General features: G+C 42.3%; 2 protein-coding genes across 2 annotated transcripts; both read left to right on the top strand.

Annotated features, from left to right (window-relative positions):
- Positions 1–13426: 13426 nt before the first annotated feature.
- CALM2 (calmodulin 2) lies at positions 13427–35048 on the top strand. Its single transcript, XM_044428566.1, has 6 exons — positions 13427–13589; positions 20833–20863; positions 30237–30380; positions 30487–30593; positions 33010–33145; positions 34416–35048. Exons 1-6 carry the CDS (start codon positions 13587–13589, stop codon positions 34442–34444), a joined length of 450 nt encoding a protein of 149 aa, XP_044284501.1. The 5' UTR covers positions 13427–13586; the 3' UTR covers positions 34445–35048.
- A 130-nt stretch (positions 35049–35178) lies between these two features.
- On the top strand, positions 35179–65328 carry STPG4 (sperm-tail PG-rich repeat containing 4). The gene is made up of 7 exons (XM_044428565.1): positions 35179–35863; positions 40818–40883; positions 42651–42911; positions 44799–44863; positions 46634–46682; positions 63944–64048; positions 65212–65328. Exons 1-7 carry the CDS (start codon positions 35798–35800, stop codon positions 65326–65328), a joined length of 729 nt encoding a protein of 242 aa, XP_044284500.1. The 5' UTR covers positions 35179–35797.
- Positions 65329–72089: the final 6761 nt, after the last annotated feature.

Here is a 72089-nt window from a genome sequence, read left to right as displayed (position 1 = left end):
AAACATTTTGTCTTACTGCTTTTCTGTCTTCTGAGGTTGGGTAGCCTTTTAAGTTGCGATCAGATACATGTTTAAGCAGAAAAAAAAAAATAAATCCTGGCATCCCCCAAACAGCACAGTTGAAATCTATCTCATATGCTACTTTTCTGATTTGTGTAGGCTTTTGATGAGTGATGACAAATCTGCTTTCAGTAAAAATGGCCAATACTCCTGTTGGTCTCTTCAGGGAAATAACTACTCAAAATAGGATCAGTTAAACTGGGGATCTTGGATATGATGGAAGATGACTCTCTGTCCCCTCATTTTAGGAACTATGTTTATTGGATGGAGAGTCACAATCAGATCTCAGGTGTTAGCACAAGCAGAAAACAGGGGGATAGAAAAAATATCTTTATGGAAGCAACTAGAAAGGGGCATATGGTTTTGACATCACCGGGCTATGCATTGGTGCACCAGTTGTGGTCTATTCTCACAGGTCATTTAAACTGCTCCTATTTAAATATGGCATCTCTATAACAACGGGAACAGACTAGAACTCATGAAATATGCATCTTGCCTAGCCAGTGTTCATAGAAAGTCTTTTACAATTCTAGGTACTGATTTATTCAATTATTTAAAATAAATTTTAGACCACTTTGCAAAGGTTTTTCCCTTAAAGGTAGCCTAAAAATAATTTTCAGGAACGTTAGAAGAAGCAAGATAAAACAATAAACAACAGTACAATTCAATAAAGCCAGCAATTGTACTAAGCCCCATTACGAAAAGGCCAGTGAAAATAGGGGGCTTGCCAGTGGATGAAGCAGGGCTGCAGGCTAGCCAGAGTGGAGGGTAGGCATGGATAGGCCCTGCCCAGAGTCTGCATCCCAGCAGGGGCCCGTGGGTGAGAACACCTGGAGGGGAGAGTCCTCTTGGCCATGGCCACTTACTCATGCACCCACCTGGTGTCTGGCCCAGATAGTGGTGGTGGTGCTGAGGAGGAGGAAGAGGAAGAGGAAGAGCAGCCGACACCTGGCCTCCTTGCTCCCTGGCTCTCAGTCTCTCAAGCAAGCAAGGGGGAGCCATGATGCGGAAGAGCCAGAGCAGGTGATGAGGGTGATGAGCAGAAAGAAGCATGGAGGGAGGCGGCCCATCGAAGGTGTCTTGCCCCAGGAGTCAATGCTGGGGGCAGGGAAATGAGCACAAGAAAGGAAGGGGGCATCCAAAGCAGTGGGGCAGGAGAGTAAAAGCCACAGGGAGGCTTGTCCAAATGACTCCATTCCTGAGGGCACACATAAGAAGCACACAGTCATTTTAACTATACTGATTAAATGAGGGGCTTAAAAAAGATCTTTTCCAATCCCTGAAGTCCTGCCTAATCAGATCTGGTACAGGAAACCTCCAAATGCCCTCTTTCCTCTCCTTTGGCAAAGGATGGGCCTATCTGCATGTCTGAAACACATAGGAAACTGCAAGGAGGTGAGGAAATTGGGCTGTTTGTTTTATGCACATGTGCTGTGTTTACCTAAAGGTCTCTTTCTCTCACTCAGAGATGAACTGGCTGGAGTGAAATGCAGCAATTCAATTGTACATATGTTTGCTTTCCCTGGCTATCCAGAGAAGATATGCAATGAACTCATCAACTCATTGTTGGCAATGGAGGTCAGCAATGCTAATTTCGTGAAGCATTCATTAGAAAACTGTGTCTGCCTGATGAAATTTAGTTTCCCTTTTCCCGCCCCCTGCTTTATAAGGCGTTCCTTTATAAGGCAGCTGCTTCTTTCCATCTTTTACCCCAATCCACAAGAGTGCACCTAGCAGCAAAATCTAGTTTCACCTCTTCTGGGTCAAAATCCACAGTCCAGCAGCAGGAACTTGTAGCCCGGTGTTTCTCCAAAGATCAGTGAATGAAGCGAGAGACGGAAATGCACAGCTCAGGAGGGCTGGTGAGCAAGGATGCTGTGGCTGGGCTCATGTGACATGCCAGCCACCGAGTCATGTAAGCCTGGCGTGCTTGCCATGAGTCCACCGTGGTTGGGCTTGCAAGCCACTCCAACGAGCCGTGGCTTGCGGTAGGGCTTTGTAGCTGCCCGAGGGCTTGCCGCGTTGCCTGATCCGGATGAGTCAACCAGCCCAGCAGGAGCTGAAACAGCCACAAAGCCTCTTGGCAAGAGCAGCACAAAACCCTGCGCCCTCATGAAGTGCCCTGCTTGGACGCTGGTAACGACTGCCCGGTGTGCCCAAGCAGGAGCCGTGCCTGCTCACAGCGGCCTCCGTCAGCGAAGGCCAGGAGGAGTGTGGCTCAGGCCAGCAGTGTGCAGCGGCAGCCGTGGCGCCCACTGTGCCCCACGCCCTCAAGCCCTGCAGATGCCTGGGAGGGCAGGAGTGCTCACGAGCAAGCCCACTTGTCAGCGTCAGATGCCCTGGGGGGGGGGCTTCCCACCTGGGGTTGCCATGGCAGAGCACAGCACCCCGCGGCAGCGTCTTGCGGCAGCCAGCTTCGGGTGGCCACCACGAGGTGCATGTGGGGCTTTAGCAGAGACCGCGCCACTGCTGCCGTCACTCCTGCTCACTTGCGAGGACCCCCCAACAGCAGGAGGGGGCACGCCTGTGGGTCCTGCTGCCCGCCACACTTTCCCATCACTGACTGTTTTATGCTGATGGGGAAGAGAACCCCACCAGCACCCTACCAGCTTCCTCTTGAGAGGCACTTTTCAGTGGTGGCCCCCAGTTGGGGATCAACCTCCCACTGAGGCCCTCCTGAAGCCAACTTTAGTATCTCTTTGGCACCAGCTTAGGTCTGTCCTCCATCACAGGGCACTGGGGGCTTTGTTAATTGCTTAAACAGGTCCTCTGGCTCAATTTATATGAGCTATCATAGCTTTTTATGTTTGTTTTAAATTTGGTTTTACATTTTGTAGGTTATGTTTGTATTGCTGTCTGTATTTTCTGTTCTCTTCTAAGTGTTGCTGTAAACTGCCCAAAGAGCTTCAGGTATATGGCAATATTGAAGTCCTCCTCATCATCATCATCATCCTACCCCGAACGTGCCTGATTGTCTCTCAGATTGTCTGATTCTTCCACCCTTTCCATTACTACACAGAATCTGTTAACGAGATGGATCGCTGCATGGTGCCATCTAACTGGCCATGGAGGCAACCCTCCTTCTAGAAGCAACCCATACTATCTGTGCATAGGAAAGCTGACACAGGGAACTTTCCTTCTGCAAGTACTTTCTTGTGGGAAGGCATCCAGGAGGAAGGCTGGTGGCCTTTCCCACATGCTCAGTGTTTAGCCAATGGGTCCTGTGCTGTTCAGTACAAAGGAACAGGCCTTTTCAGATCATTTCTGAGGAAGGAGCCAGCTCCATTGCTATGTCAGCAGATGCCGTGGAATCACAAGCCTCCATGGACTTGCAAAACAATGGCAAACATGCACAGCTAACCATCGTGACAAGAGAAGCGGCAAGCCAGAGAAGAATTCTGGGGCTCCCAAGAGAGCAGAACGGGAGGCCAGAGATGGTTGAGAGAGGGGCTGAGGGAGGGAAACCCCCTTTTGTCCAGCTGAAGGTGCATTTTCCTTTGCAGCTGAGCCCAGGGAAGTCTTTGTGCTCCAAACTGCTTCTTCCTTAAAGCCTGAGCAGCACTCTGGTACCTACCAGCTGTGGCATTTGCATCTTCAAGTTCTCAGATAGCCCTTTCACACTATATAAGCAATCAGCATCAGCAAGGTGACCCCATCCTGCTGCAGCATCGGGCTGCCATTTCATTAAGCTTTTTAATTTAGTTCTTTGAGTGCCGTGTGTCTTGCCTAACCAGTGCTGCAGCGCACCATTCCCTCAATCTAAAGTAGAAAAGAAAACTGGCAATGCAAGTACAGCAACCCTCTGCCCCCATCCATGATGTGAAATAGAACAAAATATCCTGCTAGAGGTGCTAGATGGAGGCCCAATAATTGTACTAAGGAAAAGATCTAAAAGAGCTTTGTCCGCTCTACACTAAAAGGAGACTTAATTGCCTGGTAGCTCCGGTATAATTCATGGATGCTGGACCTCCAGTCCTACAGAATTCCCAGGATAGCCATGCCCCCTTTCCTTGATCCCACTGCTTTTTTCTCCACCATCTATTATTTGCTGCATTCCTAGCTTTTGTGCATTCCCCCCTCACTCTGAATGCTTCTCCTAAGAGTTGCTTGCTGGTAGTAGAAGCCTTAAAATAAAATATGCTGGTATGTTTAGCTCCACCCCTTTTGCTTTTGGCCCCACTTACAAGTGGAATGTAGCCCCCAAGCATTTGAAATGGCATTTGGCCCTTGGGCTAGAATATGGTCAATAACCCTGTGCTAACTTCAAGTCTAAAATATGCCCCACCAAAATAAGAATGATCAAGTATCTGCATTTGGGACTTATGTAATGCTGCAGACATATTATTCAGGAATGTCTGCTTCATTTATTTTAACCACTGGGGCTTTAAGAAATGGATGTGTCACAAGAGTCAGTATAATTGCTAAATTGCTGAAGCATGGGGAAGAATAATGGTAGGGGATGACCACTTCTATCTGCTGTTTCAAGAAGTTCTCTGTGGCACAATTGTCAAAGAGATAACATAGCCATGTGGAGAATGAATTTGAATTCTGTCATTTATTCATGCTGCACTTGATATTAACAGATGATGGGACTTCCTGACTTCCAGGTCTTCGGGCCTGCCGCTGGCCCCTTGGCAAAGCTTACAGGACGCCGAAGAGCGAGCGTTATCAACCTCACAAGCTGCCGTTGCCGCAGTAATCAAACTTTGCTTTAGCTCTTTGCTCAAAGGGGTTATTCTGCTTATTCTTGCAGAAGCTATTATTGTGAAGAAGCAAGAAAGCTTTCGTTATATGAAAAGGTATATTTAGGGAGAGATAATGGCCTGTGCTGGCTGTAATGCAGAACTGTGCTTTAATGCTACATGCATGAGGCTCAGGTCTGCGCAGCCCTGAGGAGGGAATGGGAAGCTTTCACTTCCATTTTCAATTAGCTGTCATTCAGTTAACTATGTTGAGTGAAAGCAATCAGCTTCATAAACCGCTGACTTGAAGCTGTATCACAAAAGCCACAGTTAAGACTAGCCACCATTTATCCAGGCTCGGATATAATGCTACACTGCTGTTAGTTAAAAATGGAAAAACAAATTTCCCATCTTCTCTGCATCATCACCACAGAGGGTGAGAGTCATAAAACTGGGCTGCTTGAATTGTATATTAGCCATTGAATCCCTTTCCTTCACCCCATAGTGAAGTATCTTCTTAGGCTACAATTGTCAATAGGTGAGGGAACATCAAGTCTTTCTTCTCTGCTGTTTTCCCACCTCTAAATCCTGTCCCCATTGCTTATATTTAGTCTCATGGGGAAAATAAACAGGAAAGTTTATCAAATTAATAGAGAAGAAAAGGTTAAGATGCTCCTTCCTTTCATGACTGTTCCCTGTTTGTTGGTTATAGGTTGGAGGCTGATTCAGTTTAAAATGAAACTAGTTTGTTTTTTCCCTGCAGGTGTACATGTGTAATTTAAATAGCAAGCACAGAAGCTTACCTCCAACTGGGATAGAAGCTTGTGCCAGAAATATAGGAAACAATTATATTTTGAGCAAAGCCAATCAACCATTATCAAGGGACTCTAGCCATAAATTGTGGCACATTACATTACAAGAATGTGGATATACTCTTCCTGAAATTGTTTGTGTGAGGACTTAAGTGTTCTGCAGTCTCCACTAGCATTATTTTATAATGTCTCAATCTCCTAGAAGTGAAGGAAAAGAAGACCAAATATGCTGATAACCAATACACATAAGTAATGCTAAATGACCCATACTGAATTCCCAAGGAGCCTGAAATGAGCTTTGTGGGTTAGGAAGGTTCATTCTTGCATCATTAATTTAACATATTAATAGCCATCACAACCTGCAAGTCATCTGACTATCCTTTGTATCTTCTAGGGACAACAATTTTCCATGCATGTGCCAGGAAATGTACCCTACAAATCTCCTGGAAACTTTAGTCAAATGAGCAAGGCAAGTTTTCTACCAAAGCATTTATGGTCTGGGGAATGACAGACTGAATAAGAGGCCAAACCTGGGTTAGGTTAGAAAAAATAACAAGAAAGGATACCCTGGAGCTGCAGTTTTTCTTACTGGATACTATGGAAGAGAAGGCTTCCGGGAGTTCATAAAGTCCATGATGCTTTAGAATTAATGGAAAGTATACTAATTTCATTTTTCTTTGCAAAACATGAGAACAAACCGAAACGCAAATGTGAGCCAGAGCACAATTTTTGCAATCATTTTCCAAAACACAGAAAACATACACTGTTTAAAGAATGTGCACTTTGAAATGGACATTAAAAACACATTTTCACTTTAGTCAATTTGGGGGTGTACAAACTTTTTAAAAATATGCACAGAAAAGCATACTTTCTGGTCAAAATGCCTACATTCTGCTTTGGAATGAGCCAAAAACAAAAAAGAGGGGAATAAATGGGAATAGACTGAAATGAATTTCCAAGAATTTTATGGAAGATTTAAGTGAGCTTGAAATTACTGGTTCTACAAGTGGTAGGTAATTCACCATCCAAAATAACACATCACTTTAAAAGTCAAATTTGTATGTTAAAGTTGTAAATTCCAGCCTTTTAAAAACACACATAGTAATGCTTCCCTTATAAGAGTGGCAGCTAATGTGAAAAGCTGCAGAAACAGAATTCCATTAGTGAATCTTACTCCAGGGGTAGGGAAAAAGTAGATCTCCAAAGATTTTCAGCTCCCAGCATTCCCAGCCACCAGCCAAGCTTCTGGAAATTGAAACCCCAAGTCGCTGGGGAGCTACCTTCCACCAAACTCCGTCTTACTACATTTGGGGGGGCAATTCTCTGTATACCTCTTGGGACAATACTGTAACCAGTTTAACACTTCAAAGCATATATGTGAGCATCTCTTTTAGTTCTCATCTGGTTAATTTGGAGATTCTGTTAAAATTAATTTAACCCACCTGTCCACAGACAAAAGCATTGTAAGCTGCTTAGGAAGGCAGTTATAGGCAGACTATAAATATATGTAAATAAATAAATATTAATGGGAAGCCTTTCAATGTATGCACTTGTAGGGCCCAGTTAGGCAGAATGAGCAGCTGACTTTGGGTGTTATGAAAATTAATAACCAAGTAAATGGTTATTAATTTATTATTGTTATATTTTTTTACTGTCAATGAAGGAGAAAAGTGTTTGTGGGCTTTTCTGTCTCAGAGGCCAAATCACTTAAAGAGTCTTGGGGATCACATATCTTGATTTGGGAGGGTGGAGGCACCACTTTCTGCTGTACCTCAGGCATAAAAATGTCTTGGGCAGGCCCGTTTGCCAGCTGGTTATTTATAGCATCCCGCCAAGTAGTAACCATTTCACTTCTCTGACTTGATTGGATACAGATGGGTAGCAATCCTGTCCTGCCAAACTGGCAGAAATGTCACAACATGCACATAGTAAATATCCCTGAAAATACATTGTGGATTGGGTTTTTTTCCTTTCTTTCTTTGTTCGTGTAGAAAAAAATAAAGTAGAACTGAAGGCTTTTTAATTGCATATTTATGGATTGATTTACTGCCTGAGAGCTGAAGCTCTCTGGGAGGCTCACAATGAGAGACACAAGAAACATCAAATTTTGTTTACAATGCAACTATTAGTTTCTTGTACATTAAGATAAAAAAAAGAATTATTCTCCATGCCATTATGTTAGGGGTCTTCAAAAAAGTTTCCGAACTTCTATATTTTATAAATATATTTTATATGTATTTTTGCTGATGACATTAAAAAGTTGGCATGACGCTGGGAAAAACGCATCACAAAGGAAGGTGACTATGTAGATGTCATTTGTTTTTGAAATTCTTAATAAATGGAGTTTTAAAAAGTGCAGAAACTATTTGAAGAATCCTCATATTTAGGAAACCTATGGATTCCAACCACTGCTTGACTACTTTTTTTCTAAATATATCAAAACCAATCTGCCATAAATCTACATGTTGAGAACTACATATAAGTTGCTTTTGATTCATGGACCTTAAATTAGAATCCCCAAACAATCTAGCATACTAAGACAAATGCAAACCATCACGACTGCTTTGCAGAAAACAGCAGACACAAAGAAATAGTTTCATGGAAGTAATTCATATGTCAAGGTTAACCTAACCCTAGCCTAAACTATAACTAGGCTGGCCAAATTCAAAGAGGATAGGACTCCTCTGTTACTAAAGGTGCAGGAGCCCTGTCCTTTTCTGTACCACACCAAGCTGAAAACAACTATGCGCAGCTTCCAGCATTTCAATGGCCAATAGGTGACATAATTATCCAGGTCTTTGTGGCCTGCTGCAAAGGAGCCAAATGGGTCTTCCAGCGGGGAGGTCTCTCCAAAGTTTAGGTAGCACAACGCAGAAACCGCACCTGATATGCCTCTGATAGTTCAGGGATACAAGGGGCTTCCATGTTGATCTTTCATAGCTATCCTGTTTTTTAATCACTTCTTCAAAGACACTTATGTCAAAATCCCAGCCAAACAAAGAGGCCACTTCACAAAGAGCAAACAGATTCGAATCTAGTCTTCAGGTTGTTGATGGACGCAGCGGTGGTAACTGCCCAGAAGCAGTGATTTAATCACAGTGCAGCAGAAGTGTGCTGACAGGAAGCCTTCTGCCACGAAGTGCTATGCTGCTGCAAAAAGCTGTAAGACACAACAAGCTGCCTCTCGGATTTTTAATTAGGCTTCTGATTAACATGAGTATGAAACAAGTCCTACAACTCCCAGCATTCCCTACCACTTTTTTTCCTGTTTAAAGGTGCACAGGATTGAGCACTTAGTTGCAAGTTTGTTACAGCAACCAGTTAGTATGCAGACTTGCCCAGTAAATATGAATGAGAAAACTTTAAACAAGGTCCAACCATACTGGAAAAAGGTTAATATTTCCAAACCAGTGTGTTTACTTTGCTGCCTCTGTTGTGTCCTCCTGTGGCTCCTGTGTTCTTTCAGGTGGTCTGTTAACACCTTCCCTGGCAAATGGCACCCTGGTCCCCTCCAGGACCTGCCATGATCTTTCTTCAGGCACTTTGAAGAAACAATCGCAGCAAACTCTGCACTGTCGTTATCACCGCCCCAGTCAAGGTGTCTGGTGCCATGGCCTGCCTGGTTCTGTGGGATCAGTTTCAGTTGCTGTGGCCTGGACATGGACAAGGGGCTTGCAGCAGTCTGGCCGACCATGTGCACCCTTGGTCCATGCCCTCTTGACTATCAGAAACAAGCTGAGATGACCAAGTGGGCCCAGAGAATAGAAAGTATATCTTTACAGGAAGGCATGGTTCCTGCTGCCTGTAGGGAGGCAGTCGGGCAGGTCTAAAAAAAAACAAAACACCTCATTCTGGACCTAATGATACACCTAGTTACAAATTCCCCTTTCTTAGGGAAGGTACTTGAGGGGGTTGTGTTGGAGCAGCTGCAGGCACTGTTGGAGGATACTGATTCCACACACATATTCTAATCTGGGCTTTGACCTGGTTATGGGACCAGATCAGCCTTGGTCACCCTGATAAATGACTTTTATTGAGAGAGTATTAGGGGAAGTACTACCTTTTTAATTCTACAGATCTCTCATCAGCCTTTCATACCGTCATCCAGGAGATTCTTGTGGACTGACTCTTTGGGCTGGGCATTGGAGGCACTGTTACTACCTTGGTTCCAGTCTTACTTGAGGGGTCAATTTCAGAATATAACATTGGGTGATGTTCCTCACCCTTTGGCAACAAAGCTATAGGGTTCTCCGAGGTACTACACTCTCCCCAGTGCTTAACACCCCTAGGAAATTGCTAGCAGCAGTCATTAGGGGCTCTGGAGTCAGTGCCATAGGAATGCTGGTCACACACAGCTCTGTCTTCCTGTGGGAACTGCATCAGGAGAAGCTGTGCAAGTTCTAGATTAGTGCTGCACTTGGTGATGGGGTGGTTGAGGGTCAATAAACTGAAGCCAAATCCTGGCAAGAGAGAAGCCCTGTGGAAGTGTTGTCCCCAAGTACAGGAGAAAGACAAACTACTTGTCCTGGATAGGGTTACACTCCACCTGAAAGATCAGATTTTGGGGGTACTCTAAATCCACTGCTATCACTGGAGTCCCAGTTGATTGCAGCAGCTTGGAGTGCTTTTTACCAGTTTTGACTGGTTCACCAGCTGTGGCTTCTCCTGGACAGAAATAGTTTGGCCACAGCATACTAGCCTCAGGATTGGATTACTGCAATGTGCTCTTTGCAGGGCTGCCCTTAAGCTGGAGCTAGCGCAGCACGGCTCCTTTGCTGAGGGAACTGCATCAGCTATTTGCTAGTAGGCCAGGATTTAGGTTTTGGTACTAGCGTATAAAGCCCTAAGTATCTTGGAAGCAGGGTACTTGAGAGAGGGCCATCTCCCTTCCCAACCCACCTAGTCACTGCTCCTGGAGAGTCTGCGTGGCCCAGTTGGAATCTACCTGGAGAAGGATCTTCAGGGTAATGGGTACATTCCTCTGGAGTTCAGGCAGCCGCCAGTGTTGTATTGGCCTCTTAAAAACATTGTTATTTCAGAAAGCCTTTCTTGACCAGCCAGCCATGGCTTTCACTGATTCTGTTTTAATATATTTTATCTTTTATTGTTTACTGTTCTAGAATTTGTTTTTATATGGAACAATATGCAAATGTTATAAACTTCATTGTTTGCACAATTCCAAATTGTCTTCTTTTCCCTGAATTTAAATGTTCTAACCAGGCTATTCTACTGCTCAGCTCACTTGTTTTTCATGATACAATTTATACAGCTCAAGGAGGATACTGTGAAACCACACATGTAATGACACTAAGTAGGGCTGTTTATCTGATGGCTTATGTGTCCCAAACTTTTTAGAAGGAAAGGCTAGTAGTTGATGGCGGAATCATTTCTCCATGTCATGGAAGAAGTGTTGACAGTTAAGTATTAATAATTTGTACAATACAATCATGGCCTAACTTATTGCCACATTTTAAATGTTTGTCCTGAGGAATAATATTTTGCCTCTGATTTGTTCTTTTATGTAGAAAACTGCACTTTGCTTGATAGGTAGCCATGGTTCAGTTTTAATAGCATAGACTTTAACATGGTTTGCCCTTCTGGTATTTTGAACCAAGTTATTTATTTAAAGGGGCACCATATACAGCAGAATTCTGTTTTAGGGGGAGAGAGAAATCAGCTGTGATTGAAGTAAAAAATCAATCTTTTTGTCTTTTAAATATTTATTCGCTCTGTTTTCACATCTCTAGAAAGCCAATGCCTCAATATCCACATCATTACAAGATTATAAAAATAAAAGTAGAACAGATGCAAACATTATCCTGGCTCCTGACCTTAATTTAATTTGATGTGTGTCTCATAAAAAAGATACACCCTTTCTTCCTTCCCTCTGACAGCATAACTTGGTAATATAAAAGACAGCTCCCACAAGCCAAGCTTCCTGAATACGCATAACATCAGATTTAACCTTCATCCCATACACATCCTTCAACTTTTGCTGATGTGCTATTAAACAAGGTGCATTCCAACAAGAAGTCAGACTCCCTTTTTACTCTTCAACCCCCACATTTCCTAGGATGTCATGAATCCAATTTAAATGGAAGAGACATTGCCAACACTTATTTTTCAGCTGCCTCTAAAATCATTTGACTCTGTGTGTGTGTGTGTGTGTGTGTGTGTGTGTGCGCGCGCGCGTGACAGAATCTACAATTGTTTCCACCAGAAAGGCAAGTTTTTCTGCGCAGACTACTTCCCTTTCTTCCTTCCTATAGGAAACACCCCACTACCTCTTGATTAGGAAAAGACCCTTGATTTTCTCGAGCCATTCCTCTCTTGTCCCTGGGGATTTAAAGTCCCCCACTGAAGCAAACGACACAACTTGCCCAAGCGGGCATTGCTACTTTAAACCCCCCAGACCTTAAGCTATGTTTACTGCCTCCATCCCATCAAACTGGCTGTCCCTCCGCCCTGCTCAAAAGCACGCGAGCCACCACATTTCCCACATCGCACACGTCCGCTACGCACTGCAATTGCAGCAGCAGCAGCAGCAGCACATGCCCCCGAACTTCTGGCACGGATTATAATGCGAGGGCGGGCGCACACGGGTCGCACCAGCAGCAGCCCGGTGTCGTGGGGCTGCTCCGTGCTACGGCAGGAGAGTTCGGGGGCAGAAGTCCCCAGCTCCTGTGCTCCCCGAGCTCTCTCGCACATGTCTCTCGGGCCCTTCTCATGGAGCCCCATTTCTTTCCCGCCGCAAGAACCAAGGCAACTGCCACATCTCTTTAACGCATGCCCCGCTCTGGTCCTTAGCAACGGAACTGCCCGTTTCTCAAGTCTGCCCTCTATCCAGGGGGATCTCCTACCCTGCATGTCCTTTTCCTTTCTCAATATTGTGCGCGTGTCCAACCCGTTTTGCTTCCCGCGAGCTTCTCTAAGGGGAGCGCAGAGTGATGCACTTTGCATCAAATCGCGTTGCCCCGAGCTGACGGCCTCGAGAGCGCGTTTAGGGCTGCGGCTTTGGCGCCCTGCTTTTCCAAAGGCGAGGCGACTGCTTTGTACCTTAACCCCCCTCCCCGCCCCCAGCCTCACAGAATCTGTCTGGCTCGGAAGAAGCGCTTGGCTTTCTTCGGCTTCTGTGGTAGCTCGTTTGCTCTACAACCTTCCTCTTCGGCATGTCCCTCCTTGTCTCCTCCCGAGCGGATTAACATCCCCACTGCCCTCAGCTTCAGTCCGCCCGGGAACTTTCCATATACAGTTCAGAAAGCACAAAACGCTGCCGGGGCTGGGCGCGTAACTGCGCCAGCGCTGGCGTCCCTCAAGACTCTCCGGCGGCCTCTCCCGCCTCCCAGGGACGCTCCCACCCTCCTGGCCGCGACTCCCTTCCCAGCGTTGGATCCCTCAGCAGGGGGCGCATCGCTCCCAACCCAGGCCGTGCATGCCCCAGTGACGCATTGCAGGTACGAAGCCACCAATCAGCGGCGTCCGTAGCCAACTTCGTCACTCGTCTCCCGATCTCCTTCCGCCCAGAGAAAAAAGTACCTCTTTAACGAAAGAAAAGCGAAACAAAAAAGCAAAACCCACACGTGATGATCTCGCTTTAGAAAGTACGACGTTTCTCTTCTTCGCTTTCCCTGATCATGGCTGTTGTTTTCATAGGCACTTCCTCGTGTTGTGTGTGTGTGGGGGGGGGGAGGGGAAACGTATTTCAGAAAGAGGGAGGGAGCATCTCTAACAGCAATAACGGTTGGTACAGCAGTTGAGGTGCGGAGCCGGATCTCGTTTTACTGCGCGTGGTATTCTTTACAGTGGTGAAAAGAATTGGGGGGAAGGGTAAGAGCGCGGAAGGATCCGAGAGGGCGGTGAGGTGGAGTATGAGGCACTGCCGGCAGGCGCGTTCTGTTCAGTGTGAGGCGAATTGCTGAGCAGTCAGGTAGTAGGAGCGAAGGAGAGATCGGACGGTGCGCCATTCCTGCCTTCTGTGCACATCCTCTCGCGTTAGCTGCAGTAACCGCCGCCAGGCCCGGCACAAGCCACCATGGTTAGCGAAGAGGACGGGGAGGCTGGTTGGGCAAAGCGGGGCATGAGTGTGTGTGTGTGTGGGGAAGAGGTATGTACGTCGCGGAAGGGGGATAATATTTCTTCCCCATAACTTCAGTGGGGGAACGGACCCGAGGATGGGGAGTGCGCGCACTGTAAAATAGCAGGTGCGATACGGTGCGTGTGGGGGGAGGGAGGGGAGAAACAGCCAAGACAAGGTGTGTGGGAAGTTGGCTTCTGCCCCCCGCGCGTGCGCGAGTGTCAACGTTCGTCGGCTCGGTTCAAAAATTCAAATAGACGGCAACGGTTATTCTAGGCGCCATGCTGCTGTTTGTTCTTTCTATTTCTTTCCCTTTTTTCGGGGTGGGCAGCAAGGCTGTGTGGGTGGGTGGAAGGAGGCGGTAACGGTTTCCGAACCTTTGTTGAGTTTCCTTTAGGGAAGCAAGAACGTGTGAGCATTGGACAGGCGGACCTTAGGAGGAGCCATGTGTGTATCTGGGGCGGGGCGGGGCGAGGCGAATAGCGTTGCTGTGGCAACCGCGTTGTCGCCGCCGCCCCTTCCCCTGCGGCGGCTTGAGGTCTCGGGTGTGGGGAGGTGGACAGAGGTCGGCAGACTTGCGTCAGCGCGCTCCTATTTTTCGGGGACGCGTTAAAAGCACTCGGGAGGAAACTTCTGCGAGCGAACTGCAGGGAAAGGTGGAAATAACGTGAAGTGGAGGCTGTTAATGAAAGATGTGCACCCGGAGAGGATCCGCAAGCAGTGCTTGGGAGTTGCGGCCGCATTTGGAACCGTATTCATAGGCCGTATTTTTAGCAGTGGGGTGCTCCGATGCGGGCTTCGCCAATGAGCGGGAATAGGCTTGGAAAATGATGTGGAAAAAGAAGGTCGCTGACGAAATTGGTTTGACTGCGTGATTAAAATTAAACCGGGGAGCGGTAGAATAGAGAAGGAAGGTGCATTGGTTTCATTTCCTGTTTCAGGGTGCTAGGGACTAAAGACTTGAAGTCTGAAAATACCGTGTTAATAAAATAAAAAGGCACCTACTGTTCTTGTGAATCCTTGTAAAGTTGTCCTTTGGGTGTATGAGTTCCGAGAGTATTTAGCTCGAAGGATTTCTGGGTTGATAATGCAAAGGAAGGAGCCATCACAGAGTTGCATGTTTTGTATGTACTGTGGAAATGTCAGATTGAGAAATAACATACACTTGAATCGACTGAACTGTTCTGCAGAAAGGCATGTATTCGGGAGGGAGACATCTAGCAGTCAGAAGGATCTTGCTGAACTATATAACAGCATAATGCAGGGTCTCTGCAGTTCTCCCTTGGCTTGAACAATTGTAATGAGGGAGCAGCTTCCTCACATAATGAGATCTACATATCATTACGGGCAGTTACTCTCGAGGCAAAATATATACTTTCCTCTAATAATTCTTAAAAAGAAAAAAACCCTTGGGTATGTTCAAAGAAATGTTAAAATAAGACTATTTGTAGTAAGGAAACTGTCAACTTGATATTCCTGGTCTGGTGCTAGACTGGTAAGAGGCTATGTTGCATGTGAAGGAGATGAATGCAGAGCCTCTCTCCATTTCTCAAATTGAGTAGCCTTTTTCTATTAAGGGAATTGTTTAAAGAACTTGCTTAATATCTTTTTACCTAAGTGAGATTGAATAGTTGATTTGATGCTAAGACTCCATGAAAATGCATCTATTAAGGGAAACTAACTTCTCTGGCCATAAAAAGTAGAGATTTATTTGGCAAAGGACAAATTTGGCCATTCATAATTACCCAAGGATTCAGTTTGTGCTACTGTTCTGCCAACCTTAGCAGCTGGATAAGCATCATACCTTCATTTATTGCTTTTCTATTATTCCATGGACAATTTAAAACTATTTTTCTCAGTGCTTGAAATGATCTTTTTAAATACCTTGCATACTATATATATACTCTGTATATCTTTGTAAAGGTGCTATACTGCTTTCACTGTAACAAAACAGTGACTTGCATGGAAAAAAAAAAACCAAAACTTTTTGTGGAGTCTTTTCAGTGTGACTGATCAACTTCTTAACTAACTTGCAAACATTCACTGTACATGTTTGCCCTTATAATCCATGCAGAGTACCCGACAGCATTTTTAGTTGTGGCATCTTACCTTAGTCCACTGTTCAGGACAGGGTTGCTTGGTAAATCCATGGAATACAAAGCTGAAAGAGAAATACCTGTACTTGGAACTGGTTTGTTTTTAGACTTCTAAAAAATCCTGACTATGTTGCCAGCTTTGAACAACTGTTTGTTGTTCAAGTAATTTAAATACGGTTAAGTGACTGAATTGGAATATCAGTGATTGCTAGGAAAAACACCATGCATTTTAATCAGTGTTACTGTTTTTGTAGGCAAAAACATTCAAAATTTAGACTGTCCTCTCTTCCTTCCTGGAGCCCCTGATTACAGTCCTACCATGGATAGAAAGGCTCCTTAGAAGTAAAAGATGCATTGGCTTGTCATGTACCTCAGTTATCAAGAATATTAGCTCTTCATAATATTCCATGCTGAGAAACTAATGATTACTAATTGCTGTCCTTTCCTTTGACCCCAAAAGAGTTTTTCCTGGAACACATTTTCCTCCATATGTTTCTTGACCTGTGTTCTTGAAATCTTTTCACTTCAGCCCTTTTTTTTAATGAGATGAGAGACAACTAGGATATGAGCAGCAGCATCTAGCTATCCTGGTGAAACTTGAGCTATAAGTTGTCACAGGAATCTGGAAGTGCTGCTGTAGATAACACTGCCGCTGAGCCTTCTTCTGAAGTTCACTGGTAGAACTTTTGCAGCAGCAGCAATTGAGATAGTTGCTGAACCATGTGAAAGGCAAGTTTAGTGTTCCCGCTAGAAATTTTTGAACAATATTGTTATACTGCATTTGTACCCTGCTTTTCTCCTCCTCTCAAGGAAGCTGTTAAGTGTGTCTGTTCTGTTCCTACAACCTTGTGAGATGGGTTAGGTTGATATTCAGTGACTGGTCCCCCAAAAACCCAGTAAGCTTCATGGCTGTTCTGGGATCACCACTAATAGTCCATTCATATACCATGACTGTTTGGCCAGATTCTTCTTTGCTTTGTCCATGCTGCTAGCTTTAATGAAAAGCAAGTGTCTATAATCTCTCTCTGATAGCCAAAACCACCTAATTTAGTGACACAGCTCTTCTGGATCTAGATTCATACTTAAGCCATATTTAGTACCAATTGATTTAGTTTCATCTTGTGTGCTTACTTCACATTCTGCACATGGTTGCATACCCTGTGCCACTTGTCACAGTACAGGAGTACATCTTATGCTTCATGACATACCTATTAAAAACAAACATAGACTGACTCTACCATTATTAAAGTATCTTTCACAACTTCCCCATACTATGTTTTTCTAACCTTGAATTACTTTATCCTGCAATACATTCTTCCTTCTCCTTTGCCACAAATGCATGCCTGAGCTGCATGACCTGTTTTGGCCTATGCAGTTAGTATTAAAGTGTGACACTGGGAACAGATATATATAAATGGTTAAGTAGCATGCATTTTTTCAGCAAATGCTTGCATTACAAAATGGAAACATTCTTTTGAGTGTTTTAAAGTTTTTACTATTTAAATAAAACCTTATTGCTTTGTATGGATTAATTTCAGCAGTGCCTCTGATCCTATATAGAACACACATCTTGCACCAAAGAATCACTGCCTATTCAACATAGAATGACCATATATGCTGTGTCTTGCCTTACAAAATCTCAAATGTCATACAGTGGGGTTCTCTTGAGGACAAAAGACCCAACTGATTTACAATACTCCTTTTCCCAACTTGTGCATATGTGTTCTGTCATTCAAGGAATAAGAAGGCACCCTAGCAGAATATAAGTTCTAGCTGGCCTACAGGGCTTGTAACTTGAAAGCTAGAATAAGTCTACCCAAATTCTGCAGCCCCAGAATATGTGGCTAGTGGGTCAGAAATTTGTACTTCAGCTCTCAGATAATCCTATGCTAACTGCCAGTACAGGTTTTTAAAGTATCTTTTCTCAAGTGGTTTGGTCTTTCTCCTTGTAGTTTACTTGACTCTGAATTGATTTTAGTAGTCCATAAAGCTAACTGCTTAACCTAGTATAGCGCCTAATATAAGGTCAAATCAGAAATAATTTGCAAATGTTGCACATTTCAATATCTAGAATAAGGATGGGAAATGTGTGGCCCTCAATATTGTTGGGCTACAGTTCCCAACAGCTTTCATAATTACTGGCTAGGACTAGAGAAAGTTGCAGTCCACCAGTGTTTAGGGGAACCACACAGTGCTTATCCCTTGATATAGAATAGTACTTAACACTTGATATATTGAGAGAACTGGTAAAAGTGGGGTTCTTAGTCTGAATATCACTTAATTGGTAGATTGGTAGATTATGATAGTGGTAGGCTTAAGGCTTTATTTGCATTCCTTTTCCTGTCTAGTTCAAACTTTGTGCCTTCTCTCTCTCCGTAGACATCGTCTAGTAATTACTTTGGCTTAATTCTTATAGCCTAGAATGAAAACTGTTGACAGATTCAGTGGTGATTTTTATGTACAAGACCAAAATTATTTGCAAGAATGTGTTCAAGTTGCCCCTGATGCAAATAACTTGGTTAGTATAAAAATTGAAACTTTGGATTTGGATTGCTACCAAAAATAGCAGTTGGTAGCCAAATGATGATTATATATTTATTTAAAAGATCTCATGAGTTTGGTCTCTTTTTCAAGTAGTTAACAGTTGCTAGGAAGTCATCAGAATTCTAGCTCTTCTCACTTGCTTCTTTCTCAATACAGTACACTAGAGGGAAGATGCTAAGGTCACCTGAGCAACCATATATAATGTTCTTGCTTCCCTCAAACCTTAAAACAGTTCAGACTTTCTAATGTCACAGAACCCTTTCCATGTTCTTCCTTGGACATTCTTGCACAGAATTAAGATGAGGTAGTATGTACACATATGTCAAGCTTGTGCTGATGAACCTACTTGTTGCTTTATTCCAATTTGAGAGCTCACCCTGGAAAGCTCACAACACTTTCCTGTATTGCATTGAAGGGGAAACTCACTGATCATTTTGAGAGCTTGTCTGTCATAACTGATCAAAGGGGACTCCTCAGAACTTTAGAAACCCAGTTGAAAAACCACTACCAAACCTGCTGTGGGGTTTTCTTGCATTTTCCTTTGATTTGCAGTGGAGAATAAATTAATCCTATAAGGCAGAGCAGAATAATACTGGTCAGGCTGGCTAACATTTCAGATGTGAGCAGAATAATTTCAGCAGTGGGTTTTTTCCCCTAAATTGTTAATAGGTTTGTATGGGTCTTCATAATGTAGAAGAGTTGTTTTGTGACTTGCATATCCAAAAAATTGAGTGCAGTTTTTAAGTGGTTCTTGCTTTTGTAATTTCTTAAGCTAACAAGCATTAATGGCAATAAGAGACTTCTAGAAAGAACTATTAGGTTCCTAAGTGTTCATGATGCTGCTTAATACTAGGTCTGTATGATCTTTAATTTGTATTCCATGGAAAATTATGCTATGCTGATGATGGTCAATGTTCCTTACCAGTAATAGCTGCTTTTCAGGACCATGCTTCCTGTGCAAGACATTTAGTTTTGTAGTAATACATCAGATCACAGTGGAAGAAAACAATTACTCTACTCAGATCTTGCACTCATTTGCATTGGAGTATGCAAGTTAAGCTGTTTATGCAGCAGGAATACCCCATTGGGCCTCCTGACACAGCAAGCTGCATGATAGCTAGCTGTCATAAAACTTTGTGCAATTCTAGCAAGCTTCTTTTCCAGCCCAAATAAAATGAAAGTCATCACTTATACAGAATTGTATGCAGAGAATAAAGCAATTCTTCATTAAAGTTAAGACCATGCACAGAATTGGCGGATAACACCTAATCAAAGTCATGACTTGGTTCACACTTCATTCATGACACTCTGTATAGGATTATTCCATGTTGCACGTGAACATTGTGCTGTCAGGAAACACAAAGCGCTATTTGTGTATACAAGTGACCGGTACATCATTTTGGCAAAGTGCTTGGAACATGAAGCCTGGTCAGTCTTTGTTAATCATGGTGACATATCTCAAATGAATCTCTGACAAGCAGTTCAGCTTAATATTGTTACACTGCATTTATATCCTGCCTTTTTTCTTGCAAGGAACCCAAAATAGTTTGCACAGTTCTTCTCCATCCATTTTCCTCCTCACCAACCCCTTGAAATAAGTTAGGCTGAGAGTCTGCGACTGTCCCAAAGTCATCCAGTGAGTTTCATGGCTGAGTGGGAACTAGAATCCACATCTACCAGGTCCTTAGTCCAGTATTCTAACCACCACAGTGGCTCTTGATGAATGAGATGATCATCATACCAGTTCTGTAGAAAAAACTGGATACAATATCTGAGACTTCCATTGTTACAACTCAGCTTTCTTGTGCACAGTGCTAAGCTATTTGAAACATTTCAGCACTGCAGTTTATGTTGGTTCTTGAAGAAAGACAATGGTGGACTATTCCTTGAGCAAATTGGCATATAGTTTGTTTTTATTACTGTTGAATTCAAGTATTAGACCATTATGCAAGACCAACTAATGGAAGTTAATTCCTTCTTACCTATCGGCTAGACAGTGCATTAGATGCAGAAAACCTGTTTGTTCTTTCCTCTATAGAAGAATTCATGGGGGAATACACAGATTCTAGACAATGAGTAGAGGACCAAAGGCCACTGCGATGTTAGTCTTTTTCAGAAAGTGAGAGTTTAACAGAAATCAAAGGCAAAAATTAGGCTTTGATTCTGGTATTCTCAACTTAAGCTTTTTTCCTTTTTATCCCTCTTCTGTTTACCTTGCTTCAGTATTATAAGTCTACAATTACTTCTTTAAGAGGGAGTTAAAAACATAAACATGTATCTTCTGACAGGCCTTCCCAGATTAGTTCTGATATCAGTTTTATTTAATGTGTTGTATTAGTCATTATCATTCACTGTTGGTTTTAATTTCTTGTAAACAATGCAAAACCTATGGGAATGGGGTGGTATATAAATATTAAGATAAAATAAGTTTGAGGGCAGAGCCTTGTAGGTACTTCAGAAACAGGTAAATTGAGGTAGCTTACTTATTAGGAATGGGTAATTCTGAAAGGAGTTTTCTGTTTGCAAGTCATACTAACTCCTCCCCCCCCCCCTGCATTTTCTAGGCTGATCAACTTACAGAAGAGCAGATTGCAGGTAAGATTCTAGATTTGTTACTGGAGATCTTACTGGAATGTTATCTGCATGGTTTTCATAAAAAGTAACCATAATACACTAAGTTGCAAATGGTATCTTATCAACTCTAAACAAAACTTTGTTTATGCTTAGCAACTGTTTGACTAGCATTTTAGTTTGTTGTGTAACCAAGAACTAATTCTGATCTGGAATTAATTATCTGACCATCTTAAGTCAGAGGATGCAACTGTTACATTGCCCATATGTTTAAAGGCCTGAACAACTATTTTATGATGCTTGTTCTTCCTGTGACACATCACATTTGCATATATGTGCTTTCATTGCTGTAAGACTACTGGAAAAGTATAGTAGCTTCCTTTGCTTTTGTAGTATCTCATGGTTGGATGGATTATGAATTAGGAATCTAGTTTTCAAGTTAATAAAGTATTCCTGTGTCGCTGCTGACCAAGTAAGATACTAAAAGAATTTTGCATTGCTTTGGTGTATAGAATAAGTTGTATTTGTCTTTTGACAGAAGAACCTTTGATCTAGTGGAGGTTTCCATGAGAAGAAAATGGAGAGAAGATAATTTTCAGCAGTTCCTTTTTTTTCCTTTTTCAGCCACTCCCTCTCATGCTAGTTCTCTAACTGTTCTAAATGGCCTTCAACTGCCTGAGCACAATGTAAGCCATTTCAAAGGGTAGCTGCAGAATGATTGGCAATCAGCAAAAACTGCCTCCTCCACTTTCTGCTCATAGTTTTTTCTGCTGGGTCAAAGCCTTCAAGTTAGCAGAGGATTCACAATTAGATGTAACCCATTATTTGTACCTCAAAGCTCTAAAAGATATTGAAATTTGTATTATGGTAAAAGTTTGTTAAATTGGCTAAGGCCCACTTAGTAATAAAATACAATGATTAATGTTTCAAAGAAGTTGTCATCATCCAGTATGTTAATTGTATACAATTCATGTATTTCCAAATGCTTTAGGTTAATTATTCTCTTAGCAATTCCACCATGCCAATTGCTGTAATTCGTTTGGATAATGGGCATCCTTGTCTTGTACCCTTTTGTATCCCTATAATCTTTGTAAATTCTCCATTAATTATAATCCTAGCCGACTGCTTTTGATAAATGCTTGATATCGCATTAATAAACTTTTCACCAAACTCCATTTGGGCCATCTGTTGCTTCATAAATTGCCAGTTGACATTATCAAAGGCTTTCTGTGCATCCATAAATAATAAAGCCATTGCTTTTTCCGTATGTATCTCATAAAACTCTAGGATATCCAAGATAGTTCTTAAATTATTCCTCATTTGTCTTTTAGGCAAAAAACCATTTTGGTCTTAGTGAATAAAGTCTATTAGAAACTTCCTTAATCTTTCTGCCATTATGGAGGCAAAAATTTTGTAATCCACATTTAATAATGATATAGGTCTGTAGTTTTGAATCTGTGTTAAGTCTGTATCTTCTTTCGGTATTAATGTAATATTTGCCTCTGCCCAAGTATTTGGTATTTTAGCATTTAACAGTGCTGCATTGCATATATCTTCAAGAAGCGTAGCAAAAACTCCTTCGAAGGATTTATAAAACTCTGCTGGCAACCCATCCGGGCCAGGAGTTTTATCATTCTTTTGCCATCCAAGGGAGCAGTAATGTAATGATGGAGAACTTAGCATACTTATTTTGAGAAGAGAGCTACCCTGGACTAGCTTCTTTGGCCCTTTGGTATTTCATTAATTGCAAGTGTAATTTGCTATATATGCATTCATATATTCTACACAGTATGTTAGACATTGAATTCTGCTTTAACAGTAAACATGTTAAATTGAGGTGCTTTTTATTTAAATCTGCCCTTTGTAAATACTATCAATTGTATACACTGGCTGTTTGTTATCCTAGTACTAAAGCAAGTGATTTAGAGAAAGTTTTTAAAAGAGAAGAAAATTGGTTTATGGCCACTGAATATAGAGCAAACAACTTGTATAGCATTCTTAGAAAATGTCTTAAATTTCTTAGAAAACTTCACTAGGTATAATCATTTCCCAAATAATTTTTGTATTTAGCACTTTTATATACTGTTGCAATAGCCTCATGGCTCTCTGGCTGGTTTATACAATAAAACCATAACAAACATAAAACTACACAAATAAAACTGTTAAAATATCAGTACCAAGAAATAATAATGATAAAAACATCCCCATCTCAGCAGGGGTACCCGGTAATAATTAACATAACAGATTAGAAAAATCTTCAAAATCACAATTAAAAGTACCAAATTTACTAATTAAAATACCAATAGAATTAAAATCTTAACCTAAAACAATCAACAATTAAAATGCTCCATAAACATAAATGTATTGACCTGGCACCAAAAGGTGTTTGGTGGACATCTCTGGGAAGCCAGTAACATAAATGGGGCACCACAGGCCTCCTCCAGGTAGCCATCCTCCTAGCTTGCTTTAAAGATGGCTCTTGGAGCAGGACCTCTGATGACAATCTTAGGGTCCAGGTAAGCTCATATGGATGGAGACATTCTTTCAGGTAATCAGGTCCTAAACCATTTAGGTCTTTATATGTTAAGATAAGCTACCTTGAAATGGGCCTGGACTTCAGTGGACAACCAGTTCAATTCATAGAGGGTTAGTGTTACATGTTTAGTATTACTAGTCCCTGTCAGCAGCCTAGCTGCTCAGTTTTTCACTAGCTGAAGCTTCTGGACCATTTTCAGGCATAGACCCACAAAGTGCATTACAGTAGTCCAACCAAAGAGGTTACCAGTGCATGGATTACTGTTACTAGGTCCTGCTGTCCAGATATGGTTGAAGTTGATGAATTAGCCAGAGCTGATAAAAGGCACTCCTGGCTACCGAGCCAACCTGATGCTCGAGAAGACAGCTCAGGGTCCAGAAACACCCTCAAGCTTTGCAAAGACTGGACAAATAGCACTTCCATTTTGTCTGGATTAAGCACCCCATCAACAGCACCTCCGTCTTGCCTGGATTAAATTTGATTTGTTGGCTCTCACTGAGCTCATCACCCCAGTCAGGGACTGTTTTAGGACTGTCACTGCCTCACTTGGATGAAAAGGAGAGGTAGAGAGCTGATGACACTTCAGCCCAGACCCCCTGATGACTTCTCCCAGTGGCTTCATGTAAATGTTGAAGAGCATGGGGGATAAAATGGAGCCTTGCAGTATTCCTTGCCATGCTACAGAGTTGTATTCCCCAGCAACACCATCTGGAATTGGTCAGCCAGGTAGGAGCAGAACCACTGCAAAGCATTGCCACCAAACCCAGCCAACCTATCCTGAACCATCATCCATAGTATGAAATGCTGCTGAGAAGGTCCAGGAGGAACAACAGGGACACACTCTTCTGTCTTTCTCCTGGCCAAAGTCATCCCACAGTGTGAACAATGAAGTTTCAGTTCCATAACCAGGCCTAAAATTGGCCTGAAGTGGGTCTAGGTACTGTTTCTTCACCTGGAAGTTGTCCAGCCACCACCCAGTCAAGCGCCTTGCCCAAAAAGAATATTGGTCACTGGCCTAAAGTTGTTAACATAGAAGTGTAGTATATTTAGTAAAAAGTAGGCAACTGTCCTATTGTAGAATTCCGAAGTATGTTAGAAGGATGGTGCTAAGCCAGTTGAAGATTAAACAAGAAACTGTCTAATGTATCAACAAGACACATAGATTTGTGTTAATAAAAGGCATATGTTAGTGGCTGAGGAGGTCTCCTGTGCAGTGTTGCAGGACAATGAACTGGTTCCCATGATCAGGCAACTGCTTGTGAGTATGCAGAAGCGAATGTGTTGGTTCTTGCTTGCTGCTAATTAACCATCCAGGCTTTTCTGTGGTGTTAAGTGAAAGGAAGAAGCAGCACGTGGGTGAAAGGCTGATTACTTGTTCCTTTCTGCCTCTGCCAGTTTCTGAGTTAAATGACTCAGGAACTGGCCATCATGTGTAACCAGATGTAGGAGAATAGTTAAAAGGTTTGGATTATATGGCACAGTTACAACCTGTTTCAATCAGGAATGCAGCATGTAAGGTGTGAACATGAGATTGAAAACACATGGCAGAAAAAGTGAATGTGTGTATGTACATGAAAGATTTTAAAAACCTTTATTTCTGCACCTGGATGCCTGTAGCAGCTGTCCCACAGTAAATTATAAATAGAACATCCAAAACCATAAGTAAAAAATAGTAAAAAGAGACAAAGGAAGTAGAGCAGGTTAAACAGCAGTAGCTGCAAAAGAAATCCCTGCAAGAGATAAAGCCTTGTCTGCACATGGTAATCTTCACATAGACAGAAAGGAGAGCCAGATGAGCTTCTCCAGGAAGGGAACTCCAAAGCCTAGGTGCCACCACTGAAAATACCCTTTCTCCTGTCTCCACCAAGCATTTGGTGAAACAGAAAAGCCTCTGTGGAGGAATTCAAAAGCTTAAGCCGTTCAGTGCACTTAAGGTAGTCCTTCAGCCCATTCTGTCCTAACATGCTTACAGCCTTAAGTGTATAACCTAAGGATACAGAAACCCCAGCCAGCGAGGCTTCTCATTCTGGCTGTTGGAGCCATCAGGATGACATCCCCACTTGTAACCTCATCTGATCAAAGATAAAAGCAGAAATGTTGGCAGGAGTGATTGTTGAGCCCCAGGGAGAACAGCCACTCTGCCCAGCGCCAGTGGGATATTGTTCGTTGGAATCCATAGCATGCCAAACAACCAATAGCATGCATTACATGAAACCAGGGGCTTACCTGTTTTGGGAAGAGTGCCTGTTTTCCTGAAAGGGGCTGAGTCACTCTGCATGGCATCTTTGGATATGGCCACCACAAGCACCTGCTCCTTCCAGTTCAGTGAAGTCTCTCTATTTTGTAAGAAAGAGAAGACTGGGAGGGGGAAAAGATTGTCAGCAATTATGTTAAGGAGTGGGGCGATACTCCTGACATGACATGTCATCATTGGGCAGGGGTCCCATCTATTGGCATCTGGCTCATGATGAGCCTGGTGGGGGCAGTTCTGTCCCCCATCTTTAAAAGGTTCTGCATCTCTGTTCAAGAGGTGCATAGAGTTGTGATTAGAAATACGCCTAGAGTCAGCGGGCATATGTATGGTTAAAAATTGGTATTGTGATACAGGAAGGGTTTTAAACTGATTCCAAACGTCAAAACATTAACTTATTTATTACATATTGGACAAAAAATAGTAAAGTTGGGGAAACGTGGAATCAGATGGAGGTTTTAAAATAAAAGTAGAACAGGTTTTAAACTTGCAGACATATTTTGGATAACATTTCTTAAAGAGAATTGGCATGTTGGATTTTTTAAAAGTATATTGGGAATGATTTCTCAGCATGGAACCACTGTAGGTAATTGTCATTCAATACATATGAAAAAGCCTGTAAATTAGACAACACTAAAAACATACCATAGACTATGTAATCCCAAAATAGATTCCTGAAAGACTAAAAAGATGACTTCTTAATCTTATACTTAATGTTCCAGAATATGTTTAAAGTAAATATTTTAATTGATGATTTTTCCCAATATATTATATAGACTTAATCTTACTTCTCCAGCCCTATGTGCACATTTTCTCTCTTTCTAGGTACAGATGTACACAGTATCTGATTTGTGTGGGAAATCTGTGCAATTCCCTGGCTCCAGCTTCCCAGACACAGTTCCACTTTGCAGTGACTCAGAGTTCAATTTCCTGGCAAGTGCATCCTGTGTTTGCAGGGTGCTTGCCAAGAATTGAGGTCACTTGCTGCACCCCTTATCTGCTCTCTGTTGCTGCCCATGGAAAAGGTTGGCTGCCAGGAATGGCATGCTGGCTTGCAGCACCTCTTTTGTGCATGCACCCCTGGTTGCAGCAGAGAGTGGGAAAGAGGGCTAGTTTCTAGGAATGGTACTTGGCACGCCTGCTCATAACACCCCTTTTCCACATCCTGCAGCAGTTTCTGTTGGGGAAGGTTGCCAGTTGCACGAGCAGGGCCCACAGTAATTTTCAGATTTCCTTTTGATTTGTGCTTGGCCCAGTCCTGCAAAGCAGGCTGAGAGGAAATCTGCAGATTCTGGAGGGACAGATTCCAAAATGGTTTGTCCCAACCCTTCTCTTAGGCGTTACTACTTTATATGTTAAATTCTGGAGTGACTGGAAGGGTTGACTTGAAAATTCTACAGATTACAGTAGCAGCAGGAGAGCAGTATTGTCTGGCAATTGCATGCACATATTAACAGTGTAGAAAAACCTGCTTTTGCCAACATCGATGAAAGGTAATTTTGTGAATTTTAAACAACTTACTATGTGTTATGTATGGGAACTTATGCTACAGGGACCATATATAAATCTTGTGCATGGATGGATCTCAATACACTTAACGCCAAATTAATACTGAGATAATTTCCCCTTTTAGAGAAAGAGTTAATTTTGCAGAAAAGATGGTGAAGCAACCAAAATAGGACAAAATGTGACATAACTAGAGGCATGAAATATATATTAACACTAAAGCTTCAACGCCAGTATAGATGGATCAAATACTACTGAGTGTTACTAATGGAAATATGATAGAAATAAGAGAACTGGTAGAAGAGTGATAATCGGCGGGATATAAATTTCCCTACAACTATCTTCAAGGGTCATTAGCAGTGGTGATGTTTTCACTTTCCTCTGCTGTATGAAGTATTACATCACACTTTAGACTGAACAAATTTGGCTACTGAATCAATTACAGAAGGTATTTTTTGGCATAGTAAAATAGCAATGGTACATACCATCTCTAGTAGTAAGCTAGTCAAAGAAATTATGGTATGGTAATTCATTCTCCTTGGTTTGGTTATGTATAAAGAATGCCTATCAAATTGAACATTCTGGCTAGTATGCAAGTAGAAAATAATTCCATTTAATTTCAGAAGAGGATTTTTTTTCAAATGAAGGAATTGTTTAAAATGAAATTGAAGGGGGAGTCAGAAGGAAAAATCATTTGGGGTGAACGTGTAGGCTTAAAATGCCCATAGTATAATGTGATGTGTATCCCAGAAGGGGCATGAGCAAATCAGAGGTTACCAGCATGGCCAAGTAAAAAGCATATCAAAATTTTGAAAGGCCAGAAATATTTTTGGTTGCTGCACCTAGAAAGGATATTTTAGAATTTGAAATAGTGCAGAAAAAGTAAATGGAAATGCTCATGGAGCTGGAGTGACTTCCTTATGAGGAAAGATTACAGCAGCTGAGGTCATTTATCTTTGAAAATGAGTGAATAAGTGGAGCCATGACAGCTGTGCAGAATCATGCATGGTGTGGAGAGGAAGATGCTTTTCTTCTTCTATTACACGAGAACCCAGAGTCATTTATTTATTTAATTTATATGCCGCCCCACTAGCTGTAGGCCCTCTGGGTGGTTCACATCATTCCATGAAGGATGGGAAATTCAGGACAGATAAAAGGAAGCACTTCTTCACTTAGCACTTATCTAAACTATGAAATTTATTTCCATGAAATGTAGCATTGGCCACTAATTTGGGTGACTTTAAAAGAGTATTGGACAACTTCATGAATAAGACTATCAACGACTGCTAGTCTTGATGGCTGCACACTGCCTCCAACTTGTAGCAATGTGCCCATGTATATCAGTTGCTGGGGAGTTGAGGAAGGAAGGAGTTGTCATTCATGTCCTATTTGTGGGATCCTTGGGGCAGTTCATTTGTCACTGTGTAAAGAATGCTGTGTTAGATGAACCATGATCCAGCATGGCTCTCCTTGTATTCCTATTTCTAATACTTTGGGAACAAGAAAGCAGCAAGGGAGTCAGTTGGACATTAGGTAACACATGAGTGACAATTGCTGAAAAAGAACAAATGTCGAACAGCTAATAAACTCTCTGCATCTGTCTTGACTGTACAAGATAGAGGCATGCCCATCTCTGAGCCAAAATCTTGAGGATAATCTTCTGACCTGCCCCTGCTTTAAGAGACTTGCTGCTTGGAATCTCCTTTAAAACATGTTTAGAATATGCCTGTATGTTTGCACATATCTTAACCTGGGGCAGGAGAAAGGGGAGGCTGGGACAGGATTCTTTACATCAAATAGGGTTTTTTTTACCAATATGTCTTTGCATACATTTCCAGTGATAGTGTGTTTTTCAGTACTGGAAATTGGCACAGATGGCATCTTTTCACGCTTTATGCCTAAGTCCTCCCCTTTGCATAAGAGGGCTTGACTGGAATTGATGCACCTGATTCCTCCCATTGGTGAATTGGCTGTAATTATTCAGAGCAAGGAATGGGATTGCAGTTAGCTCACTGAACATTAAAAATAATAAAGGCAAATTGATGGGTAGGAATTACTAGGAAAATAATGAAAATAAAAATCCATAGGTATAATATATTGGTATTTATGGTACACAACCCTTAAAATGCTAAGCTTGTTTCTATTTAAATATACTGTTGAATAATGAGAAGACAAGTGCACACAATAATGACTTAAGATGTCGGATTACTTTCCCTCAGAGAAAATGATACTTGATGGCTTTTTAGTTTATACAAAGTATATTGAAAGTACCTAAGATATTTTTTAATCTCTCACATCTTATAGTCGCCCAATAAAATTGATTGCTAGCAGATTCAGAAAAAGGGATATCTTCTCACATAATGGATATGGAATATGAGGATTACTGCTGGCTTATCTGGAGTTTTAAAACAATTAGGTCATAATTAACTATTATCCTCTGTTCTGAGATCCTCTGTTCTGAGGCAGAATTCCCTAAATATCAGATTGAGGTTTGACAGTGATTGAAGGCTACTGTTTCAGTGTAGTCTTCCTAGATAGATCTAGAAGTTTACAGCTCTAATTGTAAATCACCCAGAAAGCTTTTGGCTATGGGGCAGTATAGAACTGAAATTCTTCTTCATCTAGATGAACACTGCTGAAAGAGAAATTACTCCTGCAGCAGGGATTTCCCTGCATTATGGCAGGATTGGGCAACTTGTGGTCCTCTAAATCTTTTAGTCTGTAAAGATCAACATTCCTAGCTAGAGGTGATGTCTCATGGAAGTTGCAGCACAAAATTTCTGGAGGGCCACGCATTGTCCACCCCTGCTTTATGGTCTTTGGAAGTTTTTCCCCCTTTCTTGTACACAGCTAGCTGAGAGATCAGAACTAAAAAGTAAAATAATCATGGTTTTGCTAAAGAAATGGGTTGCATATGACAGTGTTAAGAATGCTAGATACTGCAGATCTTGCTGAAATAAAATTTTGCATATGTATGTACCCCAGTGTCTTGGGGTTGTGTGTGTGCTCATTATATTCAGTGATCTTCATTCCCCTTGCAATAACTTTCAGAACTAGCATGGTATAGTCTTGAGTTTAATCTGTCTGATCTTTCTGTCCTGTAGAATTCAAGGAAGCCTTTTCACTATTTGACAAAGATGGAGATGGTACTATAACAACAAAAGAACTGGGGACAGTGATGAGGTCACTTGGGCAGAATCCAACAGAAGCAGAGTTACAGGATATGATCAATGAAGTAGATGCTGATGGTAAGCTTAATCTAAAACAGAAGTAGATGCTGATGGTAAATTTAATCTAAAACAGTTTAGCAACTAAAACTGAGGGGCCTTCACTAACAACAGCATTGTTTTACAGGCAATGGCACAATTGACTTCCCGGAGTTTTTGACAATGATGGCAAGGAAAATGAAGGATACAGACAGCGAAGAGGAAATTAGAGAAGCATTCCGTGTATTTGATAAGGTATTCAATGATGTACTTTGGAGACTTATTGGATAATAAATAGAAAGGAAAATCCCATTTTTAGAATACAAGTTTCTGGTTTAGATCTCTGTTTAATATTATATTCAACATGCCATGACCATTTGGATAGGTGATACCATTCTAGTTATTAAACTTAGTGTCATGAGTACTCTCCTATATTTTGTTTCAATATAGTGTCTTTAACTTCTTGATATTTCCTTCTCTTTCTCAGTATGTAACACTGCCACCAAAAATTTAATTCCAATCTTATTAATTAAACTCTCTCTCAATATTGTGCCCAAGCTGTAAGGTTCCTTCGTTGAACTATGTGCTCCTGGGGATGAAACCCTGGTATTCAAACAGCCTAATGACTCTGGGGTAACAATAAACAAAACTTTATTTGTACAATAAGGTTTCTGGTTTCAAAATGTTCAGTAACTTATTTCCTTAATAAAACAGTGTATAATAACTTGTGAGCTGAGGTATTTCTTTCCCTTCACAAACACTCCTCACTCACAGATTCTCCTTACTCTCCTGAAAGTACTTTGACCAGTCTTTATATCAGTTTAATCTTTCCCTTCTGCGCTCAGTTTTCTTTCAGTTTCTTTATCTTACAACCTTATAGTACTTGACAATATTAGGTTTTGATTCTCCCTGGTCACTAATATGTCCTCTAAGTATTCTACTTACTTGCCTTTCCTTTTGAATCTTAAATGCCTTTCACAGCACTGTATAGGTTTCTAAAGAGAAGGCTGCCTCTTCAGATTCTGCAGATCGCTGACTGATTTCAACTGACTAACTGCTGACAGACCACAACTGACTGACTGACTGAAAGTATCTATTTCTCTCTCCTCATACACTTCCAAGCTCCGCCCATACACTCTCAGTCACCAACCAATCACCTCACTCATCCCCCTCTTTTACTTCCCTTAACCTTCTGAAACTTACCAACATTTAAAGGAACACATGCATAACACTGTAAATCATTACACTTAGTACAGAGAATCCAGTCAGACTCCTGCTCTTGGAGTGCCTTTCATTTTGTATGAGTCTTGCTGAAATGAGATCTGCTGATGAGACAGTCGTTACACCATTGTGTTTAGTTGCCAGATCAGCATCCACTGAAAAATATTTGGTGGTATTCCCAGAGAACTTCTGCAAGTGGTTCTTAAAGCTCCCTAATTGATCTGTGGATAGGTGATTTTCTGTAATGGTTTTAGGGGGCTTGTTCCTGCTGCTTTTGGCAGCTGTTTGTGACTATTCATGACATCCCAACTAGAATTTGCAACTAAGCTGAACTTTATATATTTAAAAAGTGTGATACTCATACAGCAGTATGATGCATTAACACTTGCTGTTTTATCTGGGATTAATCTTTTCTTGTTGAGGTAATAAAAGGGAACACTAAAATACTGTAGGAAACCTAGTCATTCCGGTAAAGCACACTTTAGCAATATTTGCCATAAATGGTTGCTGAAGCATTGTGTACAGTTAAAACCAGCCTTAAAACCACTTTTAAGGGACGCCCAGAAGGAGCCAACAAGGAGACAGGCCTTCTCAGTGGTGGCACCCCAATTACGTGATGATCTTTCCTGCCTAGTGTCAGCATTGGCTTTTTTTTTTGTATCAGATTAAGACTACCCTCTGCTCCAGGCATTTAATGGTATATGATAGGGTATGTTTTGAGAGGTCTAGCTTTTACAGAAATAATTTTAATTTAAATTGTGTTAAAATTTGTATATTGGAATTTTACACTATTTCATTGTATTAGTATTTTAAGTGCATCCATTTTACTATTATTGCTATGTTTATGAATTACCATGAACCAGCCAGAAGAGAGCTCAGTTATTGGGTGGTATAGAAATGAAATTAACAACATGGTTGTTTAAAAATTGTTGAGCACTCATACATTCATACTTGTCATCACCATATATAATTCAGGTTTGTTTTAAAGTGCCTGTGCTGGACTTTAATTCATAACTGACTTTCTTTTACTCTTCCATGGAACTATCTTAGTGTTGCATGCTTAAGGTATAACCTCTGATTCTACCCATCAGCTGCATCATATTACCAGTTTCTCAAGTGTAATTAACATTATATTTCTTAGTGTTTTTTAAACATCCTGGGTTTACTGAAAATACTTTGGATAGTTTGAAGTAAGAGCTAGAAACTTCACATTGTATATGTACTTACTATATACCCAAACTATTAAAAGATACTGTGGTTTTCAGTTTTGTGTACCATCTCTGTCTGGATGGAGTATAGGATGGAGAAGTAGAAGCAATGATGCACCTGATCATGGTGGTTACTGACTTGTGCCATGCACATGCTCTGTTAGGGATAACTAGTTCAGATTTGAATACAGCAAATTTATTCATATAAAATACAGAGAAGCTAACGTCTTAATGTTTTCCAGGATGGTAATGGTTATATTAGTGCTGCAGAACTTCGTCATGTGATGACAAATCTTGGAGAGAAGTTAACGGATGAAGAAGTTGATGAGATGATTAGAGAAGCAGATATTGATGGTGATGGTCAAGTAAACTATGAAGGTAAAAGTCTTGAACAATTTTCTAATTGGATGATAGACTGAACTGCTTAAAGGTACTGGCCAGGATCCAAAGAATTCAGATTTTCTTCTGTTCATGCACTGGGATTTTCCAGACTTGTCCTCCTCACCACTTCTAATTTTGCATCAAAGCCTAATGCAAATAATTAGCTGATACTTTGCCCTGGGCGCCCCCCCCCCCCTCCCAACACTTTGAAATGTTGCTTGTGAGGGGTTCCTTTTACCTCAGTTGCCACTGGCACACTGTGATGGGCTCTTAACTTTCAGAAACCCGAAATTGATCTTGACTGTTGAGTTATGTTAAGGTATAAAGTATTCAGGTTGTCTTTGTACATTCTCAAGTCCATCTTTAGCTAGCCTACAGTTCTTCCAGTAGGTTACATAGTTGACATCAAATCAAAGCAGTTCAGTTATTCCTGTTTCTTTTTTAATTATGGTAGCTTGAAAGGAGAGACAAAGTTTTGTTCCAAGATTTAGTGACACTGTTCTAATTATAAAATAATTATTTTTACACTGTAGCTCAACCACTTATGTAACAGTACATTCACCACTCAGTGCATTGGGCCAGGAATAATCTGATGAGCAATTTTATTTAAGGCATTGATATACTCTTTACACAGTGCTATTTACAATGCAAATGAAAATTGAAATGAGGTATAATGTTCAAATAATTATTTTAATGACATTAATAAAAAGCAAATGAAAATAAATGTCTTGGCACCTAAAATAGAGTGGGTGCCTATAGGTGGTTGTTAATGCAAACTCTCACATTAGTGTTTTGAGTAGTTGATCATATTCCCAGTAATTAGACTTCAGTTCCTGTTACTGCTAAAGATTATTTTTCAAAACATATTGAAGAATCATCTGCTAACTCTACTAACAACTAGAGGTTTTTAAATGTTAGGAAGAGTGTAAATGAAATTAGAATTGTGAATGAAAATCTCTCTAAATCAAGGATGGGAAATGTGTGATTCTCTAGAAGTTCCTGGGAGTTACACTCTGTCAGCCCTTGACCGTATAGCTAGTGGTGATGGATGATTTATAAGAGTATCTGGAGGTCTACATATTCCCCATTTTTGTTCAAAATGTTTATAGGCTCATGCAGAGAGCAGATAGTAGGATGGCTGTCCTGTGGAAAACTGCTGGAATAAATAGAAGCACATTGGTAGATAAAGCAGATTGTCTAGTTTTTAATCTGAACATCTGACAGAATTTTTTAAACAAACTTGACCATCTTGTCTCTTCCTTTACAGAGTTTGTACAAATGATGACAGCAAAGTGAAGATTCTGTACAGAATGTGTTAAAATTTCTTGTACAAAATGTTTATTTGCCTTTTTCTCTGTTTGTAACTTATCTGTAAAAGGTTTTCCCCTACTGTCAAGAGAATATGCATGTATAGTAACAAACTCATTCCTCCATGTTTTTCCCTTTATCTGTCATCCTGATATTTTGGGAAAATGATCAAAGTAACAAATGTTTGCATGTGGCTTACTCTGGATATTTAAGCCCTTCCACACTTCCGAAGCTAGATGGTGTTGATCAAACGAGGGAACATCTAGGTTATGCCTGTTAAAATTAGTTATTTTAGGAAATTTAGCATGTTGTTGAAATGTAGTCTTAACTTTGTGTGGACTATGGACAGTCAACAATATGGAACTTAAAAGTTTGCACTATTGCAAAACGGGTGTATTATCCAGGTACTCGTACACTATTTTTTGTACTCCTGGTCCTGTACCAGAAGACATTTTCTTCTATGGTTACTATGCTTTTAAAAAAATTTTTGTTCAGCCACTTATTTTCAAAAGAATCTGCTTATGGCACAACTTGCCTCAAATCCATTCCAAGTTGTATATTTGTTTTCCAATAAAAAATTACAATTAACCTATATTGTTTCCATGTTTTTTTAATTTTTGTGCTTCCCCATTTGAATAGTAATTCTTGCTACTTTGGTATTACAGATACAGACCTGTTTTGCACAGTCAAGGAGGGGAAATAAGCCACAGTGACTTAACTTCATCCCCCATGTGTGCCAGTTGTGTGCAAGTAGGATTTCCATAATTACCTTTGGTTTGTCATGCTGTACAAATTTGGCTTGTTGATGTGGCTAACAGAGCAGCCAGAGCTCTACAACAGGTCATGGGTTCCTTAACAGATAAGTGTGCTCTGAGGACAGGGTGCTTGGAAATCTCTGCTTCAGGGAAATTTCAGTGGAAAAGAGAAGCAAGGCAATTAGGAAGTTTACTGATTATAACTGAGGAGATGCTGTGTTGGGCCATCTTCATTTTAAACAAAATACAACCCAAAGGGAGTTGTTTCTACTTACTTCTGCTTTATCTAAAACCAGCCCATCTGATTGGGACTTCTGTTGCACTGTATCATAATGTCAGTAGTGACACTGCATAGGAGCTACTAGGGGGTAAAACGTGGCATCTAGGACAATCATACACCTGCCTATTGAGAGGGCTGGCAGGATATGAACTTCCTTGTCATGAGATTAGGCATACTGCCTTTGTTCTAAACACTGGAGCAAAGCATATCTACATCTGTATGTCAGAGAAAACTGCCTTGTGATGAATTTCCACTCCCATCAGTCTTGGATTACAGCAGTCTGATAAAGTCACAGAGAAGTGAAAAATGCTTGGTGGACGCCGCTTTTCATCAAAATTAGTTGTTGATGAGTCTAACATTTCTGTGGAAAAGGTGCGTGTGTATATTAAATACCTTTTCATTAGATATAGGAGAGATGTGTAGTAACTGACAACAGAACAATGAAAGGGCCCCAACTATGCACAAGATTGTCACAATAGTTACAAAATGTCCCTACAAATGACATTGGATACCCATGAAGATAAGTTTATCGCCATAGGAAAAGATTTAATGGGCTGGGGAGATAGGTTAAGCAAACTTGGGGCAAGGAGTCTGAATTCTACCTTCAAGCAGCAGAAAGCACCACCAGGCCCTGCCTCCCTCAAAGAATGAGCATGAGACCATCTTTTGATGCATTTCAACAGTCCTTTGTTCAAGTGGAGGAGAAGTTAGCACCAATCCACATGACAAACACATATACCAAGGCCACAGATGGTGGTGGATAGTTTACCAGTAGCTGTAATGGTTAAGTTCTGGTACCTTTCTTACATGCCTCTTTTTAACTTTCTATCCTGTTTCTGCTGGGGTAGTAACTTAATGAACTGAACATTACAGCAAAATACCTCCCCATGCCTGCTTGAAGAATGGCACATTTCACACTAATTTAATCATAAATGGGAAATATAAAGGCTACTATCCTAAGCCTCCATCCAAATCAATGGGACTTGAGAGAACATATTAGCATGGAAGCATTCATGTGAAATACACTTATCTTTAAGAAATCTTAACATGGTTGGATAAAGGTTCTACACTGAAATGAGCTTTGCCCTCTCCATATCAGGTTTTTTTTTCCTGGTGTGCAACATGACACTGCGACATGACTTCTAGCCTAGCCTATCCAATTTGCTATAAGATCAGAACTTCCTAGGCAAAGCTGTCTCAGTATTGTCAAGGCAGTCTTTTTTTAGATCATCTACTTAGAAGCTTCAGGTCTAGGTACTTCTGAAGAGCAAGCTTCTGTTAAAAGAAGACAGCTTTGTTTCAGCACCCATATATGTGCTGCATATATAGCTGTCACCCAGTGGCAGTTACTGTCAGGTGGCAGCAGAGAGAAAGATGCTCTTCCATCTACTTGGCTAGGAGATCAGCTCCTTCAAAAGTCAGGTAGTAGGAGTCCATCTGGTCAGGCCATCTAATCTGCTTCCATCTTAGATTGGGGGGGGGGGTTGGTTGGTTGGTTGCATGGGGCCCCTCTAGATTTCTCACCACTACAGTCCCCTAAATTTTATTTGTCAGTGTTTTATGAACCTGGGTTGCTCTATTTATGCAGTGGCTCTTTTTTAATTTGATGGATCTGAACTACATAACCCCCCCTCCTTTTCTGCTGCTGTTTCAAGCTTGAAAATGTGTTCAGGCACAGTTCCCACTGCTAGCATAGTTTTGAATCCATACAGAGAAATAGTTACTTTAGCAAAGGTTTTGTTCCTTATAGTAGAGCAAAAGTGGACAAAAGTTATATTGGGCTCTATTGGCAGCTTTCTGAGTGATTCTCAATAGATTAGCAAAGGTTTTTTATTTCTTATTCCCAGTTTTCTAACAACTGAAACAACTAGGAAAGTTTAATAGGCTGCTGGCAAAAATATTTAGGGAGAAACTAGGAGAGGTCTTTTCTATGAAAGAACTTGCTAGTACAGATCACCAACTGCCACCAGCTGAGGATCTCGGGGTTCTAGTAAAAAAAAAAGATTCTACAAGCATGATGTTTGTCCCCATCAGTTGTAGTATCCATGTATTTATTCCCACATTCAGACTTCGGTTCTTCAAGTAAAGTAGCAGGGCTGGGAAAAGCCTATCCCTAAGATCGTGGCGAACAGATGCAACTTATGCATACACCCTTGGGAATGAGACCCATTCTGTCAGGACTGATTTTTGAGTTCACATGGATAAAGTTTCAGTGCATGTCAGTGTCTTATGGTCGTTCCCTACAGTGAGGTTGTATACATACATGTGAGTAAGCCCTTAAATCCCTGTAAAGATGGTTTATGTTATGGTTTCCCTAGAAATACACTTTAGTTTCTTTATACTTTGTTTTTTACATTAAAAAGAATTCCATGAATGTTTTGTACAAGATTGAAAGCATTTCAGTGTAAATCTGAAACTAAAGCCCTTTTAGTCAATCCAGAGCATCTTTTCCCCATGCTGGATGGGGATAATGGGAGTTGAATGTATTAAGTTACTACATTCTTGTGCTGCCTACTAGCTGAAGTTCTTTGGCTGGTGTTCAATCATGTTAAACCATAACATACACTATAAAATTTAAATGTTTAAAACGACTATATAAAAAGTCAAAACCAGAGTAAAACTTGGCAGAAATACAGAGAATTAAAATATAGTAAAGAGTTTAAAACTGAAACTAAGAGTTTTAGTCAGCACATCTGGAAAGAGCCAGTTTGGGATGGACAAGCAAAACGGCTACATCCAGGGCAAAATGGCAAGTAGTCCTGAGGTCAGGAAACCAGCTTGTAACCACAAGTTGAGATCCAAAGACCTGTTTTGGGCACTTGCCACAATTGTGTGCTCTCAATGCGAGTTTTGATTTTGAGCAATAAATTACTATGCCATATCAGCAAATACTTTGGTAATTCTCCTTAGTGGCAAAGGTGTTCTGCAGTCCCCATGCCTCTGAGTACATGGAGCAACACACCCTTCAGACCTTGGCCCAGTGTTATTTTTCCATCACTTAGTTCTGCCTAGCACATTTTAATAAAATGCCTTTGTGTGCAAGGAGGAGCCTGGTTATTAAGAAAGCTGAGCATGCCTTTCGAGAGAGTTTTCCTCCCATGGTGGTGTACACATAGGGTTGAATCCAGTTGTTTAACAACAAAATAAAATACTGATGGAGCAGGTTCGCCCTGCCCCTTGCAACAGCTGCCAAATCTGTTCTGGAGATTTGAGACAACCCTCCAGAGAGGATTTGGAGGGCATGTGGAGGGCTGTAAGAGGGATGAGAGTCTGCCATGCAAATGGAGGTCGGCTTGTACAACACTGGATTTATCTCATTGTTTTCCACTGTTGCCTCTGGACAAAACAGGTTTTGCAGGGTTCTCAACAGTGCAAAAACCTGCCCAATTAGTTTGTCAGTGGTTTAAAAGCAAAATGGCCTCACCAGGCACAAGCAGCAAACCCCCTTGTTCTAACTTTTTAAGATTCGCGCTCTCTCTGAAGCTTCTCACTGTCTCCAGACTTTATGGTCTGTCCATATTCCTTCTTCTGGATAAGAACATCACATGGATTGTGATGTCACAGATACTGTTATACCTCTGATATAATCTGCAAGAAATAGAGCATTGCTTTTAAAAAGAGAGAGAGAACATGTTTGGCACCAGTGATAGCAGCAGATCAAGCAAACTGACTTCGGTAAATGTTATATATCTTGTGGTTAGCTTGATAGTAAGTCTAGACAGACTCTCATAAGATGAATTCAGTCCCAATAAAGAGCATCATAAAAGTCTATCTTTTGAATGAGTTTCATTTTTCCACAGAAAACACAGCAATTTGATGCTCCCAACTGCTGGAAGACACACTGCCAGGATTCTTGCAGGAGAAATGGATTTAAAATCCAAACAAAACCCTTCTTCTCCCCAGTCAAGCCAGTCCTATCAGCATTAGCCAGGCTCATGCAGGCCCACTTTAGGAGTGGAACCCTAGGCATATTTAGGCATAAACAAAAGTCTGACAACTCCCAATATGCTCCAGACAGCATGTCTCGATTCTGCCAGATGTTCTCTTTCTCAGGTACATGAGCATTCTTTAGACCCAAAGAGATATTCCACTCCTTGTAACTTGGGATCACCATTTTTTTTCATGTGTTTGTTTGTCTTCCAGCATTAATGGGTGACCTTCTTTTTGCCCTTATAGACTTAAATGCCACTCAGAACAGGAATTAAAACATAATCATTTGAAAAATGCAGTAGTGCAACCCACAATTGACAACACAGTCCATATTAATACATTTTTTTATAAAACTCTAAAAAGAAAACTAAATTAAAAACAATCTGTTCACAACTCTGATATAGATGCATATAAAAATATTAACAGATTAAGCACCATCCTGGGAAGAGAGATGGAGATCTAAAAGCCCTTTTTTCATAAACCTTTCCAAAAGCTGCATGGGTGTGAGTCAGTCGAAACTCCCAAGGGAGAAAGTTCTGGAGTGGAAGCACCTGTATAGAAAATGTCCTGCCACAATTTAACTTCAGTGCATCTTTTTCACATATCCAGCACCTGTGTTTTTAATCTTTTATTTTAAGATGTGGTAGGATTATTCTGGTAGCCTCTGCAGTATTGTCAACAAAGAGAAAAAGCACTACCGGCAAAGAGGGCATGAAAACTTGTATTCATGGATAAAAACTTAGAAGTAATGATCAGAATTTTCCTAGAAACACAATACACCTCACCATGAGTCTGGCGCTTTGTATGCCTGCCAGTCTGCTGTCCAGGTACAAACTGCTAATGGTCAATGTCAAGGTATTTGCTGCTCTCTATTCTTAGGGTTCTTTGTCTTTAAACCTGACTTGGATTGGAAAACTCTTCAACTTAAGTCTGTGCTTTGATAGCCTTTCAAAGAGAAGGCTGCCCTCTGTAAAATAGAATGCAAGGCCATGCAAACCCCCACACTTATGAGGAAAATCATTGTGTTTCATGATTTTGATTATTTTAGATAATTTAGATCTAGATCTCAGCCTTTTTCCTGCAAGAAGCTCAAGGTGGCTTATATAGTCCTCCATTTTATCCTCACAACAACCCTGTGAGGTAGCTTAAGCTGAGGGTCCGTGACTGCTTTAAAGCACCCAGTAAACTTCACAGCAGAGTGGGAACTAGAACTCAGACCTCCCAAGTCCCATTCCAACACTCGATTATGCCATACTGGCTTTTTATGGTGCATATGAAGGTTTGTTTGTACATGTTCATATGTACATCAACATATGTGCTTCTATAAATTTATACTGCAAATGGGTAAAAATACAATGGTACACATTTTGAGCATATAATTTGGGTTTCTTTGAAGGTAATTGAGAAGGAAAAAGAACTACCTGAGCTTAGAAGAGATGCATGGTGGAGGGAATCATTACGGGTCTGTATAACATTCATCTGATTATTCTTAGCTTTGTAGTTACCAAGGTAAAAACATAGATATTGTATGATGTAATTGCTAATCTGGGGAGGTGATGCAGAGGTGATATTGATATACACATGCATACATGCATGCATTATACACCGTGGGCTACTAGCATTAACTGCCAGAAGCCACCATGCAACTGTTCCAACTCTTTGCAATTAAAGATTTTCTGCAGTAAGAAACACATGCAAGAGAGGTTGTAGGGAAAAAGAAGAGAGAGAGACAACCTAGAAATGCCTCTTTGAAGTACCTCTGGAGTAAATCAGGAGCTTCAGTATTTATTTAGCATTGCTGGGCTAAATCCAGTTTCAAACAAGCAGACTTGCACTCATTCCATGGGTATTTCCTTCCCCATCCTCTCTCCTTTTACCCCTTGCAAACCTGCCAGGCCAGCTGCAGGGGTGGGGGGTGGGATCCCCAAACCTCTGGAAGTGGGCAGGGAAAATTCAATCTTCCCAAGGAATCCTTTCCTTTTTGCTAGTGGAAGATCATCATTAAACATAACGCATAAAGTCCTGCTTTCTGAATGAAATAGAATTCTGCTGTATTATTCATTGTATTATTATACAACTATAATAATAAGAGTGATCACTCTGGAATCAAATTTGGATGAAAGACTAGCATGTTCATATTTAAATGAATGAATAGCAAGTGGGTGCACCTGTGCACACCTGGCTACATTCCAATTTAAAACTTCACAATAGTGCTGTGAGAAAGAAGAGTTTGCATGAGATCCCGCTCATGTGTACTGCACTGGGCTCACTAGAACAAAGGTGAGATACTTCTTAATTAAGAATTAAATAAAATACAGCGGTACCTTGGCTCACAAACGTCTCTGTTCACTACCAAATCGGGTTGCGAACAAAAATTTCATAAACATTTTGACACAGGTTGCGAACTCCACATTGGGTGGCGACCGTGATTGCAGCCATCTCCCCCCCGCCCCCCCGAGTGGGGAGATGGCCGCGATCGTGCTGGGGGTGGGGGGAGGTGGCCGAGATCGCGCCCATCTTCCCTGCACAAGTGCAACTGCGATCTTGGCCATCTCCCCCCCCAGAACGATGGCGCCCATCTCCACCCTGCCAGTGCACCCCCTCAGTGCACCCACGTTCATGCCCGTCTCTCCCCCGCCCCCAGCGGGCCCATGGTCGCGCCCGTCTCCCCCCCCGCCCCAGATGACAGGCATGATTGTGGTTGTGCTGCGGGTGGGGGAGAGATGGCCGGGATCTTTGTTGTTCTTTGCCACTTTGCTTCACATTTTTCTGATTTAAAAAATGGTTACAGAATGGATTAACCTTATTTACATTGAACCTTATGGGGAAATTTCACTTGGTTCATGACCAATTTGGGTCACAACCAGAGTCCTGGAACGGATTATGTTCGTGAGCCAAGGTACCACTGCAAATACTGGGCTGCATAAGTGAATAATTAGTCGTGTGCATCTATAAAGATGGATCCAGGGTTAATCACAGCCTCAGAGTAGACCCACTGAAATTGATAGGACTTCAGTTCATCATGAGAATCTTATTTATTTAAGTATTTAAATGCCACCTATTTTGCTAGCAGCATCCCGGTCACATTAGATCTCACTGGGTCTACTCTAAGAGTGCACAAATCTGGATCTAATTCCTAGCGTTTGTTTAAAAGAGGCAGGAGAAATCTAAAGTTATATCAGCCAACATGTATATAAAACAGTTTGGTTGTTATGTTTGTTTCCATCAGCCAACACCAATACCAGGTTCTTACCCAGTCCGGGATTTTCTTGAAGATGCTCAATTGAACCCAGTGAAAGCAACATATAATTTTAGAAATGAAGGCAGAAAGAGGAAGTCCATCTTTCAGCAGATGCCTGACCTGACCCTACCAGATACTTTCTCATACAATCCTCCGTCATTTGTGGAACTGGCAGGGAAAAGGCCAGCAACCTATTCTTTTAAGAACACATCAAGGGACTGTCCCTCACATTTATCCTATAGGGATAAGGTAAACATAACATGGTAGCAGTAATCCTAAGAACAAAAGTTTAAAGCAATGTTGTATACATGCATAATACATAGCCGGACATCTTGGATGTCAGCAGCAGCATTGTATTCAGGCTATTCCATCTTGGGGGTGTCCAACCTATTTTCAGCCCAAGGGCCAAATACAGTTTCAGAAAATTGGGGCTGAATGTGAGTGTTTGCCAGGGACAAAGACAAAACTGGGTAGTTTCGAAAAATCCCTCCCCGCAAATACTTAGCCTCATTATCACATCTCACACAAGTGTGTACACATGCATCCACGCATCCACAACTTATATAGATGCTAACAGTGAACTCATCATCTGAGTGCGGAGATCCTGCAGCAACCAAAATGGACCCCTCCCCCTCACACACACACACACACAAAAGAGGTAGGACTTGATGGGCTTGGGGGAAGTCCAAGTAATGAAAACCTTAGGGGGACAAATACCAAAGGGGGATATTTTATTTTATTTTATTATTTCATTTTAATTTTGGATTTATATCCTGCCTTTTTCCTACAAAGGGCTCAAGGCAGCTTACATCCTCCTCCTCCTCCATCTTATCCCCACAACAACAACCCTGTGAGGTAGGTTGGGTTGAGAATCTGTGACTGGCCCGAAGTCACCCAGTTGGCTCCATGGCTGAGCGGGGACTAGAACCCAGATGGTCTGAGTCCCAGGCCCATGCTCTTAGCCACTACACCGCACTGGCCAAAATGAGAGGACCAAGCATGCAAAGTGTGCAGAGCTGAAGCACTGGAGCTGGAAATGACTGGGTTGAATAGCATGAAACATCATAAAAGAGGGCATGTCTGTCTGTCTGGAAGACAGAATAGGAAATCCCCATGCTGCAACATTTAGTTGCAGGTCCCACGCATTAACTCCTTCTATGTTTTCGCCACCATGTACTCAGAGTTGAAGAGCTGGAACACCAATAGGACTTATCCTGGGCTGAGTCTCCACCTGCATTGGAGTGAGGCAATAGAATGAGGCTGTACCATTCCAGATAGTACACAGATACAACTTCTGAAACCTCCTGCATTCATACAATCAGATCCAACACTGAGACAGCAGGAGCAAAGTCCATTCTATTCCTGTATTTATGAAGGCATGTACAATCGTACATGCTCCAGGAATGTGCTTGTTTTTATCAGGCTGGCAATAGGGATGGGGGAGAAATTTGTTTGCCTTGCATTTCAATGCAAATATCCCTAACTTCAGTTTTTGGCCTCCCTAAGTAGATGGAATAATTCCTTTTCAGATATCCTGAACAGCTGCAGCCAGCCAGTTGCCTTGCAAAACTGGGCAAGATAAACCAGTAAAAGGCAGCTCCCTATATTCCTACATAACTTTAATACAAAGTGCTGGCATTTAAAGAGCTATATTTTGTTTTGGGGTCATGGTTCAAATAGTTGGTCATGGCCTTTAAAGCTGGTTATGGAACTGGGATGCTGAAGATTGACAACCATGTGCTCCTACATGGAGCAATGCAGTTCTTCAGATTTTTTCTCTTGAGGTTCTCCTCAAACACACACATCTTCCAAGTATGGTGAGTAGGCAAAACAAACATGGCTTTTCCTGTTGTGGCAACTCATATTTAGAATTACCACCTCGATCCAACCATCAGCTCCCTTTGAAGAATAATCCAATCAGTGCTCTTCTCAACTTGCAGGGCATTTCAAAGCTGCTGTTAAAAACTGGAAGTTGAATTGTGAATTGCTCAGTTTGGTTCTGTTTGTTATTCAGTAGAGAAATTTTACATACCTAGATTTCTTCACCACCTTGGAAGTATTTGCCCAAGTATTTTAAATAATACTGTAACATTTGAAGTACCTCCATCTATACTGTGTGCTCTTGATTCTCCACAGAATATCAACTTAGATCCAGGACAGTATGATCTTTTCCCTCCTCCGGTTCCCACATTTCCAACCAAGTAAGTCAATAGACCTTCCCATTCCATTTTTCTTTCTATATAGGTTGTTTTTACTTTCTTTATTTTAAAGTTTTTCTCTCCCCCCCCCCCCCGCCCCATTTCTGAACTGCTGCTCCAAATAACATCATTTCCTGTGTCAGAGGGCAAAGGGCCTGGCCATCCAAGGCCACAACAATTGCTACTAATGAAAAAGCGGGATTAAATTGAAAGATTTTTCCCCCCTCAAGAAAGGGCCATGGAGGCCTGGCCTCCATTTTCTTGGTCTCTCTGGAGAAAAGGAGCCAAATCAGTGCACTCTACATCAGCCTTCTCCAACCTTGTAGCTTCCAGACACATTGGACTGCAACACCCAGAATTCCCAGTCAATGGCCCTGCTGGGTGGAAATTCTGGGAGTTGTGGTCCAAATGCCTCTGAAGGCCACCAGGTCGGGGAAGGCTTCTGTACACACTAGGAACTTAGGTAAAAAGTTCATGTTGCATCAAGCTTTGTCCATTTAATCCACTATTGTTTACTTCAGTCTTCTCCACCCTGGTGTCTTATATGTGACTTGGACCAACTCCCATTGTCTCCAGCGAGTATTGTCATGGTGGCTGAGAAAGGCAGAGATTTCAGCCCAACACTCCTATGAAGGACACCAGGCTAGGGAGGTCTGACCTCTCCTGCTGATCATTGACTGGTAGGTCGGGACCCACAGGTTAATGGGGTCTCAGCCTGCCAGACCTTAAGAGGGTTTTTAAAAGCTGGATTCTACCACTATGGAAATAAGATGGCAAAAATGAAGATGTGGGTTCCAAAATGCATTTCTGTTTATTCACAGGCATGAATAGGTAGAAATGTACTACTCCCTGGCTGGCCATAGCTACACTGTACTGGGTTTTATGCCCTGAATGCCTGACTTGGACCCCACAAAGGGCAGTGGGAGGCTGTGGGAGTGTCTGGACACAGACAGAGGGGTGTGTGATCATGGACGACTCTGTGCACAACTGTCTTACTTCCCTAGGAGCAGAAGTACAGAAGAAATGTCCTACTGGCTCTATTTTGTTCATGCCGTGACCAGCCAGCGGCCTGTGGGAAGCCCACAATAGGACATCAGTGAAACTCCACCCTCCTGCCCAAGTTCTCTAGCAACTGGTGTACCTAGGCCTAGTGCCTCTATTATTGGAGGCAGCACAACCCCATCAGGACTAGTAGCCTTTATAGTCTCATCCTTCATGAATTTGACCAATTCCCTTATAGGGCCATCCAAACTGGAGACTTCCACTAATCTTACTATAGCAACCATAGTGACCTTATGCAACATGGGCACCAGCAACGTGTTCTAGCACATTAAAAGAACCAGGGTATTCTGTGGCAGGCTGGCTGGGATGAAGACCCAGAGCACATCAGAAAGAACAAGTGCAAAGTGGCTAACGGCAGTAACCTTTTTTTAATGGCATTAATCATTAGAAGCAGGAGGAACACTCAAATTAGGCCTCTTCCAGGAGCAAAAACAATTAAATGCAACACATGAAAATTAGATCAGTATAGCTGCTTTAAAAAACCTGAAGCCTGCATTCTAAATAGATGTTTTAATAAATTTATTTTATTTATAAATTTATAATAAATAAATAAATTCTATACATGGGCAATACAGTATTGAGGTGGCCTTAAGATCCAGTGAACCCAGAGAGATGAAGACATAAAAATATGACTTGGCACTGTTGGCAAAGCAACTGATTTTTCAAAAGAACTGAAAATACTTTCACTCTTTCTCCCTCCCCTAAATGTAGGAGTTACATGTTTCGATCTGCTGTTCATCGGTTTCCCACCTTTGACCCGGTGAGTACCGTACTGATTGAAGGGTGTTGGTGACCCAGTCACACCACAAAGGAAACCTACACTTAAATATTCACTTTCTGCGTTGACTCTGCAATGTGTATGCCTCCTAGTTCCACGGCTGGGACTGGCCCTGCAGAATGGAGCAGCTGTCTTTGACAACAGCGGCAGAGGGGCAGGGGGCAGGAGCAAGGTGCCAAAGCTGTCCAGGGAATATGGCGTGCCCCCTGCCCCCCAGTCCCCTCCCCCCTAAGTCCCACGTGCAGCGCAGCTTGTTGACCCATTGCCAGCACTGGCGACCTTCAGTTATCAGGATATGGGATGGGGAAGGCAACACTTCACCTTTTGCTTCAGGAAGAAAATATAGGGTGCCAAAATCTCTATTTTCCTGGAGACTTAAATAATTTAAGCTTCTGTCTATGTTTGTGCACACTGGCACTGCCAGGGTCAAACTTCAGGATCCCAGTCTGGGAGCCCAAGATCTGGCAGTGCTTCCAGATGATCTACTGACAGGCAGGAATGCAATAATGTCGGCAGAGGGTCCTCTTGGTGGGCAACCAGGCAAGGCTGCCTTCTCTCAGTGTGCCTTCCTAAATAATCACTTGCTTGCTTCTTTGCTTTCAGCTTGCACACTTTATTCTAATGTGCAGCTGAACATATTTTGTGCCGTTGGAAAAAACTGTGCAGTTGTAACTACATGTCTGGGCAGTTAGGAACATAGACTTCAGGTTGTTTCATAAAATAAATTGAGGAGAAAAAAATAAAGAAATAGAGCAGGGGTGGGCAAACCGAGGATCAGGAGCTGCATGCGAATCTTTCAGTTTGTTTTGCGGCTTGCTGCTTACCACCATGGGCACCTGTGGCATCCACTTACCACATGCCACTCACTCCCCGCCCCCTGCCTGGGGCGCCCACTTGCAGCCCTCAGGCATCTGATATTTACCTTCCATTGAGCAAGTCTGGCCATCCCTGAAATAGAACTTTAAGATGATTACTGTTTCCTTTCAGACCTTACACAAATCAAATATTATTGGGACTTTCTGCTTGACTAGTCATAAATATTAACATGCATAAATATCAACAGTATATGTAGGTATACAGTGTGGGTACAAAGCACTACAAATGTAACAATGAATATACATCACTGAGCCCATATGCCACACTTCCTCTCGTATGATTCTTCTCACATAGTCCTCCCCCGCCCCTTAAATGGTCAGATCATCACAGTCTGGAATTGGATGGGATGAGCAATATTGCTTGGGGGCCTCTGAGAAAAATCCTTTAATCAAGTATAGTGCAAAAGACTTCTTTGGACATTTTTAGCAAAATGACCAATGCCGTAGAGCATGTTTTGTGTTTCCTGACATACTAAAATTGTTTTCCAATCCCCCCAATTGGAAAAAAATGTTTGAGTATTCACAGAAATAAAACAATTCTGGAACAACAGTAGTCTTGACACCTGCAGAAACCACATGGATTTCCTGTATAGGAAAAGCAAGATCCATGACCAGTGAAAAACTAGGAGACAAAATTGGAGCCCTCCTCCTGCACAGATATGGAGAAGCAGAGAAACTGAATCTGAGTGGGTACCCATTTCCAGCAAGAGCAGTTAGCATCTGCTTTCCTTTAAAAGTGCAGAACTTTTCAGCACTTGACTCCAGCTGAGCACAATGACTGCATGCAGTGGATTGTAGACTGAACCAGAACTGACAAACTGGATGCAACAGTGACCATCGTTACAAAATTGGGGGATGAAAAGTACTGCTTGGCAGGTGTTAATCATCCTGAAGCCATGATGCAAAAGGTGTGCTGGGGGCAGCAAGGCTGTTGGATTTGCAGCAGCTCGGAACACCTTCCTGTATGTATCCTCCAGGCTATAGATGGAGCATCTGTCAACATAGGTGAGAAGTCTAGTTTGTGGGCTCTCTTCCAATCCCACATGAGGGATAATTAATGATCAAGTATCTTGTGTCTGCTGAACACTCTGCAGAAGTTCTGCTGTGAGGTCCACTGGTCAAATCTTGCATGAACATTAACAAATAATTTGGTCAATGGTCACATCAGCCATCAGCTTGTAGGCCTGAGCACATTTCCACACATCAAGACCCAGATCCAAAGAACTTTGGGACATTGCGGAAGCCAACAACTGCTGTCTGCTTGTAATTCCCACGCTTTTTTAGGCCAGGCAGACAGGGTTTTCTTTTTCACCACTGCATTCTGTTCCAGTACCTTGGTATTTCCTAGTCTTCATGCAAAGAATTCTGAGGACAATGCAGTACATGGGTTTCCTGCTTCCCATCTTGAAGAGAATAAGCTCATATGCCTGTTCTTTCTGGCTAATGTAGTTACAGTCTTCAGTAGATGCCAGATGCAGCTGCAAGAGGATGGAGTCACCATTCTGAATATAAAGAAGCTGACAGTGTTGGTAAAATCAAAGCTATTGGTGCTGAAACAGTAGTACCCATTCGGTGGATGAAGCAAGGCTTTCCATCTGTGATACAGCCAGATGGAACAGTGACACTGAAAGGAATCCAGCTGGTAACAGAGCACAAGAAGAGATTCTAGAAACACCAGCAGCATGTATCTGACAGGAGAGATGTTGGCATTGTCTGTAATGGAGTAGTTGGTTGTCTTGCTGAGTTTCTGAATCAACCCTTGATGCTGATCTGTGATGGGTTATGAAGTCATTGCCACCTTACAATCTTCAGTAAATGTGGAAGCAACAGTAAATGTGGAAGCAGTAAATGAGGTGCTTTGATTTGACAGAATTCTTCCTAGAATATGCAGTACTTCAACTTGACAACATCATTGATGTTCCCATTTGGTCCATTTTCTTGCGCTATCCAAAAGATTCAGCAGTGTGGCAACAGTCACGGCATGTCTTCTAGCCTTACAGTGCCAATACTGACGTCTCATCAGGACAAATGTCACTCTGAAGTCCATAACTAGAAGCACTCTCTTGTAGAGTCAGAAAACGAATGCCTCTACATCCATCATGATATGCTACCTCTCACTGAATGAAATCCTTCAGCATCAGTGCTCCTGCGGATGACTAAACAAGTGCACAGAGCAAAAGATGCAGCTAAAGCAAGGGAACAGATCTGGTAATTTGGAAGGTGGCTTCACAGTACCATCACTGGATGTGGTTGGCTTAGACACAGAGCTTTTGGTGAGCAGATTGCATGACTCAACAGGTCAAGGTGGTTTCTTCTGCAGGATGGTCTGTTGTGTCATCTGGACCCTGTCGTGTTATTTCATCATGGTACTCTGGTTTTTAGAAACCACAATGATGGACTGTTCTATGGTTTCCATGCCTCACCATGTTTTCTCTGGTTGTCCAAATCCATCATCATAGTTTCCATGGTCCTGCTAGGCAACTACCACAGAGTCCCCTGGAAAGAGCAGCAGCTGCAAGAACTGCTGCAGCCGTTCAGCATGGGATTGAATTTCAGGCATGGTGGCTGATGGGATACGTGCCAATAGCAGGAGGCCAGAGCAAGGAGGGTGGAAACCACACATGTATATAAACCACTTGGCCATCTAGGAGGCACATCCAGGGGGAAAAACTGTGCCATAGAAACCACATAGGGTTGCTTGCTGTGACATGTGCATCCAGGCAGGCTCTGCAATAGTACTGTGAACATCCCCAGTTTTCTCTTAATTATTGGCACAGTTGGAGCCTTTGAAAATATTGCTGGTGGAACAAGGGGAATTGCACTGGAGTCAGCAAACATGAGAGGTTCATCAGCAGGTGAACTTAGCTATGGGTGGTATATCAGGAGGTGGTACATGAGCTATGTTAGCTACGTGATGGTGGCGGGGGTGATGCCCTGTTGGATGATACAAGCCAGCACTGCAGAGAGCTTGGCTTTGCACCAGCAGTCTTTCCGTATTCTAGTACTTTCATTCTAGTATTTACCAAGATACAGTTTTAGGTAGGAAGGATGAACAAGGGGTCCACAACTAACTGACCTTATAGATTAAAAGAAAGCTGGATAGCTGCTTTCTCCCTTCTGTCTATATGTTCCCCTACAGACACACACCTTGTGCTTGTCCTAGCCAGCAAAGTTTCCAAAGGCTAAGTGATTTAGGGAAGGTTGGGCTCCACGTTGGCAAAGCAATGTGTAGTCTAGCAACTGTTTCCAACGGCTACCATTTTCAGCAGCCCTTGAAATGACTTCTTCTTTCTCAGCTATTCAGCAGGATGCAGCCTGGGTAACAGAGTTCTCATTAGTTCCTTTGAGGAGACAGCTCAACACAGGACAGGCCAACTCTGTTTCTAGATCTTTGTGCAGGCTCCTTGTACCCTTCCTCTAGCATTTGCTCTTTGATCTTTGCTCAGTTATGAAAGTATCTACAGTAGAAGCCACACATTTCTATTGTGTTGCACTTCATTTGCAAGATCTCGGAGCTGGAAAGTTAAAAAAGAAAATCCTATGGCCTCCCAGATGATGTTGGGAGGCTATAGGGATGCACACATAATTGATTTTTATATGAATTTCAACACAACCATGTGAAGAAAGAAAAAAATACAGTTTTCTTACATAAGTGAAACTGATCACTTGACAGTAGGTGAATATAAAAAACTTTAAGTATATAAAATGCAACCTTCAATGAAAACACCTGAGCATAAGCTTCAAGAAAGGCAGGCCAAATAATCATATATTTATCCATTTGTAGGCATTTAATCTTACCTATTCAAATGCTGAAAGTGTTGTTAGGTCCTCAATCTACTGTGCTTTAGGAGATGGATGTTTATCTTTCCAGTGTTCTTGTATCAACCTTTGTGCTGTCAAAAGAGCACAAAAAATCCATTTATGTTGGCCTTGTGTTATCTTCCAATCAACAGGTAAACATTTTAAAAGAAAATGTGTGCAGTAAGTATTAAAGAGCATTCCATTGTTATGTTTATCTGTATTATGGCTACTGCTCAAAAGAGGTAGCTATTAGACATCGCCACAACATATGGGTGAGAGAGGCATTACGCCTGCAGCCATTAGCTGTCGTGGGCAACCCTTTCGAAAAAATGTTGCATTTGGTATAAACATGGAGCAAAAGTGTTTCTGACACAGCCTAAGATCTACTGGAGTCTCTGACAGAGATGGAAAAGTGACGATCCATTGATTGGGCAAATAGGACAGTCCAGTCCCCTATTACACACATTATTAAAATGTTGTGGATCATATTTATCCACTGATAAGAATTATTTGTAAGCATGGATCATGGGCAGGTATAACTAATCACATCCCATAAGTACTTCCAATAGTAAACCACTCTCTGAAGCTGTTCAACATCGGGCCAAACCTCTACATCTTTTGCAATGCTTCTATTGCAAGAATGGCCATTCAGCCATGGCATACAAATAATATTTGGCATGCAATGCCAGAAAAACTCACCAGCAGCACCCACAAATTATCCAAGGTAAGAAGCAACTTATCATGCATGCCCGCCATACCAACATTTTCTTCCTTATTTTTAAATCTGGGTTTCCCAGTACAGTCAATTTAGTATGAGAAAGTGGATTAAACTGTAATTGATATTGTGTTGTACACTTGCTTCTTGTACTCCTGTAGGAGGAACCCTGGCCATTGTAGTGTGCTAAGAACCTAATATACCATCTGTTGGAAAGAGGACACAGACAGAGGTCGGGTTATAGTCTCTGTCCATGATAATTTACTAGGCTAGGGTCCAACTCATTTCAAGCTGTGCAGTCCCTAACACATCAATAGGACCACCTCAGAATTAAGACATTGGACAGCTTATGCTTCCAAACACCAAATTCTGGTCACAACACAGAAAAACATATACATTGAAGACTGGCAGTGATATAGTGGAACCAGCATCCACAGGGAAGCAGCACCTGCACCTTTTTCTTAGCAGAGCTTAGTATCAGTCAAATGCTCCCCTTCAGTCTTCTCTGGTCCTTCTGATCTGCAATCCTTACAGTAGCTGATGGAGTGGGGTGAATTTTCCCAAGGATAGTATAGTGTTTCTTACAGTAATGCAAACTATTTGTGAAGGTTTTTCTTGAAGGAACCATTAAGACCCATTTGCTTTACAAAAGACCTGTTCTTGGAGGCTAAAACTGCTTTGCTGACATGGATCTATGCAGCATGGCAATGGAGGCTATCAGGACTTGTGGCTTCACTTCAAAATTTAACAATCTGCCAAAGAGAACTGCTCAAGGAGAGAAGAATCCTTGAGCAAGAGAATCCATACCAGAAGTTCTGGACATCAGAAAAACTAGAGCATCCTAGTTACGAGGCACATGGGCCACATGTTTCGTACTTGTGCTGACTGTGGCTGTCCAGATGCAGACAGGAAGAACAAGTCTTCTGACTTTATTGATGCATCTCTGCCTCCTGTTAATAATAGCCAGGATTCAGGAGCAGAGGCTATGAGGATGTTCTGAGAACTTGTCATCAATATTAAGCAAGCGTATCAGCTGGAGAGCCTGTGAGTCAGCCCCATCATAATCCTGATAAATGGCTTGATCCTGAATGCACTGAAAAGGGAGCAGATGAATCTCCCCCAAAAACAAATCAGTCTTGTCCCTGAAGCTGTCACTTCAGCACAGTCAGAATTCTCCAGAAGACCTTGAATATCACAGGTGTGTGTATGTGGGGTGGGGGAAATGGGAGCTTGGCAAGCCCCCGTTGCCCTTTACATGGCTGCACACAAATATACACTTGGCACCAAAGAGATGCTATTGTAGCAATCTAAGTGGAATCTTGTTTTCAAATATTTGGCTTGTTTCAGCTCACCCACCAGTGTACAAATTCAGGTTGTTAAAGGAACTTAAAGATGGTTGGCTGTTCGTGTGTTTGCAAGGTTCTAAACTAAAGGGTAGAACACAGGCTGCATGAGAAATAGTCATGGAGAAGGAGGGACAAGGCCACCCAAAGGATCTTGCCGATACTTTATGCTCCATCGTCAACGTATAGCAGGACTGGATTCAATTCTGGGGAATTGCTCAACGGGGTGGGGAGATTCCAATGGTGGCTAGGACTGGGGGTGGGAACCCATTAAACGCTCTGGGCTTGGCTCCCCAGACTGCAGTCCGCTGTGACATGGCTATGAGTCTAAGTTCCTGGTCAGCATGCTCAGCTTTCAGGTGGCGCTCACCAGGAACGGAGCCCCATGTGAATGGTCCAGAAGCGGGGTCCCTCTTCCACACCACATGGAGCAGCTTTCTTTGTTTTGCTGCAGATGGCATGGGAGAAGTTGCCAGTTGCACAAATTCTAGCCCAGTAAAGTAGGATGCCACCACTCCTTACACCCAACACTGCCTGAACCAAAGGTTCGGGTTAGGCCAGACCTCTTGGGAAAATCTTAAGACTTAGGAAACCAGGGCCCATGCCAGCAAGAAGTGAAGCCATAAACCTCAGTAGCAATAACCAGTAGGAAAGTGCTGGACCCAATAACCAGTAGGAAAGCGCTGGACCTATACAGGACTACAGCACAGTTGGAAGAAAGCACACGTGTTCACTTAGCAAGTGGTAAATTGGTTTGCAAAAATGAAAGGTGAAATGCAATAAAAGACAAGGGCACAGAGCAATCTTTGGAAACAGGATTTATAAGGCAAAATGACAAAGCTGACTAGCCATGTCTATATGCCGCAAGGCATGGCTGGTTTCTAAAAGGGGAGGACCTCTAAAACAAGCAATCCCAAGCAGACAAGGGCCAAATTAATCCAGACAAAGATGCGGGGTAGCTGTCAGTCCCAATTTTATACCCCAAATCCCCAAATTGTATGTGATTCTTATTAGCCAATCACAAACTACTGGGAACAGTCTCTTTAGGCTTTCTGGAGAGGGCAGAAAGTTTGTGCAAACTTTCAGCTGAACTCTTTCAATCCAGTTTGTGCGTGTGTCTTATTAAAGTCCAGGATGGGTCAAGATGATGCACACAGATGGCCTAATGTGGAGGGTAGCATCATTTACAAGCTGCTGAGACACTGAAAGTAAATAGTTTTCTGGACTTGTGTGCACAAACATGCACAACCCAGCCATCCTGACTGCAGAAAGCAAATTTTCACTGATGTTACCAGCAATGCTACAAAGCAATACACACTCGGCACACTGCTTCTATTTTTATATTCATAATACACTGAGCAGCAATTGTTTTTCTTCTGTATCTGCATCCAAAGAAAATCTGGGCTGTCTTGGTTTTAACTCAATGAAGGACAGACTATTGGGCAGCCAGAATATACAGCAAAGCAATGCTTTTAGCAACCTAAAAGGAACCCTCATTAGCCAAACCCTTGCGCCCGGTGGTCCAGCAGAGAAGGGCAAGAGCAGAGTGAAGCTATCACTATGCAAGCTTTTATGAGTTTGTGTGGCTGGGGAGAGGGCCTCACTGAGTGGTGAGACAAGCATCTTCCCATCAAAGGTGGGGTGCATGTGAACCCACTGTTCGCCATCCGGAGTCAGCTGTTGCTCTTTTCCCCATGAAATGCTTCATGTGCTTTGGGAACATCTGTGGCAGCATCAGTAATAATCTGGGACTTTTCTAACATTTTGTTGAAGGTCTACCATCTGGACATATTCTCTCTCTTTTTTTTAATATATTTTATTAACATTTTTAAACTAAGACTAAAAAAAACCCCCATCAAACATCACAAACATTAACATTGGATTCACTGGGTCAACTCCTTCTACATATTTTTTAACATTATAATATCAAATTCCAGTTAGTTTATCATAGTTTGAAAAACATCTCTAAATTTACACCAAGTCCCGTTTCTCCAGCTAGTTATAAAAAGAGTCCCAAATTCGATAGAAATCAGTATCCTCTTTCTCCTTCAACGATAAAGTTAGTCTATCCATTTCTGCACGGTCCAAGATCTTTCTTAGACAATCCATCGGTGGGCAGCTCCTCACTTCACATTCTCTTGCTTGACATGTTCCTCCTGGTTGCATTTTACTTGAACTTACAATCAGCTTTGCTCATTTATGCTCTCGACGCTTCTCCCCAGCCATTGCCTGTGCCATCCTTAAGCCTTCCCAAACCAACAGGCCTCCAGTAAGGATATTCTCAGTTTCCCATACCAGTGCATGTGCATAACGTGAGATAGCCAGTAAAAGCTTCTCCTCCCAACTGGCATTTGAGAATGTGTCATCAATCCTTGGTTCTGCTATTTCTTTCTTTGTTTATATTTTTCTATACTGCCCTCATTTCCATAGGCTCTGGGTGGTTTCTAAGAAATTAAAACCAACAGCAATTCAAATTTAGACCAAAAACAAGAGTATTAAAGCAAACTAATGTGGGAAGACCTGTCAGAAGAGATACATCCTTAACTCTCTCTTTGCAGAATAGACCTTGCAGTGATGTTGCCTTTAGTTTTGCAAAGAACCAATTGCAAAGGCTGTTGAATTCTGCCTCCGCTGCCCAGCCCCACTCTCCCAAAGAGGGTTCTCTGAGGACAGTTAGTTAGAGGCATTTTGATGTCATAATAGTAATTGGTATAAAATTGTACATCCAAGATCTTTTTGCCCAGGGTCAGAGTCTGAAAGTTAACACCGAATCTTCTGAAATATGAGTCTAGGGTCTCGGGGGGGGGGGGTCGGGTCTTTTTATAGGTCTCCACAAACTCTTCATTCAGAATCTTCAACCACTCCAGATCAAATTTGCCACCTGCAGTTTGAAGTATTCTCTTCACTCATCTGTTAGCAAAACAATTTAACCTTTTTGCTGACAGATTAACAGATTGGAAGGACCGTTGAATTGATGCGGCATCACTCTTTTTATGTTCTGATGCTCAAGTTGCCAAATAAGTGGATTTAGATAGAAAAAACAACACATCTCCACAGTGCTGAGATGTATGGAATAGCCTTAAACCTGTTCCTGTCAAGCAACTTTCTAATTGTGTAAATTGTGTATTTTATCATGTTGTAAGCCGCCCCGAGGTTTCGGCAAGGGGCGGCATAGAAATGTTATAATAATAATAATAATAATAATAATAATAATAATAATAATAAGGAAACTGCCTCTCTCTGCTACATCACACCATCACTAGCTTATTTTTCTGAGGATATGTGTCACCATGTGAAATCTACTGTACTACAAAAGGCAGGGAGAATTAGAAGTTGCACGGCGCTTTCCTGGCACCTAGCAAAAGTGACAGCTCATGGCAGTGAGTCAGGCATGCCTTACCCAGGCTGAGCAGAAAAAGCATTTCACTCACGTTCATTACCACGTCTGTGCACTATGAAAGGAAGCAGTCAGCGTAGCAGTGAGAAACCTGGACAGAAGACTGGAAGTGAGTGTGCTACAATGGAAAGAAATGTCAGATCTTATTGTTTTCCTCCTCTGTTATTAAGTGAGCATTTAAAAACGTGAATCTAGAGCTTAATAATGTCATACCGTCAAACCTCAATTCTCCAAGTGGTTAGGACTCCAGGGACTCCAGGGTTTTCTTTGGAGTGAAGTCACTGGAGGCTTATGTCATTTTTGTAATATATGGTTTATATTAGGGTTGGGACAAACCCTATTGGAATCCATCCTTCCAAGCATGTGTGGGCTTCCTGTTGTTTTTAGGTAGGTCTTCCAGATAGCAAGCTGAGCTGTTAGGATGCCCATGAAAGCCCACGGACCCTGCCCCCCCCTTGCACTAGTAACCCTCTTCCATATCAGGTGCAGCAGCCCAAAAGGTGGTTGCAGGTGATGCTGAAGAGGGATGCCGCTTGTGCAGCCATCTCAAGGCCCTCCTTTCCTGGTGGGCCCCTTGCAACCAGCTTTCTTCAACATCAGCTGCACTTGGCTGGGGAATGATAGACCTGTGGGACTGGGTGCAAGTGGTCTTGAGTTGGTTGGTTGGTTGGTTGGTTTCCTTGTTGTTGTTGCTGTTGTTGTTGCCAAATTTGTGAATTTCTTTATAAATGGGATGCATGCTTAGTGAATGATAGAGAAAATGGAACTGATGGATTCATTCAGACAGGGGTTTTTGGGTTTCAGGACATTTGGAGTCCTGAATTAGGGTTACTACCTCTTTTTTTCTGAGAGGCTCCTCATCTTTAACAGCTGCCTGACTGGCAGACAGCAGATAGTCTTCTCCATCCTTGGAATAACTGTACCTACTGAGTTAGCCTGGTGTAGATGGGTAAAAATTTAATTTGGTCTATTGTTTTGTTAAGAACTTAACCAGATGCATTACTTCCCCCAACTCCTTGATCAAATTGGTACTTCTGAAATTTTACAATGGAGGATACCAGGTGGGTGAAGGGAACACTTGCCATAATTGATCCACATTTATTTTGAAAGAGCAGCAAAGGATTGTGTGTAACATGAATTCTCTGAGGATATTCTTTGGTTTTAAATAGATGTTAACCTTTTGTGTGAAAATCCTCCAGGATCTCATTAATGTCCCCATGCCAGGTGGCCTTCTGTGATAGAAGAAACATTCCATGTAAACAGCAACTCCTTAAATGAGTTATTGATACAGCTGCTGTCCAATATTTTACAACAAATGAGCTGTAACCAACATCATCATGTTTTCCTGCCTCAGAGCAGAAGAAGCCAAAAGTTGTGAGCCATGTAGGTGATGAGAAAGGCGGTGGTTGGCCTGGAAATGATTTTGCACTTCTTGTTTGCTTTCTCATAAACCAAATGTTTAGGGGATTGGATGAGATGAGATGAGATGAGATGAAGGTGCTGCATACAAGGACTGTGGACAGAGAGGTGTTCCATGCATCTCTTTGTACCGGGCATGTCAAACCTCTGCAGCCCAAGGGCCAAAAGCTCTTTTGGAGAGATTCTCACTGGTGGGCAGAGCTTGAAGACAAAAGGGGGCAGGTGAAAAAGAAATATAAAAACTGCCTACATATTTTAGCTCAAAGGTCTTACTGCCAATAGTTTAACCCGAGGAGAGGCATTTCACCCGTTTATTTGTTTATTACACTTATATGCCGCAAAAGCTGGGACTCCATCAAACAAACATTGGGCAGGGGAAAGGGAAAGGGGTGGAGTCAGGGGAAAGGAGCATGACCATTGGTAATCTAGGAGGTTTGGGAGGGGACACCACGCAGGGTAGATCTGGCCCCAAGGGGGCCTGATTTGACCCACATGCCTGAGGTTGTTTTTTATTTATTTATTTAAAGCTTTTCTACTCTGTCCTATTGCAAAAAGCCTCAGGAAGGTTTGACACCCCTGCTGTACACAGTGTTGCCCCATGAACAATACTGGCCCTGGTTTAAGATTCTAATAAATAAACTATTCTCCATTTTGGTGATGCATAATTTGTAGGGAGCAGGCATAAGATGATGGACATCTTTTGCAGCAATTCACTGTTGCCCCGTCTGGAAAAATTAGGAAAACCATCCTCCATTTCACCCCTCAACTGCCCATATTTGGTTTAAACGTTGAAAAATTGAAAGCTCAATTCTACATGTCTACACAAAAATAAGCCCCATTGACTGAAAGGAAGTTACTGTCAGAGGTTACAGGATTGCAGCCCTAAAAGTGCAGCTCAGCATTTATTGTATATTAAAGGTAGGCCATTTGTGGTCCTCCAGTTGTTGATGGACTGAAATTCCCATCAGCCCTCCTGGTTGGCTACACTGGCTAGGGCTGAGAAGAGCTGTAGGTGAAAACATCCAGTGGGCCACAATTTGACCACCCCTGCTTTATAGGTCTCTCAGGTAAATAGGGTGGTAATTAGACATTTGCCCTGTATGCTGCTATTCTACATTTTCAATAGGCCTGAAAAACCACATTCTGGTTTTGTTTTCTTCTCTGTATTTCTTGTGACATTTTAGCTAAAGTACGTCTTATGCATTTCATCAACAGACCCCCAATCATGTAAAGGCACAGTGTCCCGCTTTGACTGAATCAAACCCAGCATTACAGCAAGCTACGGGGCAACCCGAAAGGCAAGGCAGCAGACAGACAGACAATTCAACAAGCACCAAGTTTTCAGTCCAGCAGGGCATCAGGCTAAGACAGCAGTGGTCAAGGTAGAGGCAAAGGTGAAAGTGTACCTTTCAGTAGTCAGATACATCACACAGTTCAGAAGCAAAGCAGAAGAGTCAGGAGACAGAGGATCGATCATAAGGCAAGGTCCAGACACAAGGAACCGGAGCTGAAAGAATGGCATTGCTTCCATCACTGGCTAGGTTAGAACTGAAGACTTACAATGCAAGGCCAACCCAGGACTCAGCTGCGTTCCTTATAGCCATGTGGCAAGATGCCTATCCATGAAGAATCTTTTCCTATCAAAGAGTTCTTTGTTATCAACGTTCTGTTCTCCTGCAAATTCTTTTGGACTCTCCTGTTCTTGATCCACTTCTCTGTATCATCTGTGCTTTGTATTTCCAGCTTTCCTGAATACCCACCTCACTGATCCTGCATCTACTTCACTTTCTTTTTCATCGACTCATGATCACTGCCTTATTCTGTTACTGTTTCTACTGACTACAAGCCCTTGTAGTAACTGCACTAAAAATCAATAGCCAAGCCCGGAAGATAAGTAGGTGGTCTGAAACATTTTCAAATTGTTTGCTGGGAGGAACAAATCCAAACCAGCAAGAAAGAGGAGCACGAGTGAAGGGGGATGCATCCCTGAAAAACACACACAAATAAGAATTACTGGGATTAGGCTAAAAAATCAACAGATCCTAGAATAGCAGAGTTGGAAGGGGCCAGAAGGCCGTCAGGTCCAAGTCCGTGCTCCGTGCAAAGTACCAAGCCAAACTCGGCCAGGGCGACTTATTTTATAATGTTTATGTGTTTTATTTTGTTAGTGTTTTATATTTTAATTGTTGTTTTGTAAGCCGTCCCGAGGCTTTGGCGAATGGGGCGGCATAGAAATTTTTAAATAAATAAATAAAATAAATTTAAGCATCTTAACAACCATTTTGCATTTTATTAGTTGCCTTGTACAAAATTTCCCTCTGTTGTGTCCAGGTGAAATTTTCTAAGATCTGTACACTGTCCCAACATCCTAAAGCTCTCCCTCCTGCAGGCAAAACAAAACTGAATTACCACAGGGTGAGGAAAATGCACACATGCTCACACACAAGATGTCAAAACCTGAAATGTGTTAAAAAGCATCAGTTTTCTGCTTGAGGGAACTTGACAGATGCTAACACATGAACACAAGAGAAAAAATTATCTTACCCTATCTACTGGAGATAAATAGTTTTATTTTTCTTGGCTTTATAACAACAACATAAAACTGTGGCTTGACATGTTGGTGCCACTAGTGTCTGCAAATGATTGAAAGAAGATGGACTGGTGTAAATGATATTGTTACAAAGCAATGAGACAGCACAAGATCTGTGTCAGTTGTTCATATATTAAAAGGTTTGCTTGTTTCTCTTTGCAAGATAAAGCTGATATCCTGTAATTACTTTAAGGGGCATGCAAGCCTGTCAGAACCTATCAGTGTTACTCTGATCTTCTGTGGCAAAAAAGAAATACTGTGCAAGCTTTTCTGGAGCACAGGAATCCCCCTGCTTGATTCCAGCAGCATAAGGCGACAGCCTGCAGCTGGAATCAAAGTGGGGAGGGGCTGTGCTCACTGGCTGTTCTCCCTCCTTTGTCCATTGGTTGGGACGCTTTGCAGTGGGGAACTTGCTGTCTGTGGGCGGCCTTCCTGTGCAGTTCAGGACCCTGTTGGAGCCGGGAGATTGGCAGATGCAACAGAAAGGGTGGCAATATGAACATAGGAAGAGACGTACTGGAACAGACAAGGTCTATCCAATCCAGCATTTGGCTCAGACGGTGACCAACCAACTGCCTGTGGGAAGCCCTCCAGTGGGACACAGGTGCAACAGCCCCCCCCCCCCCCGCCGTGTGCCCCAATATTGGCATGCTGTTTCTGATACTCCATCAGGAATATCCACTGATAGGCTTATGCCCCATGACTTGGTCCAGTCCCCCTTTAAAGCCATCCAAATGAGTGGCCACCACTGTATCTCTTGGAAGGGAATTCCGTCTCTCCTGAATCTTCCATCCGTCTTCATGGTATGACCACATGGGTTTCCAATAGGGTGAGATAGGGTGAAGATTTCCTTCTGTTTGCCAGAGAGAACCTTGAAAGGACAACTGCTCCACCATTCTGTCTTCCTCTACAGGGGACAACAACAGCAAGTTGTGTGTGTGTGTGGGGGGGAGGGCTGTAGCTCGGTGGCAAGAGGTCCTAGGTCCCTTAGCATCTCCAGTTAAGGAACGATTCAGGCAACATGTGACAGCATGAAGCTTGCAATCCGAATGTGCAGGACTGGGACAGACAGACCAGATGACCAGGTAGAACATATGTTTATCACTCACTTGGTTCTTTGCATCAGGACTAAGAGGCCCAACTGTCACCCTGCTTGAATTGAAAGGGCACCTTGGAACATGTCCTAGAATCCTCTTTTGCTCGGAGGCCAAGAGCTGCTTTCACCCATCCCAAATCCATCCTTGCCAGGCAGCATACCTGCTGTTGCCTCATTGAAGCATTTGTTGGCTGCAGGTGAGGACATCGTGTTCTGCTGTTGAACTTTGGTGGCAAGCCTCTCTGGAACAGTAAAGATGTGGCTTGTTTTCAAATGAAATTTGACCTTTTTCTCCTCTGTAGCAGTTTGTGGCCCAAGCTCAGTGGTGATGCACCAGTGTTTAGGCCACAGCCACAGATATTCAGCTGGGAGGCAGCGGGAGCCACACTGCAGGAGGCAGGGGCTCCTGTGTCACACTCCAGCCGAAAGTGTTCCCTGAACATGTTTCCAAACCGCTGGTTTCCCTAACGGACCTGCCCCAGAGTGGTGAGGTCTTAGCCAGCCCCAACATGGTCCTGGAAAGCCCACTCAGTGTAAATGATGCCGATGTCTTAGTGCAGGCATCCCCAGTGAAGCACCTCCAATGGCATCTGCACAGCTTTTCACTTCCTACCTCTTAAAAAAACCCTTATAAATAAGAACCTGAAAACCGATAATGCACCAGATTCCTTTTTGAACCTGCCATTGATCAGCTGTTGAGTGGGCAGGAAAGCAAAAACATGGCAAAGTGGGAGAGGGGAGAAAAAGAGGGAGAGGAGAGACTGCAGAAGGAGATGCTGGGAGGTAAAGAAGTAGAGCGAGGGGATAATGAGGCTTGAGGCTGGAACGAGAGAGAAGCAGCACAATGAAGGGGTAAGCGGGAGAGCCAGGGCAAGGCCAGGGATGGGAGGAAAAGTGCAGGGGAAGTGGCTGAGTGGAGAGAATTAGCAAGGGGAGCGGCTGAGAGGAAAGGGGAAAGATCAGTTTGGGCAAAAGAAGCAACTCTTTCCATCTGCCCCCTACACTGCAGGCTTGTTATTTCTGCAGCTAAAAAAAAGAAACCCAATATATAGATACAAGATGAGTTATACTTGGCTCAACAATAGCACAAGGACAAAGGATCTTAGAATTGTTGTTGAAGACAAGTTGAATATGGCTGCAAAAAAGACAAATGCTAGTTTGAGCTGCATTAACAGAAATATCACTTGCAAATCATGCAAACTCCTAGATGCCCTCTACTCGGCACTAGTAAGGCCTCATCTTGAGTACTGTGACCTATTCTGGGTACCATAGTTTAAGAAATAGCTCCCTGGTGTTTCCCAGAAGGCCACACCCCCTTCCTTTGTCTCCACCCCTTTCCTCCAACCTCCAGTTGTGGTTTCCTGACTTTTGCACAGTTCAGTTTTCTCACTCATTTCAGAATTCTAAACTGTGTCTCCTAAGGCTTAGTTATTGTCCGTAAGTGCTTTCTTTCTTTGTGTATTTATTATTACATTTATATGCCACAGCCCTAACCAAAAGTCTCTCTGGTTGGCTTACAATAGGTAAAACCACAATAAAATACCAGTGAAGGGATACAGTTCAGTTAAAATGATAAAATAATAAACAGCAGAAGTAAAAACTATCAGATAAACTTATACACCATCAAGATTTAAATAAATAATAGAAACAATGTGAAAAGAAGATTTTTTTGAATACAGTCTGACAGTTAAAACTCTTAGAAAAGGAGCAGCAAGGCCAATGAACCATATTAAAACCAAATTATTCACCAAAACAGCTGTGGAACAAAAAGGTTTTCGGCTGGCAACGAAAAGAGAAAAGCAATGAGGCCTAGCTTGCTGCTAAAATATGCTAGTTTTTTAATGTTGGCTCCATCGCACTGGAGAGCTCCGAAAGGTTCCGCACATGATGAGCATGTCTGAGTGCATGGCTTTAACTACAAGGGGTACAGTGAAAGGAAATAAAATTGAAAAAAAAGTTTGTGTATGTGAGCAGTTCCGGGGAACATAAACTTTTATTATGTTGTAGAAAGAAGGCCCAGGACCAGGTGAATATGAAATAAAAGAGAAGCCACCTGTACCAATACGATCAAGCTTCGTGTCCCAAGTGCCACGGCTGTTGTCTGCCCACACGGTGAGTTCTGTGATCCAAAAATGTTTCAAATGCTTGCGGTTGTTGCACAGCCTCTTTGCTACAGAGGATCCGTGAAGCCCCTGTTCCCCTGCAGGACCTAGTTCTGGGCCTAGTTCTTAGGGTGTTTCGGCCTCCATAAAAAGGAAAGGAAATCTGTAGCTCTTGGAGATAGAAGAGAAACCATGGAGAGAGTCAGAGCCATTCAGAGGGATTAAATTGTACCCATAGATCTGGTACGAGTCCTGCAAATGCATTCTGGGGGAATTGTATGCATGTGCGAAATGCACATATAGAATTCCTCAAGCCTTGACCTAGCAAGAGGATTCCTTGTGCATTCAGTTCACAGTCCGGAGCAGGACGAGGCTGGGCAGGGGAAGAAAAGGCTTAGCTTTTCCTAGCGGAGAAGGCTTTCTCTTCCCTGCTGCCTGGGGAAAGGCTAAAAGTGGAGCTGGGGCTGGATCCAGGGAAGGCAAGTTGGGGGTTGCCAAGGACCCATTCCTCAATGAGCTCCCTGCCAGTTGCTCCCTGGAGTTGCTGCTGCTCTTCACCATGGCCATCCTCTTGTTCACCTGCACTTTGCTCTGGCCCAGGCAACTGTGGTGGTGAGAAGGAAGAGCAGCAGGTGCACCTGTGAAGCCATGCTTGCTCAGTGGCGCAGCTGGTGACAGTGGCAACAAGAAGTGCTCACTAAGGAAGGGGGCCCATGGAGGGTGTCTTGCTCAAGGGCCCCCAAACCTGTAGCTTGCACTGGGCAGGGCTAAGAGGTACCATGTCAGTTTCCCAGATAGGGTCCGCATTGTTCACAATTGTTCACTTAGGAGAAAACCTCCTTAGGCCTTCTGATGTTCTGCCCATTGAGTATGAAGCCATCTCCAAGCACTGACCAAGCACCAAAGGAGCATTAGAGCAGCCTTTCAAAACCCATTGGGCTGCAACTCCCAGCCAGCATGTGGCGGTTTCCATAACCTCGAAAGAGGATACTGTGGGTGCAGAGACATTAAAAAGGGATTGGGAAGTTGGGCTACAGAGAAAATGCCACCAACCAGAGCAGCTAGAGAATTAACAAATACATTAAAGAGGTCCTTAATGGGATTTGAGCAGCATATCCCAGCAATACCTCCATTCTTTTGATAGTCATCCCATTTCTTTCTTTTCCTGCACAGAAGGTACCAGGACCGGGAAGTTATTGGCCTACAAGGCAGGCTCCAAAACAACCTAGGACCATTGCCAGTCTGGGCCGAGAGCACACGATCTTCTTCAGCAACGTTCCTGAGCTTTAGGTGGCCAAGTAGAGCAGCATCCTGAATTGCAGGGGGACCACTTCTGGGAGAGGCACCTTTCCTGTCTTTTTCTCCCTGAAGGATGTCCTTTCCTCTTGAGCTATCCACTTGGATTCCTCTGGATTTCAGTTTGTCACGGCATTCTTACACCTCTCACCCACTTTCCTATTCCACTGAATTCCCGGATCTTTCCTAGCAGCCTAGATTGTTCCTTTGTTAACTATGACTAAGTCATTTTGTCCACCACTGAATGTGATATAACTTGTCTGCTTTTGATCTAAAGATAGTTTTTATTGCGAGCAACCAAATGCCAGATGCAAGATCTACATTGGAGGGAAACAATCCAGAGTGCTAAATCATTTTGAGGGCCTTACACATCAGCCTTTCCATTCCCTGATATGGGTAGTTTGTCATGGCTTTTTATTTCCTCTTTCATTATTCTACTCTGCAAAAGCATGGTCTGTGCCTGCAAGGAACCTCTTCTGGAGTACCGGCATGGAAGTTAGTGGAGGCACTCTAGAATAAATGGCTTTAGGATATCAGTGCTGTTTTCTTTCCAGAGTTTTAAAGTCTTTTAGCATAAATATGCAAAATTAATATATACCTGTTGAAAGGACTGCACCTTACAGGTCAGAAACACAACTGCATGACAGTGGAAATGCCTACTATTTTGTTAAAATAATGATTTAAATAAGAGATCTATGTTTCTTCTTTATTTTGATAATACTTAAAGAGCATAGCCTAGATCTAGACTTAGTCAGAACAGACCGATAAAAATCAATGGGACTTAAATTAGGGACTTACTCTAACCCTGGATCTAGCCCTTTTTGTATTGGTATACTATTCCTAATATTTGTGATAATATTTGGCTTTTATTTTTATGGATTTCTTTTCAACCTGTCCTAGATAAAGGTTTTTGCCTTAATGGCTGCCAATAAGTTAATGAACTGTAGCCTAACTCTATACTAGATTTATTGGATTTTAAATCTTACTATTATTCTTTGGTGAAACCAGACCTATTTGGGGAGTAGGATGGACTAGCTAGGTAGCCCAAATACTACTGGTTAGGTTAACAAAATATGCTGAGCAGGTTTATGAGGACACATACAGCTCCTAATTCTTGGTGTGAAGTAATGGTGTTTCCCCTTAATTCCTTGCTTGTGTATCTTAGTAACTGAATGGAGAAGGTTGTGTTCATATCATGAAGGCCTTTCATGCCCCTGAGACCATGCAACATGTCTAGAAAGGCTGTAGAATAGAGTAAGGAGCAATGATTAAGCCTTTTTAAAAACAATAGTTCAGAGCAATGCAGCAATGAGATGCTATTACTAGGGAGGCTGCAGGATCATTCCTCTTGAATGTTTCTTAATTTTAAGAATTAAAATTTCTTAAGAATTAAAGTTTTTGCATCTTAAGTTTTTTAAGTATTACAATTCTTAAAAGGCTTTCTTTAAAAAAACACTTCAAAAGAGTGATTAATATGATTGATTCTTGTCAGACTGTAAAAGACACCAAAGTTTTATTTTGTGGATTTGGAAAAAGCTTTTGATGGAACTGAGTGGGTTTTTCTTGACACATTGGACGTGTTTACTTTATTCTATGCATGGATTAAACTGATATGCATTAAGTGAATGGAAGTCACCCAAAGAATGTTATTTTCAAATTCAGGAATTCAATAATGGTACCCATTGTCACCTTTAGTATTTTATCTATTTAAGGTGCAATCCTATGCAAGTTTATACTGAAAAAATGCCCTACAATTCCCAACATGCTTCAACCAGCCATGCTGGACTTTCTTCTGTCTGAGCACACATTGGACTGAGCCTTAATTGAGGTTATGACAATATCTGTGAGATCTTGAAGAGAAATGGGAAGAAGAGATCGGGCAAATTGGCATTTTGGGCATTCCCCCCCCCCCCCATTACTCCTTCCCTAACAAATCCTTTTAAGCACCAGCTGCAATATTAGCTGACTTTGGTCAAATGACAAAAGTTTACAAAAGTAATCAGGAAATGTCAAAGGGTTAGATCCAGACTTATGTAGAGTAGACCCATGGGAACCCATGGAGCCTAAGTTAGTCATGATTAGCATACGCTATACTGATTTCAGTGGGTATACTCTAAATCAGGATCTAACCCGAAGGATTTAGAAATACATACAAAAATCTCACTGGAGCCTAAGATTATGAATGTAACAATCATCAAAATAAAATAACCCTACATAGCTAGAAAGCGTAATTAAGGACAGTCTAGAACAGGGTAATGTGAGAGATTTTTTGGTGATGTAACTAGTTCTGTTTGGTATGGTTCAGTTTGTAAAGAAGCCACAAAAAGCATCTATACAGGACCCCATGGTTTGTTAAGTGCGATGGGGGAGAATGGTTAAGAGGATTCAAATTGACTTGTGATGTGAAACAGAGACATCATGTGCAAATGTGACAGCTGTGACTGGGTTGCAGCGAAGATAAGATTGAATTCAAACCTAACAGGAATTCCTGCCTAGAATGGATTGCGCAAAAGTACACAGGAAGGGGAAAAAAACCCCTGCCTTGGTGCATATTCTAGATATGATGAGATTAACCAGGAAGGAGTAAATTCATCTAGTCTAGTTTAATCCAAATATGGATGAAACTGCCTGTCTAGGGAGCACAACACAATGGAACAATAGTGATGAAGGGATAACATGCAGGAAATTTAACTTAGTCATCCAGCTGACACCTCCTTTCTCTGAAATGGAATCTGGGGAGTCAAGAGGATAAGAAAGCAGGGTTCAGCATGGAAACCGACTCATAGCATACTCATCAAGGGCACCTGTGTCCACATCAACAGTCAAGCACCATTGGATGAGTGATCAAGACAGAGATGGCCTCAAAACTCTCATTTCTTCCTTTTAACTGGGGATCCCATGCTGTCCTCTTTGAATGGGCTACATGGGGCATATAGGTGCTGTTCTCTTAAAAATCAAGGCATGTGGATGGATATGATTTATGCTTTGCTGCCTCTCTATCAAACTTATAAATCAATGACTTTTGAATTGCAGCTTAAGACTTTGTATCTTCTATGTGTAATAAATTTTTCTTTTCATCCTAACTGTGTGCAAGTGTGTTTTATCATAGGGAACTGAGGGACACACACGCACTTGGGGCAAACATACCATAGATGCCAGCAAAAGATCTTGTGCCTCCTGTGAGTTAGGAACAGCAAATAGACACACAAGTACCAACTCAACTCAAATGTACCTCATCTGTAACATCAGGAAACCTTTTGGGGCCTGTGGGTGCATTTGAGCCATTGGAGAGGCTGTCCTGCTAACCATGACAAAATGGCTGCCATGGGAGGCATGGCTGGCCACAATGGGCAAGGGATCTGCTTAAAGGGCTGAGCGATTCCTTTGAACCCCACAGTTCCCAGGGTCAACAGGAACCTATTCCACCAAAGGCAAACCCTGCGTACATGCAAACACGTCCTTCTCTTCTGCTCCTCACTGTAAGCACCAACCCCCACACTTGCTCTTTTTCAGGATCCCTCCAACACGCCCCCCCCCATAAACCCACCTTCTCGCACCCCACAGCCCCATCCGTTCAGACTTGCAAGTGGACAACCCTCGCCATCACCCTGGTTGCTCCAGCTGGCTTGCCACTGCCCTCCTGCCCCCTCCCCGACCCCTACTAGTTTCCTGCCTCTCCTCCTCTCACGCTGAGAAAAAAGCATTGTCTTGAAGCTGCCCACTGTGTTGATTTCCTAAGAAATTCTCTGAGCCAGGCATATGAGGCCCAGAGTACTCCAGAAAGGGGCTATGTAGTGACTACCAGCCATCACGTCACTTAATGAACATTAAGTTGTTTGTTTGTAGAAGAGGGGCAGGGCAGCTTGCTTGTTGCCAAGAGACACACGGATGTCTGCAGGCACCAGACAATTTTAGACTCAAATAGAATGAGAACTAACAAACTGGGCTAACTGAAAACTATCCTGTGTAAGCAGAATCGCTTTTGTAAAAATGTCTGTCCTAGCATTTTTATGTTCTAGAACATCTCATTATTCTATCATAAAAGAAGCGATACCAAATTCTTGACTGAGCAAGTTTATTTGGAATAACATGCCTCCAAGAATATACAACAGAAAAATTGTTGAACTTGGGCCATATCTGATTTTAGTATGTGGGAAAGATATACTTTGACAAGAAGGTTTTTTTCCCCTGTAGATGCCAGATTTATAACTGCAATAAATTGAGACAAAAAATGGGAGATTGATCACCGACATTTTTCAATATTTGCAGATCAGATCTGTGTTTACAAAGACACTGTTAACTTGATGAGGAATCTGGCTAAGTCTGGGAAGCAGGAAGAGTATTCTCATCTGCTCAGGGTCTCCTTTCCTAAAGGAAAAATTATTTGCACACACCAACAGAAGTTAAGGTCAATGGGGACGAGATGAAAATGGCTGTTGAGTAAACATTGACATAATATTTTAAATAAGATTTTATATCAGTGACATGTTAGACTGGCTAAGAAAAAATGCACACAGAGAATTTCAGACGATATTGACAGCATGATACAAGAAAATGTAGGTTTTAAGTGTTTTTGGTGGAAATGGTAGATTGACTAAGAAGGGCTGTGAGCCACAAAATACTGAGGGATATTAAATTTAAGTATTTATTACATTTATATCCCATCTTCCTTCTATTGCAAAACTCAAGATGGCTACATTCGGTGCTGAGGAAGTCTCACCTCTAAGTACTCGCCAACCACTGATCAAGCGCAGACCCGTCTGGTGCTTTGCAAATGACCTGGACCAGCAGAAAGACAAACAAAAGAGTCCTACATCAAATCAAGCAAGAACATGCTCTGGAGGCAAAAAGGACAAAGCAGAGAGGTTTTGTCATCCTTTGAACACATCACGAGGAGGCAAGAGTGACGGGAGAAGGCAGTCATGCTAGGAAAAGTTGAAGAGAGACAAAGAAGAGGAAGGCCAACTATGAAGTGGATTGATTCCATAAAGGAAGCTACCGTCTTGAATTCAGAACAGTTAAGCAGGGATGTCATGGACAGGACATTTTGGAGAGCTTCCATTCTTAGGGTGGCCATAAGACAGAGAGGATTTGATGATACAAAACAACAACAAGGGCAGGGAGGGAGGCATGTGGGGGCAAAGATCACCTCCCCACTCTTCTCATCTTGCAAATCAGCACGGCAGCTGATTCTGACCACGTAGGTGCAACCATTCAGACATTTAGGGAAGGGGGCTTGAGTGCCACCTGGATTCATCATATGCCAGCAGCCCCAACCTCCTTCCCTCCCCTGCCCTCCCACCCCTGGAATGCCCTCTTTACCCTGCTCTGAGGTCACTCTCATGCTCTCAGGGACAAAGATGGGTTGGTTCTTCCCACACTGGCTGCAATGGGGAGGAGTGCCAGGGTTGGACTTCTCTTCTGACCTCAGAACTGGTTGTCTGGAAATTCTATAGAAGCACAGCAACCCTAGCACACCCCTGGAACACCCATTTTGGGCAAGGGCATTGGCAGTGTGGAAATGCTGGTGCTGGTATTTCCACACCCCTGCAGTTTTCCACAAGTGCGCATGGGAGATAGCGGAGTGCATGCCCACCCGTGGCATAGACTGCCCACATCCTTAGCAGAGGTTCAGAGTTCTCTGTGCTCCTCTGGCGAAGCACTGTAGACCCTCATGAATAAAATCACTTATCGCAGATATCATGGTTTGACCACCTCTATAAATACACATCTGGTAGTTTGGCAGCCGCTTATTTTTAAATGGAATTAAACTGATGGAAAAATGTCTGATGAGCCCCATCAATTACCCAAAGGTTCTGCATGTGATTGCGGTTGGTCATACATCTTCATGCTGCATGATGGAACTGGCTTTTAAATATATTCAGATAGGATCTATATAGGGTTTCTTATTTTACAGTGTGATTATATAACATTAAAACAACAACACTAGAGTGAAAGATCTGATTTCCATTCGCTGTGTGAATTCTGTGGTGGGGGGAATTGAGTTGGAGTCAATGGCTTTTTGTGGTGGGAAGGACCTCTAATGGAATTCCATGTGGGATGCTCCCATGGATGGAACAGTGGGAATGTGCTTGTACCCCCTGCAGCTCTCAGTGCCGGTTGCCCCCATGTTCTGGAGGATCTCCGTACTCTCCAAAGCATATTTGGTGTGGGAGCAGCATGGGGGACTGAACAGGGAGGGGGAAATTGGCAAAGCTCATGCCCCCAGTTCAGTCATGGGGAAAACCCACTGGGCACAAGTCTTCTTTTGACAGAAGGAGACCCTCTAGCCACGGGAGACTCTTGCTGGCTGCCACGCATTCTCCTTTGCGCATAGTCATGGCAGTAAATTGCATTTGGAACACATTTCTGCCCAACTTTTTTCCACTAGTGGAGAACTTGAGTCAGCAAAGAAATTTGGCAGGAAGCAAATAACTGATAAATGAACCAAAGTCTCTCAGGATTATTTATCATTATCAAAAGGACTCATGAGCACAGACTTTAAAAAACCCAGTCATTTACTGCTCCTTATAATGATTTTATTGCCAGCCTCCTTAATCGCAACCTTTTCCAGGAGTGCAATTAAATTTCATTGACTTGGAAGTGAACGTCAAAGTTCAGCAATTCGCTGCTGGTTGTGCTCATCAGCATTTTTCTGGCATTCATGTCAAGTGATAACATTTGTGTGATAAAAATATGCAAGGAGCTGGGGAAGCTGCGTATTGGCTACTTAGAGTGGCTCTGGTGCCTTTTAA

This window comes from Varanus komodoensis, unplaced genomic scaffold (genome assembly GCF_004798865.1).
Source record: "Varanus komodoensis strain SLA01 unplaced genomic scaffold, ASM479886v1 scaffold2, whole genome shotgun sequence".
Classification (NCBI taxonomy): domain Eukaryota; kingdom Metazoa; phylum Chordata; class Lepidosauria; order Squamata; family Varanidae; genus Varanus; species Varanus komodoensis.
This window is presented reverse-complemented; position numbering and strand designations above follow the sequence as displayed.

Coding starts and splice junctions, on each gene's coding strand:
- CALM2 (XM_044428566.1), top strand. Junction 20,864..30,236: donor TACAGAAGAGCAGATTGCAG/GTAAGATTCTAG, acceptor TCTGTCCTGTAG/AATTCAAGGAAGCCTTTTCA. Junction 30,594..33,009: donor CATTCCGTGTATTTGATAAG/GTATTCAATGAT, acceptor AATGTTTTCCAG/GATGGTAATGGTTATATTAG.
- STPG4 (XM_044428565.1), top strand. CDS start 35,798: ATGCTTGGTGGACGCCGCTTTTCATCAAAATTAGTTGTTGATGAGTCT. Junction 46,683..63,943: donor GGTTTCCCACCTTTGACCCG/GTGAGTACCGTA, acceptor ATTATGTTGTAG/AAAGAAGGCCCAGGACCAGG. Junction 64,049..65,211: donor GGCTGTTGTCTGCCCACACG/GTGAGTTCTGTG, acceptor TTTCCTGCACAG/AAGGTACCAGGACCGGGAAG.